At 35.3% G+C, this 72,089-nt stretch overlaps 1 protein-coding gene across 1 annotated transcript; it reads right to left on the bottom strand.

Moving 5' to 3' along the window:
* Nucleotides 1-36,666: 36,666 nt before the first annotated feature.
* Nucleotides 36,667-65,384, bottom strand: ETO1 (tetratricopeptide repeat (TPR)-containing protein). The gene is made up of 6 exons (XM_089793100.1): nt 65,241-65,384; nt 64,478-64,979; nt 60,647-62,410; nt 57,053-57,344; nt 56,629-56,938; nt 36,667-37,555 (listed from the first exon to the last, which is right to left on the bottom strand). Exons 2-6 carry the CDS (start codon nt 64,651-64,653, stop codon nt 37,338-37,340), a joined length of 2,760 nt encoding a protein of 919 aa, XP_089649226.1. The 5' UTR covers nt 64,654-64,979; nt 65,241-65,384; the 3' UTR covers nt 36,667-37,337.
* Nucleotides 65,385-72,089: the final 6,705 nt, after the last annotated feature.

Genomic DNA, 72,089 nt, shown 5'->3' with positions numbered 1-72,089 from the left:
AAAGGACTTATGATAATAGCAATTTGTACTTGAAGACTAGAAAAAGGCAAAGATATTCTACTTTTTGAAATTTTTGTTGATGATATCATATTTGGAGGAAAAGATGGATTATGTAAAGCATTTTCAAATGAAATGAAGAGAGAATTTGAGATGTCTATGTTTGGGGAGATCAAATTCTTTGTGGGTTTGCAAGTACATCAAATGAAATATGATATATACATCACTCAATCAAAGTATGTAAAGGAGATACTGAAAACTTTTGGATTGGAGGATTCCAAGCCAGTAAGTGCACCTATGGTGATAGGACATAAATTTCCAAAGAATGATGATTTAGCTAAGGTGAATCAAACACTATGCAGGTCTATGATTGAAAAATTACAATATGTAGTACATAATAAACTTGATATCACATTATCTGTTGGGATAGTGGCAAGATTATATACTAATCCTAGGGAGAATCATTTGATGGAAGTTAAGAGAATAATAAGACATCTTAAAGGAATAGAAGACTATGGTCTATACTACAAGAAAAATAAAAAGTTTGAGTTGAGAGCCTACACTGATGTTGATTGGGTTGGAAATATTGATGGCAGAAAAAGCACTAGTGGAGGAGCATTTTTCTTAGGAAAGAGGTCGGTTACTTGGACCAGAAAGAAACAAAATTTCATATCTCAATCTACAATTGAAGCTGAATATGTTGTTGTTGTAGTAAATTGTACAAGCAATGTGTGGATCAAACAAATATTGAAAGATATGAAGGAGGAAATCACTAAACCTATGATGCTTTATTGTGGTAATACAAGTGCTATAAATATATCAAAGAACCCTGTGATGTCCATAAAGACTAAGCACATTGCAATCAAGTATCATTACTTGAGAGAGTTAGTTCAAGACAAAGAGGTAAATATGGAATATGTGAATACAAAAGAGAAAATAGTTGATATCTTCACAAAAGCATTACATAAGGATGCTCGTGAATATCTAAGATGTAAACTAGGGGTTATACCCCTATCCAAGGCTATTTAAGAAGCATAAGTAGTGCTTTGCATCAACTAGAGCTAAAATTTGTATCTTACAACATGATGCAATGGATCTTACTTTAGGAGCTACCTAAAGTAATCAAAGAGTTGGAATAGTTGATCAATCATATCAAAGGTGATAGAGGGAGAAATTGGAATCGTTAACATCTACATATTAAGATGACAAGTCTTTGGCATTGTTGTCAAAGAGGGAGAAATAGAGAAAGGGAGAAATACAGAATACCAAACATAGTGAGAACAAGGGAGAACCATAGAATATCTACTCAGAGGGAGATAGTGTGCCTGAAAATTACTACAGAGGGAGAAATGACTAAAAGACATACATCTACCTAATAAGAGGGAGATATAAGAACAAAATTTTGTAGCCTATATAGAAGATGAAAGTTGTTGATAGAGGGAGAGATTTCAATACAAGGAATTATTTTCTTTTTGGTATTGTTGTTGGTATGATTTGCCATCAATGCCAAAGAGGGAGATTTTTTAAAATAGATTGACATATGAGAATATGTTTCAATCATTTTTTTGTCACAGATGTCAAACCTGCTACTTGCTAGTAAGGCAACTGCCTAGTTGATTTCAGTACTATCATTTGTTTGATTAATGAGAAGATTTCAATCAAATGAGATAACAAAGGAACCTAGAGAAAAGGTTGAGTTATGGTAAGCAAATGGAATACAAAGATCAGTAAAGATGATGTTGTTATAGTGTATTGGTTATCTATTTAAGGCTGCAAAGGTTGGATACACTAACTAAGTCTAGAAGAACAAGTAAGAATAATTGAGTCTACAAATCTTGACCAAGTAGATAGTAGGTTTTGAGAAAATTTAGTGCAAGCCAAGTAAAAAATTAGTTGAAGTCGAGCAAAGTGAAATTTTAGTGTGTGCCGAGTGATACAGTGTAAGCCGAGTAAATTTTAGTTGATGTCAAGCACTAGTAAACTTTAGTATTTGCCAATTGATCTAGTTGAATACAAGTGGGATAACAATTTGGAAGCCACGTGACAAGATATTGATGCCAAGTGCTAGTATTCATGTTAAATCATAGATTTGATTAATCTAAGCCAACTATTTTATTTTCTTGAATTTTGTGAAGTGTGTAGAAGATAGCTATGATGATTTGGTGACATAGAATTCATGGTAAACCATTTTGAGGTGAATTCAAAGAGAATTGAAGAAAACATTTTTAGAAGTGACTCAAATAAAAAGATGGGTAAATTCATTGAATCCTACCTAACCCTAAAATGGACAATAGAGGTTGAACAAAAAATGATCTTGAGTTTCTATTTATAGAGATGGCTAGTCCAAAGCAAGGTTGGCCATGTTCGAGAACCTAAGTTAGACAAGAGGTCTAAGGTATTTTCTTCATTCAATGACTAAATAGAAGAGACTGTTATTGGCAAGCACAGCAAGAAGGCTTAAGAGTATAAATTCTTAAAGGGTGAACAAGCTATCAGTGGTGAAGTGCATCAAAGCTAGGCCAAATGGAGAACTGAAACAAAGATTTGTAATCAGCAAGTGAGTTACAATTTTTTATCACATCGAGCCTTACTGTTACTTTCTAATCATTGTACCAGTCTAGGATAAATGCTTTGAATTAAGGTTAACCTAATAGTTATTTGTGAATCCTTTAACTAGATGACATTCTAAGTGAATGATCTAAATTCCTCTAACAAGGCTCACGCCTAAGAGGGTGATTCAAATTCTCTAACCAAGTCACATTTAATAGTGTGTATTGAAATCTTTAACAGGGTTGGCCTTTCACAAGACATCACTTTAGAAGAGTGAAAATTAGTGGCAAGTTATTGGTGGTTTTTCCCAAATTGACTTTCCACGTAATATCCTTGTATCAAATGTATTATTGAATCTATTACATATCATGATTACATTTTTGCAAAGTTTCTTTGATAGTAACCTACAAAGTTTAAGTGATTGTATGATCTAATAGATGCATGGATGAATATGTTATATGGATATGGGTTCACTAAGCTATGAAAAGTTTTATTTGTACATTTGGACCTTGGATAACTAATTTACACCACCCCCCCCCCCCCCACTCTCTCAAATATTCTAAAGAATCCAACATACATAATATACATGAGAGTTAAAACTATCTATAAGAGAGATCCATGAGCACATAAACATGAACATAAAACTGAGCATACATAAACATGAGCATGAGAAAAACATCACATGGAAATGAAAGCAAAAGTGTTGAAACATCCATCTCAACCATTCATCATACAAGCATAAAAATAAGACAAGTACATAGTATAGATCGCTCGAATATATATATATATATATATATATATATATATATATATATATATATCAATTGAATACAATATGGGATATAAAATCTAGATAAATATCAACAAAAAGTGTCACATGGACATCAACCTAGATATATTCCTAGACCTAAGACTAACTGCCACCCTCTTGGGCTGGTGGCAATCATTGTGGAGGAGCTTGTCTCCTATTTGGTAATTGTACCTCACCCTCTGGTCTCCCTGCCCACTCTGAGTAGTTAGGAAATCTCTACCTTGGTAGTACCATAACCCTATATGCATGATAGTAGTAATCCACCTATGCTCCATGATGGTTTGACTCTCATATCGTTGCATCTCACTCAATGCAAATCTCCTCACTCTATGCCCACTAATCTATGAGATTTTTATCTCACACAAAAATAGTGATCTGTGTCACGTGCACCTCTACCTCTAATACTCATATCTGAGCATCTCTAGAATCCTCTCCACCTCCTCTTGTAGGTTTCTCCTATTGTGGCCCTACCCTCTCCACCCTCCTATATCTTAATGGATGCTCCTTCTCCTCCTCTTCCTTCTCACTCTCCTCCTCTCATGCAGCTTGGGCATGTGTATGTCTCACCATCAGTCCTAAGGAGATTCTCCCAAGCTCCATCCATCTCCCACCTATGTCTCTACCTCCACTATCATCCCTTCCTTATCCCACTACAATAGGCAATGCATCTAGCTATGTGAACTAAGGTAAGGGATGCCTCTACATCTCGTAACGATACTCCATATCTACACCTACATCTGCTAATTTTGGTTGATAATCCTAGGGCTCTTGTATTAATGTTGTTGTGTCCCTTAGATTTGTCTAGTAATCTAGCATGGGCAGCCACCCCTACTCCTCCTCATCGTGAAAGTGGGCATATGTAGTCATCTCCATAGGTATCACCTACCTCTATCTAAATTACCTCCAGACCCAATTGATGACAAATAGCTCAATTGTCTCAAAATGTCTCCCCACGAGTGGTCGGCTACATCACATATACTCCAACTCCCAAGCATCTACCCATCTAGCACACTTTCGATATGGTCACCAAGAAAAGGAGGTAATCTCATCAAATAATCATTGGTAATGTCACATCCCTACTATGTGTCTTAGGGATGAACTATGTGTAACTATAGATGAAGGGATGGCTACACACTTGTGGTTATATAACAATTATATGCTCTAATGCCCAAATTTGGGCCAAAGTTGCACCACATGCCCAAGTGTGGACCTCTCAGTATACAATCTCTTGTAACTCATAGTACATGTCTACCAGAATGGCGGGTCCCCATACCATTCTAGGCCACCCAATCAAGTCCACTATTAATCTGCCCCATCCGAAAGGGAAACCTTTCTGGCTCTTGTCTATGACAAGGGCCTGGGAAACCAATTAGAAAATGAGGAAAGCTAGGGGATGTTGGTCCTCGTAATCTTTTATGAGTCTATCCCAATTAAGGTTTTGGTCCAAGATGGTCACATCCTCAAACATTGTTGGACTGCTAATCTCTGCTCTATTAGGGTTTAATCATAATAAAACTATGATATGAAAAATTTCACATCAGCACACCTCATATGGAAATTAGAAACTTAAGAATGAAAAAACATCAAGATATATGATTATACTCACAAGGTCTCCATGGAATGGTATATGAAGGATGTAATACACATCCTCAAGAGTGAAGGTGGCCTCATCAGTGAGCAAATGAAAAGTGTTATGCTCACCGTGCCACTACTTAGTTAATGTAGTTAATAATCTATAGTTTTCCTAAATATGGGGCATGAAAATAGGTAATTGAATCTCATTCTCTCAATAGTAGTCTTCTTATCATCCACTAGATGACAGATGACATGCAAGCCCACCACCTTGGGAGCTCATATCGATAGTGTTGGGAAGACAATCTGCATAATCAAGTCAACAAAACATTGAAATGTCAATATCAGTCATAGTAGATCAAGTGACATCATAAACAACTAAAAATGATAGAAAACAATGATCACACATGCAAAATATGCTTCTAAACATTCAAAAATGTTCAAAATATAACTTTGTGATACTTTTTCTAATAGACATGTGATACATTTTGTTGATGAAGTATCATGTGATACTTCTTATAATTGATGTGTGATACTTTTTAGTTGTGCAATAATTTGTGCATTGTCTTACAAGATTTGGGTACCCCTGATGTGATATACCTTTCCAAGATGTGCGATAATATTTTGTTGATAGAAGTATTGCACGATACTTCTTAGAATAGATGTGTGATACTTTTAAAGTATCACAGGATATTTTGCCAAAAACTCACAAAAAGCATTAAAACATGTAAAAAAGGCATTAAATGACTCAAAAAGCATGAAAATTTTGAATACATGTTGGGACCTCATAGTTGGCAGATTGATTGTGCAACTATGATGCAAGGAGGGCAAAGAAAACTAGGACCAAAGGCACAACCAGAAATCCAAACCAAACTTGCAGAGTAAACACAACGAAAAAAAACACACAAAGAGAACAACACCACAGAGAGAGAAAACAATAGTTTTATTGATTCATGAAAATATTAGCATACATGCCCAGCTATAAGGCCTTCTGGGTTATGACCAGATACCAAATACATTCAAGATCTAAGATCCAGCTTCAAATTCACACTTTCTAGTTCTCCTACAAATTGATCTACCAAAATCTCTCCAAAAATTGCCCTAACTCTACGCCTAAACACTTTACTTATACTTGCCCAAATGGCTTACAAAATGGTCTAGATCATTACATAATAGAAGGGCCAACCCAACAACATTCTGGACACATCCCAAGAAAATATGTTAACATAAATCTCACGATCGAAATAAATCTTGCAAGTTGACTCCCAAAAATGCAAAATACATGTCCAAAATAGTGACGTTCAACATCAATAGGATAACTCAGCACATAAATAATAGCTCAGCACACACTGTGGAACTCAGAACATACTACAAAGTGAGGTGGGATAACACATGAACTCAAGTGTTAACATTATGTGGGATAACCTCAACTCAGCTTAAACTGCAAAATTAGTAGCACTAAAAAATTGTTGCAACTTGGCAATGACTGTAACTTGGCAACAACTGGTAGAATGAACACAAATGAGTAGGATAACACATCAACCTAGGATGTTCCTACATCATACAACCAAGGTAGAAAGAAATGATTCTCCTGAATCATGCAAGTGCCGCAACCTGAGCTAAATCTAACTCAATTTGAGAAATCCATGTAGCATCTTCAACTAGTCTATTCTTCCATTTCACCAAATATTCATAGTAGTCCTTTCCTCTTGTGCATTTACCAAATCTCTAATCCAATATCTTTTCAACCTCTTCAATTTGCTTCTTAGGATAATCATTAGGTACAATAACTTCATCATCTAACTCACGATACTTATATAGAATAGCAACATTGAATATAGGAGATATATCCATGTCATTAGGTAATTCAAATTCATAAGAATTTCCACTATCAAACTTCTTCAAGCTCTTACAAGGTCCAAACTTCTTCATCTTCAGCTTACTGTATGTTCCAATCAAAAATCTTCCTTTCTTCAAATGGACCATTACTTCATCACCAACTTTAAAAGCATGACGTCTCCTAGACTTATCAGCATTCTCCTTGTACTTTTGATTACTTTGTTCCAACTTTAGCTACACTCCCTTATGCAAAGACTCCATAAAATCAAAAAATTCTTCTCCTGCAGCACTTCTCTTCTCTTCACAAACAACATCACTTAAATTTGATACTCCTCTAGGCTTCATTCCAGTAACAATCTCAAAAGGTGTCTTCCCTATACTTCTATTCACAAAATTATTATATGCAAACTCAACTTGTTCCAATACCATCTCCTAATTATGTGTTTCATCTCCAGCAATGCATCTTAGAAAATTACCCAAGCTTCTATTCACAACATTTGTTTGTCCATCAGTCTGCATATGGAATGTAGAACTAAATTTCAACTCAGTACCCATCTTCTTCCACAAAGTCTTCCAAAAATAACCAACAAACTTACTGTCTCTAGCAAAAATAATATTTCTTGGTAATCCATGTAATCTAACAATTTCTTTGAAGAAAAGTTCAACAACATGATCAGCATTTGATGTCTTCTTACATGGTATAAAATGAGCCATTTTAGAAAATCTATCCACAGCAACAAATATAAAATCATACCCCTTTGTTGTTTTAGGAAATCCAAGAACAAAATCCATACTAATGTCACTCCAAGGTTTCTTAGGAATAGTAATAGGTGTATACAATCTAGTGTTCTGACTTACTCCTTTTGTAACTTGACAAACTCCACAACTTTCCATAAATTTCTGAACATCCTTATACATATGTGGTCAATAATACTTCTCTTTCAGCAAACTCAATGTCTTATCAATTCCAAAATGTCTAACCAATCCACCACTGTGATTTTCCTTAATCAAATTCAACTTCATAAAACTTCTAGGGATACACAATTGAATGCCTTTGAATAGCATACCTTCTTGAATAAAATATTCATCATACTTACTCATGTGATCTATCATATTTTGTTCTCTATACTCTCTCCACACCTCAAAAAAATCAGGATCAGCATTAGCAACTCTGTTAGTAACTCCAATCTTATGCTTAATCACAAATGTAAAATTATGCAAATACTCAACCCACTTCACATGTCTTTGGTTCAATTTTTGTTGACTTCCCAAGTATTCTAAAGCTTTATGATCAGTATACAACACAAACTCCTTAGGAATCAAATAATGTCTCCAATTCTTCATTGCTTTAACAATAGCATAAAACTCTTGATCATACATAGAATACTTCCTTTTAGCATCATTCAACTTCTAACTAAAGAAAGCAATAGGTATACCTTCTTGACTTACTATAGCTCCTATTGCACTACCACTTGCATCACATTCAACTTGAAATACCTTATTGAAATCAGGCAAAGCCATTATGGCTGACTTAGCAACCTTTTGTTTCAAAGTCTCAAAACTCTTATCAGATCCATTTGTCCACTTGAATTCCTTTTTATCTCCTCTCATTGTCTTAGTCATAGAATTACAAATAGCACTGAAATTCTTTATAAACTTTCTGTAGAAACTAGCCAATCCATGAAATGATCTTACCTCACCCACATTCTCAGGTGTAGGCCATTCCAAAATTGCTTTAACCTTCTCAGGATCCATTCTTAAACCATCAGCTAAAATCACAAATCCCAAATACACAATCTTCCCTTGCATGAAAGAACATTTTTTCAAATTAATTAGCAACTTCTCCTCTTTCAATCTCTGTAATACTTGTCTAACATGTTCAAGATGTTCTTCCTTAGTCTTATTGAATATCAAAATATCATCCAAATAAGCAATCACAATTTTACCCAAGAATATTTTTAGAACTTCATTCATCAACCTCATGAAAGTACTAGGTGCATTAGTCAAACCAAAAGGCATAACCAACCATTCATACAAACCATCTTTTATCTTGAAAGTAGTCTTCCATTCATCACCTTCTCTGATTCTAATCTGATGATACCCACTCTTCAAATCAATCTTGGTAAAATACTTTGCTCCACTCAAACAATCCATTATTTCATCCATCCTCGGCATAGAAAACCTATATTTCACTATGATCTTGTTAATAGCTTTGGAATCGGTACACATCCTCCATTCTCCTTAGGTGATAATATAGCAAGTGCAGCACATGCACTCAAACTTTCTCTGATTAATCCCTTCTACAGAAATTCATGCACTTATCTATTAAGTTCTTCATTCTCTATAGGTATTAATCTGTATGGTGCTTTGTTTGGAAAACTAGCTCCAAGAATCAAATCCATACAATGACTTATACTTTGTACTAGTGGTAAACCATTAGAAATATCCTCAAAAACAATCTCCTTATACTCATTCAGAAATTATGTAATTTCTTCTGGTACTCAGCTACCACTATCTATTGTTACTCGGTCATTACCAGCTTCTGTTGTCACTCAGCCATTACTACCCAAACTCGATCCTCTAGGAATTATGGAAAAACAAACTTGATTCTTCTTCACTTCCTTTTCAAATTTCTTTCCATTAACCATGAAAACTTTTATTGCAGTACAATTAACCTCATCTGGACTTTCAATCAAAGGAAACAATATTTGTTTCCTCCCATTCATCCAAAGAGTATATTGATTCAATCTTCCATCATGTACAACATATCTATCATATTTCCAAGGTATGCCCAAAAAAAATATGACAACAATCCATAGGCATAATATCACACGACACTTCATCAAAGTAATGTCTAATCTTGAACTTCACAATGCATTGTTCACTTACCAATATCTTATGCTCATCTTTGATCCATGAAATGTGATAGGGTTTAGGATGTTTTAGCCTCTGCAACTGCAAATTTGTAACCAGCTCTTCTAATGCCAAATTATTAGAATTTCCACTATCAATGATCACCTTGCAACATTTTGTAGCCATCTTACATCTGGTCTTGAAAAAAATTCTCCTTAAAATAGGTTCCTCATCACTTCCCTTATTAGATAAGGTTCTTCTCACCATCAAATTTTCTCCAGCCTCAAGTCCACTTGGTGAACTCTTAATGTCCTCTTGAATCATAGAATTTCTATTATTTTTCCCACTTTCAGAAGATCTACATTCAAAAGATATGTGCCCTTCTTTACCACATCTAAAACAATTACCCTGAAAACCACCTCTAGAATTAGAATTACCTCTTCCTCAGTAAGAATTAGTACCTCCTCAGTATGAACCACCACCTTTCCACTTGGTCTTGTCTTTTTCATCATTCGTCCATTCATATTTGCCTTTATCCTACACAAAACTATCAAATCTACCACTTTCACCATAAGATCTACCTCTACCTATTTGTAATCTACCATCTCTACCTCTTTGTCTTTGTTCATGCTTCTTTGCCAAGATCTCCTCAACTTTCAATGCATATTGATATGCGTCTTCCATACTTTCCAATTTCAAAAAACTTATTTCATCTTGAATTCCATATCTCAATCCATTTATATACCTTGCAATTTTCTCAACATCATCATCCACATGTCTAGATCTGATGTCTAATCTATAGAATTCCTTAGTATACTCTTTCACAATCATGTCTTTTTGTCTCAAATCTTGCATCTTTCTCAACAAGCTAACTTGGTAATTAGCAAGAAAGAATTTTTTCTTTACCTTTTTCACCATCTTCAGCCAATTCTTGATCTTTTCCTTCCCTCTCCTTTGTCTATCAGTTTGCAAATGCTCCCACCACAGTGAAGCATGACCTTTTAGCCTTGTAACAGTAATCTTCACCTTCCTATTATTAGGAGTGTTTTCGTACTCAAAGAACTTCCCCATATCAGATATCCAATCCAACACAACATTAGTGTCGAACTTTCCATCATAAGGAACAACTTCTACATCAGGCTTTGAAAGTGCCCTAGATAATACTCTCAGCAATCTTTCCTCATCTTGATCTTCTTCGAGTTCTATATTAGGGTTTGGTGCTACTACTTCATCATCACTCACATCCTCAAGATGTGCTTATCTCCTCTGTGCTATCTCCACATAATCTAATCTAGCTATAATTTGTCTTAATGCATCTAACATTAAATTATCGACATTTCCTCTACCATGAACCATCTTTACAAATCAGGCTCCTGCAAGATTGTAACCCTCTACAAGTTATAGGTAAAATCAGTAGATTTACAACCCTACAACCAAATCCAAATTAGGGTTTTGCACAATCCAAGGTCCTGGTACAAACTGCCTCACACTTCAGTGATCTGCTTGCACACTTAGGAACAACTGTGCTCTGATACCACCTGACACAAGGAGGAAAAAAAAAAAAACCAAGGCCAAAGGCACACCCAAAAATCGAAACCAACCTTGCAGAGTAAACACAATGGAAGCAAACACACAAAGAGAATAGCACTACACAGAGAGAAAACAATAGTTTTATTGATTCATTAAAATATTAGCATACATGCCCAATAGTAAGGCCTACTGGATTACAGCCAGATACCAAATACATTCAAGATCTAAGATCCAGCTTCAAATTTGTACTTTCTAGTTCTCCTCAAATTAATCTACCAAGATCTCTCCAAAAATTGCCCTAACTCTAAGCCTAAACACTCTATTTATACTTTCCAAAATAGCTTATGAAATGTTCTAGATCATTACATAATAGAAAGGCTGACCCAACAATGGTCTAGACACATCCCAAGAAAAGAACTTAACATAAATTTTGCAATCAAAATAAATCCTACAAGCATCCAAAATATTGATGCATGGCATCAACAGGATAACTTGGCACATGAAGGATCACTCGACACACACTAGATAACTCAACACATGAAGAATAGCTCAGCACACACTGTGGAACTTAACACACACTACAGAGTGAGATGGGATAACATGTGAACCTAAGTGTTAACATGATGTGGGATAACCTTAACTCGACTTAAATTGCAAAATTACTGGCATTCAGCAATTGATGAAACTCAGAAATGACTATAACTCGGCAACAACTAGCAGAATGAACACAAATGAGCAGGATAACATGCAAACCCAGGATGCTCCTACATCAAACTGGTTGTGCTCGAAATGGTGTCTGTGGATCAAAATGCCTACAAGAGCCATCATTGTCTCTCAAAAGCTCTCAAAAATCATAGAACACAAATGAATTGAAAATGACCCTTGGACCCCTTATATAGTCCTTCGACCTCATTTTGACCCATTTTTCAAACTCCTAGGAATTTCGCAAAAATTTCACCCGTGGCTAATTTTAATGTCCTAGATCTATTTTCAAGGTCAAAATAAAAATCTAAGTTCATCTTGATTGTCAAAATTGTATTTTAAATTTCCACCTTCTTCTATGTAGTTAGCTGACCTTTTGAGATCTAATCTTCAAATCTTCATTGGGGCATCTTCATTTCTCCATGTCTTCATCATTTCTACACTTTTTACCTACTTTAATTCACATCTTTCTACTTTATTTGACCTAATTTTAATATATTATTTGTCTTGGTCAACTCTAGTCAAATTAGGGCATTATATCACTTCTTTATGGTCACTCTTTGGTTTAAATCACATATATGTCATCATGGACCTTGGCCTACCTCGATTTAATCATATCTTGCCCATTTATGCATCCCCTTTACCTCATTTCAATATTGATCCTAAGGGGGCAAAAATACTCTATCATTGCTTGCTATAGCTACCTATTTCTTAGGGGCATATGCTTGATCTTTCATTTTCTCTTAATCTATCTACTTTGCTTGATGTTAGTACTCTTCTTGAGTCCTGATATTGTCTCTCTCCTATTGTTTAGTAATATTGCTATCAAGATGTACATTTAGTACTTGTTATCTAATTCTGCATTTTCATTCTTCAAAATCAAACTTCTTTATATATTGTTGCCTACTTGGCTTCTATGTTCTTTGACATAATGTGTTCCTAGGTTGATCACACATTAGTTAAAGAGGGAAAATTTAATCATTTAAAAATGGTCATCTAGACTATTATCCCCCTTCTCAGCATCTCGGCTAATATATTCAATCATTTGTCTAGGCCAAATTGCTAAAAATCACTTTATTTGATTTTAACCTATAGTTTGACTATAATATCCTAAGTTCATATTTGATTAAAAGAACATGTCCCCTTTTAATTAAATAACAGACCCCATTCTTCTAACCCACAAAATGAGTACACATAGTCTTTTTCCTATTTATAAATTAAAAGAAAAGACTTTGTCTCACATGAAAAGTCAACTCTCTCTCATTGCTTGACTTGAGCTTGCACATGGATCATGATAAAAGTAAACCCCCACCCTTTATCCTTCATTTATTGTTTTTGATCTCAACCATTAATATACCTTTAAAATAGAGATTTTTATCCCTTTCTAAGGATCCCAATTTTGAGCTATTGTTATGCTACAGGTTTCTTGACAGGTTTTCTTGGAGCACTTGTGGAGAACTTCTTGCTTCTTGTCTCATTCTTTGCATATTCATGTTAGTTAGATGCATTTGAAATAGTTTATCTTATTTTTACAATAGCATAGATCACTTAACTTAATTACCATCATTGTAATATTTTCATATGCTTAACTTGTTGCATTCTTGCATTTCATACTAGCATAGATCACTTCTTGCATTACATACTTGAGAGCTCCTTGATATTAGCATTCTTGATCTTGTCTAGAGAATCTCTTGTTGCATGGTCTACTAGCAAGGGTTGCATCTCTAAGGCTCATCTAAGAGCCCTTTTCATACTTATACACACACCTTTGCACTCCATGTATAGGGATCTCTAAGCCATCATTAAAGCATTCCAACTCATGGAATAGCTTGGATAGAAACTTTCTTAGTGTACATCAACCACCCATCCACTTCTGATTTTTATTATTATGCTCTAATTTTATTCTCTTAGGATCCAAAACCATGGCTAAACAACCAAAAGAGATATTAGTATGTACTCCTTCCAGTTGTGTAATACCCAACCTCTTACCCAACTTGTTTTAGTTCATCTATATCAAGTTTAATTTTTTGGATTAAAAGAATGTCTAATCTTAAATTATTAACACATTATTTTAGAAAATTTTTTTTGTTAGGGGAATTTAGCCCCCTAACATCCCAAGTAATGAGCCTCATGGTTGTGTGGGAGTGAACTTCCCCTTCCCTACATTAAGCATGTTTGAAATTTTGACTTGGTTTTCTACGTCACCATCCCTCTTTTTGAGTTCTTATGTGGATTTTCTCCCTCTTTTCTTGAGGTATTTTTCACAATGTACTTAAACCTTTTATATTTTGAGCTATACCTAAAATATTATTATTATTAAAAATCAATGTTTGACCAATTTATTTTTCTTTCTCCTTACTGTCTAGTTCTCATTCTTCAAAAATATTAGAGACATGGTTGATTGGAAGAGATGTTGGTTCTTCATATATTTCAAATTCATTAAGTTCTTTATTTATGCACATCATTTTATATAAGGCCTCTAGTTCAGGAGGAATCTCATTTTCCAGCTCTTGTATAGTATTTTCAATAGTTGGGAGGGTAGTCGAAGCCTTATCCTTATTATTATTTTTTATCTCTTCCAATTATTCTTTCAAAATTTGTCAAGTTAATAATTCATTGATGATCTCATTATGCATAGCAATTAATTCTCCTAGAAGAGCACTAAGATCCCTCATTTTCGTTTTTATATCTTCCACTAAATTCTCCTAGTCTTGAAGGTTTCTTTCTACTGGATCATTTATAGTGTTGATCTTATCTACTTCTGATAGTCCCTTATTATCTCTTGCTATGGAAGGGATGGAGGGATTTGGTTTGGCTGAAGAAAGTACAAGGGAGTGGGAAATAGGGGTTCGAGAATCTTCTACTTCTACCCCTAACTTGACACCTGGTTGATTTTTTTTGAAGATTTCTTTGACAATATTTTTAATGGGGGTTCAATAATATTTTTGGGGTGAAATTGAGGGGGAATTGTATAAATCCTTCACTACTTTATGATTCGACTCTAAAATTTAGCCTTCTACAATTTTTCCATCATAATATATCTTCATGTACTCTAGAGGTTCCTTAAGTTGAACAGATGCATTGGTATTAGATATTTCTTTAATCTGAGTTTTCTCCGGTTCAATGATTTCTCCTCCTTATGTAACTATGTCGGGTGTTTGTATAATACTAGCTATGCAATTATTAGGTTTTATGGTTTCAATGTTATTATGTTCTATTGTTATTTTGTTAGTTCCTTTATCTTTTATGTTAATGCCTTCCTCGAGGTGTGAAGTTTTCATAGTTGTTATAGGAAAGTATTTTTTAAGTTATATGTTCTAGGAGTAGAAATAACAGAGTCTAATTCATATTTATGCCTATTATTATGATCTTATAATGCAATGAACTATATGTCCCTTGAAAAACTAATGGTGCCAAATGATAAAAAGATATGCCTGTAATTGCCTTAATAGGTTTAATCTCTTGGGTATCATCCCTTAAATTAATTAATAATTTAACTTTATTGGACTCTAGAGAACATGATTTTTTACCTAAGAGTTTCCTGAGAATTACCTATTTTTTTAATGATTTGTATATGAAGCAATTTTACTCGAGAGAGAAAATTGTTGCCACCCATGTTGGGCTTTATACATGATTTAGATTTGATATTGTGATATTTGGTTTCCATTTAAAGAGTTGAATGTTATATCCCTTAAATAAAACTGACTCGTATAGAAATTCATCTCTATCATTGTTATTTTTACATTGAAACTAAACCAAATCTTCAGGAAGGGAAGTGATACTTACTTGTTTGTTGAGAGCTTCACAGAGCCATTTTATCATTTTTGAACCCTTCAAACTAGGGCCATTCTAGAAAACAAAGAGGGCCAAAAGTTTGCACTCATTTCAGAAATCTTCAATATAATCGTTATTGATGATAATTGTTTTAGGATTAGATTATTGAATATGGGTGTTGGTTGTTTGGGAGTAATTTCTTATATCTATGGTTGGTATGAATTTTTCATATTCATCCCTTTTGTTAAGAATGGCATGTTTATTCGACCATTCTTCCACTTCTGGTCTAGAAGTTATTTTGTGTTCCAAATTGTTGTTGTTGAAGCATTCTTGTCTTTCCAATGGTTTACTCAAGTTAAGTATTTTGCACCGCAGAAAGGGAAGCTTTTGATTTGTTCACACTAGAACTTTGGTTGACGATGTGTTTTGGATTTTTCTGTATCAAATCCTTCAGAATCCCAAACCCACGTTAGACATAATTCACTTTATGCTAACCAAGGTAATTGTTGAGAAATCCTTATCTCTATGATAATTACAACATTGTTCTTTGTAAGGGAGTCATTGCTATCTATGTAAAATTGTTTCTTATAGCATATTGTCACTCCTTAACCTAAATATTATTTCGCATTTATGATTCCTCCACATCACTTTCTTTTGTGCAAGCTCTAAATATTGATTTGATAAATTTAGAGATTTGGTTGTTAGAATCAAAAGTACAGTTTCAATAAAGTTGTTGCCTTCATGTACTAAGCATTTCGTTGCCTCCAATAAAATGAATGCCATCAATAAGTTCACTACTTATTCACTACCTTGAAATTTTTGTTTCATTGAAACCCTTAAAAACATAAATAGAGATGATATTAATTATAAAATATACATGTATGGTTAAAATGCATGTTATTAAAATTAATTTTTTATTTAATTTAATATTTAGGTTTTAAGTTCTAATAAAATTTATTAATTATGCTTTGAAAATGAATTAGTGTTTGTTGTGAAAAAATATTATTTAATTATTGTTGTCAATTAATGAGTTATTACATTTAAATCAATAATGATATTGAGATAAGAGAATATACTTCATTAAAAGAATGAAATTGGATTAAAGATTGTTTTGAAAACAAATACTCTATATATGTACTAATTGTATACACACTTCTAATGGCCAAACCAGACGTTAGAAAATAATTGAATTAAATCATGTGGCTAAAAATATATGTTTTAAAATGGTTGATTTTGATGTTATGTGATGGTTATTTTTATGATGGTTTTGGGTCAACTAAATGCCCAAAGAGAATTGTGCACCAGAGGTTGGGAACTTGGTTATTATTCATTGTTATTAATGTCACAATATGTTATGTGTGTTCTTGATCATAAAACCCAACCTTTAAAGGTGAAGCTCAAAATATGTGATTATTTGATGACTCATTATGATGACTTGGTTTGAGAACTAGTGATGGATTCTAGTTATGTTTTTATGGAACTGACTATGATTATTGTGACTCTATGAGATGTTTTTGACTTATGAGCTTAGGGTAGGTTATTTGTGTATAGGGGATAAATGGCTCCCAATGAGGGTTGGGGCCTTAAAGAGATCGCCAGAGTAACTCATTGTAATTTGTTTAATAAGTAATAACGTAAACATTAAATGGGGTTAAAATGAGTTAAAATGATAAAGTTCTCCTCACTCGTGCCTTGAGCACTAGTACATGCTAGGATGGAAGTGAGAGAAGATGCTTGATTGAGGACATGCATTGTTAGTATCCTTGTCTCTATGAAAGGCTTAGTGATACTATATAAAGTCACTAGGAGGTCAGGGTCCAAAGAGACTTCTAGGGTAACCTTAGAATTTTCTCATGAAATGACACTTCCCCAAATACATTTTAATTTTCCTACATGTTGTTGGTTACCTATGGGATTAATTGTCTTTCTTTGTTCTACATGTAATACCTATGTGACAAAGAACTATTAGGATTCCCTCACCTAGATCCTTGTTATGATTTGTGGATTGTTATTCAACAAGGATTTGACATTATCTCCTTAGCAAAGTAGGAGTGGGTAATGTAAGTTCCATTAGGTTCAATGATAATGATTCTTTTTCTATTGAGACCTTGGTAGATGTGTGTCGATGTTAGATGTACCCTTTTTATAGATGTATCATACCTATTCATATCTTTTGGAGACTTGATCTTACCCTCAGATGATGTATTCATGTATTTAATATTTTTTTAGCTTGATATCCTTAGGATGATGTATTGTATCATGTTGTATTCGGTTTATCATTACATACCATGTGACACGTGCAGTTGATGTTATGAATCTTGGATATACCTTGTGGCATCATGTGTATCTATGTATTATTTCATGAGATCGTGTATATGTTATATCTTTATGTTATGTTTGAAATCTGACTTAATAAAGTTTATATGTATGTCATTCAATGTTAAGGAACCCTCGAGAGATATAATTATGGGTGTATTTCTTTATGTCTATGTGATGTGTATTTAATTTATTTCTTCTACATTGTTATTTTGATGTTGTGTAATCTTTGAAGGGAAAAAAATGGTGAGTAAACATAGTGACATAATAGGTTTATTTATCTTTGGTTCCCTAGCAGGGTATTACATCTGTTATTAGAGACTAAGTTTCTACACTAGGAACTCTGGGATTATTCTGTGCTCATTAGATAATAGTAGTCAAACATGCAACAAACTTGAACAACTACTAAGGAAAAAAACTTGAAACTCTAAATACTTGTACTCATATGAATGTGCATTATGACTTTCATGTTTTTTATTGATTTTCAAATATTGTTCACTTGCTTGGATATTGTAGAAAAAAATCCTACTAAGACTAGATTTGTTTCTAGGGGTCATGGTTCAACTCATGAGAGGACTCATGGGAAAAGTAGACTTTGTAGCCCTCCTATGACTTGTAGAGGGGATACTATACAGGAAGAAAACAGAGAGGAAAATAGTGGTGAACAACATGTCGAATTAGAAGAGCTTAGTATTAGAAAATTACTTCAAGATATACTAGAATACTTACATGTAAATGAGAGAGTTGATTAGGAGCCACCACAACATTCTAGGAATGAAGAGAAGCCTATGTCCAAGAGTCCTAGAAGAGGGCACATAGATGATAGATGAGAGTCTATCAAGGCTACACAGATGAAGGATCTTCTGGGAACCAAGCCTCCCTCTTTCAATGGTTAAGTTACAAGGTATGATGCAAAAAATTGACTTATAGCATTGGATACGTGCTTTGCTATGCAATATTTTGACACCAACTTAAAAGTAAGGTCTTATATTATACACTTAGATATTTTTATAGAAAACTGGTCAAATTTTGAGGAAGAAAAGCTTGGGTTGACTATGAAAAATGTCACTTGAGAATTATTGCTTGAAAACTTTCATAAGCAGTTCCTATCATATCAGTGGCACCAGTAGAGAGCGAGTTTCATAATCTGAGATAGTTGACTATGACTATGCAAGAGTATACGCGTAAATTCTTTAAGCTTAAACCATATGAAGGATTTGTGATAGATAACCCTTAATGGTTCAAAAATTCATTCATGGGCTCCATAACCATATCATTAGGGGAGTCAAGATGTTTCATCCTTAGACCCTCAAGAATGTTGTTCTTCAAGACACGTCGATAGAGGGAAATATTAATTTGGGACATGGTAGATTTGTGGGAGCTCTAAATAATGGACTCGCACCTTCATGATCTAGAGGTAATCAGAATCAACCAGCTAGTAATGGTAAGAAGCCTCTTTCTTCAAGGGAAGTCAATGATAGTAACAGAAGATGTTCTACCCTCCAACTCAGAGTAGTACTAGTGGTACTCATTCTAAAAACTTATGCAACTTCCAATCCACATAGCCAGTGTAGAGTACCCATTCGATGGCTAGTAGAGGTAGTCATCAGTAGCCTAGTGCACCAACATCAGGGAAGGAATTTGGTAGAGGTGTTGGTTTCTTCTCTTGTGGAAAATTTAAGCATATTACATCCAACTTCCCTCAATGTGATTCTCAAGTTTTAGGATAGAGGCCCATAGCATGAGCCTATAATGGGCAATGCTAGTAAATCACATAGGGTTTTTTCAATGGTAAAGCATCGTCAGTTAAGCACCAACTGGCGGCTCTGCCTCCTTCCTAAGAGCCCCACACCATATCTCTCAAAGATGAGCACTAGGGAAATATTGTTGTGACTTTGGGTGTTATTAGAGGTATATTTCTTCCTATCATATGTGGCTCAGATGCAAAAAAACTCATTTATATCTCCTTTTATAGTATAGAATGTGGGCTAAGGGTAGTAAAATAAGACATGGGTTTGCATTTGGACTTAGCCTCCAAGAAAAGGAAGCTATGAATTATATAGTACACAAATGTGAGTATGAATTGGCTTGACTCTCATTGAGATAACATTGAGTGTAGGAATAAGGTCATTAAATGCAATGATGTAAAGGATAAGGACATTGAGATGGTGAGCATTCAAATTCTTATATCTCTTTGCATGATCTCTACAATGCAAATTAAACAAAGCATGCAAAGAGGTTGTTGGATATTTGTTATATCTGTAAGTGAATTTGAAGAAGAAGAACCTAAGAAAAATATCCTTGATCATCTCATACATTAGGAGTAAATCGATGTCCTTCCAGTGATCTTTTGGGCATGCCACTGAAGTTAGACATAGACTTTTGTGTTGATCTCATTCTGATGTGGAGCCTCCAAAAAAACCCATACTTGTAGGGCTCTCTACTAGACCTTATCTTCTAGTTCTACTTTAGGACCACTTCTCTAGTCCCTAGGGGTCACTCTAGACACCCTTTACCATAGAAGATTCAAACTAATCTCCAATCCATAAGAAACTCGCCACCAAGGTTAATTCCCTTAAAAATTTCTAATGGCTTTTGATCCAAAGCCACCCTAAGTCTTCAAAACTCCAAGTTCAGCATCTCCATGGATGGATGGGCCATAGACACCAGCAATTCAATCCTTTTGGACAACTTATGCTACCCATTTCTCTCTTTTCCTACTTGATCTCTTCAGATCCCTAAAAAGTAGGGCTAGTAGGCCAAGAGCCCCAATTAGGCCTCCTGATGTAGTTTTGACCAAATTACTCTAAAACTCCTTAAGGACCCTAGAAATAAATCACCATACTAGAGACACTTTTGGAAAGATTTAAATATCTTGTGGGTCTCAGATGCCCTAGGTGTATGTACACCCATAATCCAAACTAGCCCAATTTCTTAAGGTTAATTGCACATAAGGGTTCTTACTCTTGTTCTTGATTGTTAGAGGTTCAATCACATTGATTTTACCTTCCACAATGCCTAACACATCCATCCAACACTTCTACATAAAAATCCCACACTTCTCAATCTATCCACCCATGTTTCATATAGTGCCCACCTATAGTTTTCTTTTCTATTACATTTACCAAAACTCTTTTATGCCTATTTTATGGATGTGTTAGTTTCAAGGATATTATTTCATAACTTGGACTAGAGATATATCAACTATGATTACTTAGTTGACTATATTTCATGTGTTGTTTAATGATTATGGTTATTGGTGCATTAATGATGCTTTTGTGAATTTTAGTTAATAAATGTGATTTGCAATGTTAGATGATGTTTTAATGATGATTACTTCATAATCGTAATGATGCATTATTTTATCTGAATATTTGTTGTTTGACTTATAATTATTATGGTACTTACCCCATACTTGCATGTGTATGGTGCGTGTTTGTTTTATCTTTTTGTTTGTCGTGTTTGATGTAGTTAAGGGAGGGAGTCGTAGTCACCTGCTAGTCAGGATCTACATAATGTACTAGTCCCTGCCATTGCTTGTTTAGTTTAGATATATTTATATACAAGTACATGCTCATCTTTTATGCAAAATGTAGGTACCAAGCATCGACTTCCCTGAATTGCCAAGATGAGTGTGCCCTATCACAATAACTCAATGGTAAGAATGGGAAGATAATATTCAGGTCCAATCCCAGCCATAGCTTGAATACTTGTCTTGCAAGGAGGACTCATAACTAATTTTCACTCCTTTTACACCTGTGAATTTATCTTTGTCTGTGTTGTTTGATTTTGAGTTTCGATATGTTTTGATAATGTTGCTTCTATGTGGATTTCCCTATGTGATTTATTTGGTAAATGATTTAATTATAATATTTGCGTTAATCATATAATTAAAAATTATTTGATTAAAAAGAAAATATTAAAGCACGAGAATATTTAATTAATTAAAAAAGTAATTAAATATGTGCTTTAATTTAGAAGTCTTAATTTAGAAAATTGGTTAAAGAGAAATTAGAATATGATGATATTTTAATATGTACTTCAATTTAAAAGATTTAATTTAAAAGTTTAATTTAAGAAGTTGGACAAAAAGAGAATTAAAATATTAAAGATTTATTGCTTTATTATAATTATTTATTTAATAATAATTAAATTAGAGTTGTATTTAAACAATGAGTTTTGATTATTATTATAATTAATTTAAATAATAAAGTATGCTTTAATTAGTGTTTGCACTAATTAATAAACTAGAGGAAAATAAAATTTAAAAGAATGAAATTTAAAGATAAAGTTACAGTTCTAATTGTGTCGTAGTTATATTTATTTAATTTAACGATAATTATTTAGGAGTTTTATTTTACTAATAAACTCTAAATTATGTTATTAAATATATTATTAAAAATGTTTCAAAAATTAATTTAAAAGAGAAAACTAATTATTTAAATAAAGATATTTTGTAATTAAATATCTAAAAGAGTTGTGCATAAAAAGGTAAAAGATAACAAAGTAATAAACAGTAATTGATCAGTGAGTTCCCTCTCATGATTGCAAAATTAGAACCCCAATTTAGGGGAGAACTCTTTATCAAAGATCTAGAGCTCATTTTGCAATTACACAGGTTTGGGGAGCGAAATTCGGAATGGGATAAAAAGAATTGTTGACAATTTCGGAGGGTTTGGATTTGCATGCATTCACATATTATCATAGACTTTAGCTATAGTTTTGAGGTTTTGGGAGCGAAAATTCAAATTTGGATCAAAAGAATTGTTGAAACTTTCAAAGGATTTGGATTTGCATGCATTCACCGATTGTCTCACATTTTAGCTATGGTTTTGAGGTAGTGTTTGAAAACCAATTGTAGAATTTTATTGAAAGATCTGTCTACTTCGTGTCTTCCTGGGTATTTACATATTGCTTATTAATTTACTATATTGATTGTTGAATAAAGAATTATGTTGTAGATTTTGAAAAGGAACAGTTATTAATCAATAAAACTTGACTGAGGAAAATTATAGGAAAACTATAGAAAATTATTGTGACTGTATTCTTATAAACCCCCTTTTCTAATATAATAAAAAATTGATTATTAAAAATTGGAAGAAAACAATAAATAGAGTTGTTAGGGTTTCAACTTTAAATTTGTCATTAGAACCATGAGATTATCATGAATTTTCTAAATATAGATAAATATTATTCTTATATCTAAAATAATTTAATCACAAAATTGATTGGAAAATAAAACGATTAATTGAGAGGAAAGCATGTTTTAACTGAACTTATGCATGAATGTGAAAACAATTATGCTAAAAATAGAAGCTAAGTATAGTATGGTTACATGCATGTAAAAATAATTATGCTAGAAATAGAAAGCTAAGTATAGTATGGTTGCATGTGAAAACAAATATGCTAAAAATATAAAGCTAAGTATAGTAAGGTTACATGCATGTTAAAACAAATGTGCTAAAAATATAAAACTAAGTATAGTATGCTTGCATGATTTGAGAGGTCAAAGACATGCGAAAATACTAATTGCATGTTTGTTTTTATTTTATAAAAATATAATTTAATTTTCAGATTTATTTATTTAAAAATAATAATAATAATAATTGATTAATTTCTAAATGAATAAATATTATCCATTTAGTTATAAAGTGAATGTTAGTATTAGTGATTATTTAAGTTTAATTAAACTCTTAGTTGCATATAAATGATTTTATAATTATTAATGCAAGATGGAAGTTAATAAATAAATATTTAGAATTTTATTATATTTTAAGAGAAGTTGTGGTAGAGTTCACTTTGTCATCATTTAATTAATAACTGTTTGATTTTATGAGAGAAATTATAAATCATTAAATTAAATTTATAATTTTATCTCTAGTTGTATTATGAATTAAAGGAAAAGTAAATCTTAAAATTAGACTTAAATAGAAGTTATGTTAATATTTTAGAAATGAAATTGATATTTGTATTTAATATAATAATATACATTTATGTTATTAATTAAATCATGTATGATTTAAGATTATTTAAATTAATAACATGATAATATTGCACACTATTTTATATGCACAGAAATATTTGATATTTAAATACTTATTATTTTAAATAAGTATATTAGCATAACAAGTTATATTAACATGGATAGCTTCAAAAAGAAGCCCATCACAAGCCCAGCTCTGCACGAGGGGTTGCTGCTACTTATCCACGAGCACTTCAAAGCTCAGACTATAAGCATCGCCCCCCCTCAAATAGAGAATGTGGAGTCTGGTAGTTCTAGTTACTCCTCTGTCTCAGATGAAATTTAGAGCCTCAACTCTGAGAAAGGAGGGATCTCTTCTTCAGGGAAAGTAGCGACTTACCTTGCTAAAAAATCACCCTCCCCCTTAACCCCTAGCAGAAAAAGCCCTAGGGATCTCGGGCAGAAGCCTCCAGAGAAGGCAGAGGAGGGAGACAGCAATGATGAGGAGGAACCGAAGTCTGAGGAGGTGGTTAAGGAGACACGGGAGGAAATTAAGGAGGAAAGTGGAAGGAATAAACGCAAGAGGGAGAGTTTGGAGGATGTGCACTCTCAATTTGAGGAAGCATCTAAGCTGCCCTTTCTCTTGTCCATCTCCATCCTAAGGAGCAGAAAGAGGAGAAAGCTAGGTATGCGGAAGGGGAAGTGCAGACTAATGACGGGAGGAAAGCGTGGATCAACTTCAATGTCAAGACTTCCAAGATGGGCATCTTCAGGGAGGCCATGAATCCCCAAATCCTCGTGGATAATCAAGCAGAATAGCGGCTGGAAGAACTCATTGATCTGGCGATTGTGGCTATTTCGGACAGAGTCAAGGAGACAGGGATGAACCACTTTAATAATGCTCATAACAGCATGATTGATAATTTTAGATCAATCAAATGGCTTTTCCACGAGCTCGAGGAGGTCAAAGATCGGGTGAAACACATTGAGGCAACAAGGAAAGGGATGGATGCCAACAGGAGGACGGATTCGGCTGACAGGCTCAGTCTGGCAGAAAAAAGGATTCATAACCTGAAAAACTACAATCACAACCTTGTGAATCAGATGTTCTCCTTGTTAAGCTCCATTAACAACAACATAATCTCTCTCATGGGCTGGATCAGAGACAGAGAAATGCACGAAGATGAGGATGGAAAAGACAGGGATGAGGCCAGAACAGAGGATGACTCTGTAAAGGACAACTCCATTCCTGATCAGGACCAGGGGAACTAAAGGGCGCAACAGATGGAAGCGGAGGAGAATCAATTGGCCTTTGAGGCTGCTCAGGTTATGCAAGATCTGGAGCGAAAGAACAAGGAATAACTCTCGCATGTTCTTTTTTTTATCGTTGTCTTTTGGCTTTTTGTTTTGGCTTTAGGCCGTGGCTTTGCTTGTCTTTTTTTCCTGGTCTTTTCTCAGTGCTCTTTCCTTTGGCTAGGCTTAATGCTTATTATTAGCCTATAAACTTAAACTTTTTTGGCTAGCCTTGCACGCTTATTATCAACCTTTTTTTGTATTAACTATTGGGTTTCAGGTTCCCTGTAAAACCTGTTTATCTAATCAAAAACATGTATATTCTTACTTTATTTCTAAACAAGTCCTTATGACCCAAACTAAACAAGAGAAATTGTGGCTACGAACTATGTGTTTTCTAATATTCTATTTACATTCCTGTGATGTTTATTCTCATGATGATTTTTCTTTATGGGTTGTTTAGCTGGCCAAGTTAAGATATGAACTAAAGGTGTTTTTAAGATTTCTTTTATGATTATTTGGCTAGATGTCATGATGAACTTTGTGATTTGAATTGAGATTTATGTTTTATGAGCTTTATGCTATTGAGCATTTATGAGAACTTGATTTTTGACAACCAATGTTATTTTTGGGCTGCCTGTTAAGTAACCTAATTCGATTAATATTACTTTTTTTGGTATGGGATACTATTGTAGTTTGTGATTTTTGGGAAGTTAGTCTAGGTGCATGTTTATGGGAGTGGCTTGCAATGGGAGTCGGGGCCCAAAGTGGTTGCTAGGGTAACTCATTGTAAGTTGTGTAACAAGTGATAACATAGTAATTAAAATATCTTGCCTAGCCCTTTTCCTTGAGATACATTAAAAAGATAAGTTACAGATTTTTCCTCGTTCATGCCTTGAGTTCTTGTATAAACTAAGGATGAGATGGAGATGATACCTTGAGAGGTATGACTAGTTTTCTCATCTTCACAACAAGGTATCCTAGTTCCACATAGAGTCACTAGGGGGTCGAGGTCTTAAGAGACTATCAGAGTAATCTTAGAGTTGGCTCATGTGATGACACTCTATAGTATGTAGCATGAGTCTCCTTCATGGTTTTTTTATATTTGTCTCTAGTGGTGTACTTGTTGGATATTACTTTTGATGGTGTAGTTATTTTGAGTTGTTACTCATTGATTGGATGTCATTTATTGTTAACGGTTGACTTTTATTAATGAATGATCAGTTATTCATTGGTTGTGTTTTTATTGTTGAAGTTGGTGATTGGTAGTTTACTTTTATTGATGACAGTTGTTATCTGTTGTTCATTGTGCTTGTGACACTTGACATTGATTTTGAGGTTGTTGTATATTTTTTGTCTTGGTATTTGTAAGTTGACTTGGTATGAGATGTTAGTATTGGAATGAGTGTCCCTTCAATTTAGATTATCTCTTCTTCTTAAGTAGTTTGTGTTACCCTTGAGGTAGTTTTGGCTATCAAGATTCCTTTCCTAGGATTATTTTAAAATTTGATTATCTGTTTGGATCGTACATTATCTCTCCTACATGGTGGAGTCGGAGTCTGATTAGGTACCCACGCGGTCAGGAAGTAGTGTATTCTTACCATTTGGGTCCCCTCAGATTGACAGATGTTGGATGCACCTTGATACAGTGGTACCATTATCATTATTCCTCTTATCTTCAAGACTTCTATTCATTTGACATATCTATGTATCATGTGTTTTGAGATCTTAGAGGATATTGTATTGTATATTGATGTACTTGTATCTATTTTCACATACCCTGTGACATGTGAAGTGGATGTTATTCAGTAGATATGCTTTCATATTTTAGTTGTACTTATGCATTTTCTTATATGACTATGTATGTGTTTATTTATTTTATGATTATGGACATTTTAATTGAGACTTCTTTCTTAAATGTGACTCAACGTGAAGGAACCCTTGAGAAATTAAAATTATACTTGTGATTGATTACGTGTTTTGATGTGTACGTATATATTTCTTTTGCATTATTGTTACTTTGATGTTGTTTAAACTTATTATAAAAAAATAGTTCAGTGAAATTTGTAACATATTAGGTTTATTTCTTTTGGGTTCCCGATCGGGGCGTTACATTTCAATCCCCTGATATGCTTCTTGCTCCTAGTCGGATGCTTGTTGACTCACCTAGGGCAAGATGCTAAAAATAAAATAAAAATCTTTCAGGGCCTTAAATTCGGTATTTACACTATACAATGAGTGCACTTCCATGTCCCAACAAGTTTTGCTAGTCCCACGGTGGGATTTTATGGAGATGCATTTTTCTCTAGATGAACCAGTGAACTGGCTAGAGAAGAGAGATTTTTCAAGAACACTACAAATGGAAACAAAGAAACTCAAAAATATGCACAAAGAATGTATTCACATAGCTCTAACTAACTACCATGTCCAATGGTGGTGATCAATCCATTAAAGAAAAGTTACTCCACTTCCAAGCAAAATTTGTGACAAGATAATGCACAAAATTGATTGTTTTATTCCTCCAAATCACAATTTATGTTCACACCAACCCCTTGATCCAGTTGACAATAGCCTAATATTCACCATATTCACTAACTCCAATTGTTCAAATAGTTCCATAGCTACCAAGAGTCGTCATGCAACTTTTCAAGAAATGTTGTCAATGACAACTTTTTGCATCATTTCTTAAAACTTGTCTTGGACCTCCCAAATTTATGTCTTATGAACAATATAAACTCCCTATCATCTCCCTACATGTTTCATGACTCATATAGCCATTTGGGAAGCTCCAAGACACAAGTTTCTCACCTAATTGCAACTTAGCAACTTTTGGCAATGTGAGTGATTTTGTGTCAACACTTGATATCTAACTCCCAACTTCTATACAAGAAATCTTAAACACCTAAACACACTATTAGGACTCTTAATGCCTATTATTCACTAGGGGTTTGGCTAAAACCACTACAAGCCAAAATTGATCTAGGGGAGTTAGGGTTTCAAATGGCCTGCCCTAGGTGCTCCTACACCATTCTCCCTTACAAAAAACAAGAAGTCAAGTTACTCCTAAAGACACAAGATCTTCACTTATGCCTAACTTCTTAAACTCAGTCTAAGTCACCCAAGTAGACTCTAATTCAAGTAAGGCTCCCCATTTTACAAGGTGCTCCATGTAGACTCAATGTCTAGTTTTCTTCTTCACTCTGGAATCCAGTATCTTCTTAAACTCAGCTAAGCTACCCAAGTAGACTCTAATTTAGGTAAGGCTCCCCATTTTACAAGGTGCTCCATGTAGACTCCATGTCTATTTTTATTCTTCACTCTGGAATCCAGTATCTTCTTTGTCTTAGGTTGTTCCTTTTGTGCTATAGAGACCTCAATCAGGTCCTTACCTATCTTGGCATCATGTTTCTTCTCTATAACATCTGGACCTTTATACTTGATTAGGTCTTGTACATTGAAAATTGGTGAGATAGCTAACTCTGTAGGTGACTCCACCATGTAAGCATTGTGTCCATACTTTTCCAACACCTTACATGGTCTTATTCTTCTCATCTGAAGCTTGCTTGGGGTTCCTTTCTACTACCTAGCTTTGTTGAGATGTATCATTACCAAATCCCCTACTTCAAATTTTCACTCTTTCTTTTTCTCATCCATTTTAGCTTTCAATTTCTAATTAGCCTTCACTAGTATTTTTTTAACCTGGTCATGGACCTCCTTCTTGGACTAAGCAAAGTCCTTAGCATGTCCACTTTTTCCTGTCATGTCTCCAAGCTCCTTGAGTTCACATACATCTATTGGGTGTATTCCATACACTATCTCAAAAGGATTTTTTCCAATAAACATGTCTACACTAATTATAAGCAAATTCATCTTGGGATAAGACTTGATCCCACATTTGACCATACTCTTTGGTCAAGCATCTCAATTAGTTTCCCAACACCCTATTGCTGACCTATGTTTGGCCATCTATTTGTGGATGATATGTTGAACCAAAAGACTAGTTGGTACTTAGTTTTTTCCATAGGGTCTTCCAAAAATAACCCATGAACTTCACATCTCTGTCTGGCACAATGCTTAGAGGCAATCCATGCATCCTTACAACCTCCTTAAAGAAAATATGAGCTATGTGACAGGCAACATGAGTTGTCTTGCAGGGTATAAAATGGCTCATCTTGCTAAACATGTCTACAGCCACAAATACACTATCAAGACCACAGTTAGTCCTTGGTAACCCAACAACAAAGTTCGTGCTAACGCATTCCCATGGCCTATTTGGTATTGGAAGTGGTTGATACAATCCTACATTAGTAGCAGTCCTCTTTGCTCTTTGGAAAATTCCAAATTCCTCCACATACTTGCTCACATCTCTTTGCATCCTAGGCCAATAGTAATGTCTCTAAACCAAGACTTGTGCCCACTAAGACTTCCATTATGCTTCTCGTGTATCAAATTCTCCCTCATGGACCCTCTAGGTACATAGGACTGATTACCCTTGAAGAGCAATCCACTTTGTAAAGTGTAGTCTGCATATTGACTATGAAAATTATTGTTAAACTCTACACATACCTTGTACACCTCTGCAAAGTCTTTGTCATCCTTGTAGAGATCCTTGAAGCTTTCCAATCCAATGCTCTACAATTGAACTTCACTGATAGTGAGCAACCTCCAACTAAATGCATCAGCTACCTTATTAGCTTGTCCCTTTTTATGTTTGATGGTGAAAGCATAGGGTTTAGGTAACTCCACCCACTTGATGTACCTATGACTGAGTTTGTCTTCTGCATTGATGAAACTTGGGGCCTGGTTGTCTATGAACTCTACTAAATCCTTAGGCAGTAGATAATGCCTCCACTTCTTGAGGGCTTCTACTACTGCATACAACTCTAAATCATAAGAAGAGTATTTCTTCTTGGCCTCATTCAACTTTTCAATTAAAAATGCTACTGGTCTTCCTTCTTGACTAAGCACCCTCACTGCAACATCACTTGCATCGCATTCCACAGTGACTAAGATAGGTTGGGTTGCCAATTTTTGCTTCAACACTTCAAACCCCTTATTGGTCTCATTAGTCCACTTAAACTTGGTTTTCAACCCTCATTTGATGGTATCTAGGATAGGTGTACAAATCTTACTCAACCCCCTTATAAAAATTTTATAAAACTGAGCCAACCCAGGGAAACTCCTTACCTCTATCCCTAACTTTGGAGTAGGCCAACTCAAAATAGCTTCTACCTTACTTGGATTCATTTTTAGACTTCCTTATGCAACAAGAAACCCCAAGTATACCAACTCTTGCTTCATGAATTCACATTTCTCTAGATTTATGGCTAACTTTTCTTCATGTAGCCTTTTCAACACAACCTCTACGTGCTTCAAGTGCTCTTCCTTGGTTTTACTAAAGATGAGTATATCATCTAGATATACCACCACAAATCTACCTATGTAGTCTTTGAGCACTTCATTCATCAACCTCATGAATGTACCAGGTGCATTACTAAGCCCAAAGGGCATGACCAACCATTCATATAGTCCCTCTATGGTTTTGAATGTTGTTTTTCATTCATCTTCCTCCTTGACTCTGATTTGGTGGTAACCATTTTTCAAGTCTATCTTAGTAAAATATCTTGCTTCTCCTAAACAATCCATGAGATCTTCTATCCTAGGAATAGGAAACCTATACCTAATGGTTATCCTATTTATTGCTCTTGAATCAGTACATAGTCTCCACTTACCTCCCTTTTTAGGAGCTAGCACCACAAGGACTACACAAGGACTAATGTTTTTTCTTATCAAACCTTGGTCAAGTTGCTCCTACACTTGCCTTGCAATCTCCTTGTTTTGATCTAGAGTCATCTTTTAGACGGCCTTGTTAGGTAAGATGCCCCTGGTATAAAGTCAATATGATGACTAATGGCCCTCTTGTGTGGAAATGTAGCAAGACTTCCATCATTGACTATCTCCTTGAATTGTTGGAGCAACTTCTCTACCTTTGCAAGTAATGGCTTTATGATTGGCTTGGCCTCCTCCTTGGGTTTCAGCACAATGGAAAACCTTATCTTATTGTCCTCCTTCTTTAGATCACTCAAAAACTCCTTTCCACTAATTAACAACACATTAGGGGTCATTTTCTTTGAATCATCCTCTTCAACAATTGGTTGAAGATGACAAGTAACTCCATTCTTCTTAAAAGAATAGAAATTCTTCTCTCCACTACTGTCATGGCCTACCAAGTAACAAGTGACAAGCATCCACAGGTAAGATGTCACACAAAATCTTGTCCTTGTAACCTCCTATAGCGAACTCTACCCTAGCTTGATCATTCACCAAAACATTATGACCCTTATTCAACCAAGTGGCCCTATAAGGATGAGTGTGAGGAACCTTTACCAAATTCAACTTGTTTACTACATCCTTAGAGATGATATTATTAGTAGACCATGAGTCTATGATCACCTTGCAAACCTTGTCATGTATTTTGCACTTTATCCTAAATAATATCTTCTTTTCTTGGGTTCCTCTTTAGTTGGTTCTTTGATCAAAATCCTTCTAAACATCAAGTTTTCCTCAGTTTCTGAATCTAAATTTACCTCTGGAGACTTCAAACTTCCAATGTCCTCTTATACATAATTGACTCTTTTCTTTGCCTGAGAAGGGGAACCTTACTTAGGGCATCTATAGGCAAGGTGCCCTAACTAGCCACAATTTTAACATTTCATATTTGTGAAATATGTAATGTCCCCATCCTTTTAGCATCTCAGTGGAGTTCTTAGCCTTGACATTCTTCAAAGGCTAAGTGGAGAAATAAGGAGAAATTGATTAAATTAATTTCTTATAAAGTCATTAAATAGATAAAGGAAAAATGTGACTTTATATTTAATTAATTGAGAGTGCATTAATTATTGGAAGAGGAAAACTTCTCGTAATTGCAATTATTAAATATTTTATTAATTATTGTATTGCAAAAGATAAGCTTCTAGCGAGTGCATTAATTATTGGAAGGGGGAAACTTCTAGTAATTTAATTTCCTAAAAGCACGTTAATTATTGGAAAGGGAGAAACTTCTAGAGAATGCAATTATTAAACATTTTATTTTCTTCTAGAAGGGTGAAGGAAAAGTATAAATAGAGATGAGAGCTTCATTGTTTATCATTTAATTATTGTGAATTGCATTTGATATTAAGTTGGGAGAAGAAACTAAGGTTTCTGATTTCAATCAGCCATTGGAGAACGTCAACTCTTCAATGTTGCAACCATTTGAGGTGGTGAAATATCCAATGAATTTGGTATTCAGGAGAGTTTCAATTAAGGAGTTCTATTTGTGCTTAAATTGGAGAATAGATTTTGGCTGCTACAGTATGCATGCACGATGTCGCGCTGCAGTATCTATGTTTGATTCATTTCCATTCTTGGGCATCACTATTATCAAGTTCCTTTTGTAACTATAAGTTGTTATCATTGTACTTTATAAGCATATGATTTTGTTGTGATAATTCAAAAATCAGCTTTTGGCATTACTGTAGTCATTATTGTATGTCAATTGTTTGTCAAAATGTCGATTGTAGGTATGCATTTCATATCTAGTTTCCATGTATTTGCATTGAAAATACCAAAAGAATTGCACTTGCATATTAGTTCCTTGTAAGAGGATATTACATTGGTATCAGAGCTTGCTTGCACAGTGTTTGACAAAATGTCAAACAACTGAACTAGAGAAGATTTTGGTGTTTGAAGAAGTTATAACACGTTGGTGTTACTACAAAATATGAGCCTCTGCCTCATCTTCCTCTATTACCTCCAAATCCCTTGCCTCTATTTGAACCTTCTCTTGAACTAGAGTATACACTCTGCTTTGTGAGTTTAGAGTCACCTTGTGACCTATTGTCACTACCTTAGCTACCACAACCCCATCTATGTCCTCTAGAATCTATTCCTCTACCCTTACCCTTGGATTGGGTATCTTGTTTCTTCTTGCCCTTTTCTTCCACCTTAAGGGCTAGCTTGTAGGATTTGTGGATAGTAGTTGAGCTCAATAGACTGAGCTCTTCTTATATGCTTCATCTAAGTCCATCAAGGTATCTGGCTACCTTAATGCTTTTATTCTCTTGCACCCTCGATCTTAAGCACAGCTTATAGAACTCTTTTGTGTAAGTGGCCACATCCAAGTCCTTATGTCTAAGACTTTGCCTCTTCTTGTGTAACTGAATTTCATAATCCTCGAGTAAGTAATTCTCCCTTACCTTAGCCTTTATGGCTTTCCAAGAAGCTATGGGCTTCTTTCCTTCCTTCTCCCTTTCTAACTTACAAAAACTTCCACCAAGTCAAAGCTGACCCCCTCATTCTAGATTTAGCTACCTTAACCTTCTATGCCTCTAAGATTCCTCGACACTCAAAGTGGTTCTCCATCCCCTCTACCCACTCCATTACCAATTTTGGCTACATCTTGTCACTAAACAATGGAATTCCCTCCAATGCCTTTCCTCCTCAGGCCTTGATTGGCTTCAAGAAAGGTGTCCTACAATGGTACATCAGGTTCAAGCACTTCATCAGCAATGTCAATTGACTTGCCCTTGTCATCTTCACTATGCAATTTTTCATCGACTCTATCAGTCTTTTCTACCACCTCTTCTAGCTTACTCTTCATAGCTCCTAGAGCCTCTTTGAGGAGCCTATTCTCCTCCCTTTGTTCTATCATCTACTTAGCCAACTTAGCATTTGTCACCATGCTTGTTTCACCCACAAATTCCGACATATATTATGTCCCAACCCAAGTCTTTGTAGGGCTCTAATACCAATTTGAATAGGAGCTTCCAAGAAAACCCAAACTTATAGGGTTCTCTACTAGACCTTATCTTTTAGGTCTACTCTAGGACCACTTCTCTAGTCCCTAGGGGTCACTCTAGACACCCTCTACCTTAGGAGATTCAAACTAATCTCCAATCCACAAGAAACTCACCACCAAGGTTAATTCCCTTTTACAATTTCTATTGTTGTTTGCTCCAAAGCCACCCCAAGTTCAACATCTCCATGGATGTTTAGGCCATAAACAGTTGCAATTCAATCCTCTTGGACAAGTTATGCTACCCCATTCTCTTTCTTCCTACTCAATCTCTTCAAATCCCTAAAAACTAGGGTTAGTAGGTCAAGAGCCCCAATTTGACCTCCTAATGTAGTTTTGACCAAGTTAAGGAACCTAGAAATAAATCACCATTCCAAATTCCCTTTTGGATAGACTTCAAGATTTTGTGGGTCTCAAGTGCCCTAGGTGTTTGTGCACCCCTAACCCAAACTGGCCTAATTCCTTAAGGTTAGCACATACGGATTATTCGTCTTATTCTTGATTGTTAGAGGTTCAACCACATTGACTTTACCTTCCAAGGTGCCTAACATATCCATCCAACACTTCTACATCAAAATACCACATTTCTCAATCCATGCACCCATGTTTCAATCCCTTGTGATGCTTCTTGCTTCTAGTCAGGTGCTTGCCGACTCCAGGCAAGATGCTAAAAATAGCAAAACATTCTTTCAGGGCCTTAAATTCAGCAATTACACTATACAATGAGTGCACTTCCATGTCCCAACGGGTCGTGATAGGCCCACAGTGGGATTGTATGGAAGATGCATTTTTGTCTTCCTCACTCTGGATGAACCAATAAACTGGCCAGAGAAAAAAGATTTTGCAAGAAGACTACAAATGGAAACAAATGAACTCAAAAACATGCATAGAGCAAGTATTTGCATAGTTCTAACTACCATGTACAGATGGTGATCCACCCATTAAAGCAAAGTTACTCCACTTGCAAGCTAGACAGTGATAGGAAAATGTGCAAAACTAGTAGTTTTATTGCTCCAATTGACAAATTATGTTCACACCAACCCCTTAATCCGATTGAGGATAGCCTTATACTCACCAAATTCAGGAAGAGCAATTGTTCCATAACTACCAAGAGGAGTTGTGCAACTTTTCAAGAAGCAAAGTTACTCCACTTGCAAGCAAGATTGTGACAGGGAAACAAACAAAATGGATTGTTTTATTCCTCCAAATCACAAATTATGTTCACACCAATCCCTTGATCCGGTTGAGGATGGCCTTATATTCACCAATTTCACTAACTCCAATTGTTCAAACAATTCCATAACTACCAAGAGTCATTGCCAACTTTTCAAGAAATGTTATCAATGACAACTTTGAGAACTTTTTGCGTCATTGCTTCAAACTTGCCTTGGACCTCCCAAATTTATGTCTAGGAACCAAAATAGACTCCCTACCATCTCCCTACATATTTCATCACTCATCTAGCTATTTTGGAGGCTCCAAGACCCAAGTTGCTCACCTAGTTGCAACTTAGCAACTTTTGGCAATGTGAGCAATTTTGTGTCAACACTTGGCATCTAATTCCCAACTTCTATATTAGACATTTTAAATGCCTAAACACACTATTAGGACTCTTAATGCCCTATTATTCACTAGTGGTTTTGCTAAAACCAAAACCACTACAAGTCAAAATTTATCTAGGAGAGCTAGGGTTTCAATGGCCTACCCTGGGAGCTCTTACACCACATTCTAGGAGCAGAGCCCATTTATATAGCTCATTATCAAATGACTACTCAGGAATTAAGTGATTTTTCACTTCAGTTAGAGGACCTTTTGACTAAGGGTTGCATTAGACTTAAGTGTTTCCCCATGGGGAGTGTGTGTGCTCTTCAACATTAAGAAGGATGGATCATTGCACTAGTGCATTGATTACAGATAGTTAATCAGGTAGCGGTCAAGAACAACTATTCTTTATCGAATCGATGACTTATTTGACCAGATTAAGGGATTCAAGGTGTTCGCTAAGATCAATTTCAAGTCAAGGTACCATCAATTGTGCATTCATGATGTAGATATTCAAAAGACAGCATTCTGCACTCGGTATGGTCATTATGAGTTTACAGTAGTCCCCTTTGGTATGACAAATGCTCCACCAGTTTTCATGAGCCTAATAAATGGAGTATTATGTTCTTACCTTGACTGCTTTGTACTACTGTTCTTGGATGATATTTTTATATATTTTTATATATTCTAGGTTGTCAACAAAGTCTTCCCCTGATTCAATGATCAGACAAGACACACAAACATTAGTCGTAGTATTCAACAAATTTCTCACCATATGCTATGATTACAGCTTCTTAATATGTTGAAACAAATCACATCAAAACAATTCCTTAGTTGACTCATCCTATTGCACAGATTAAACTACTATGGATGATACACGAGAAGCTTCTAGTGGCTGGCCATATTAGCCTTTACCCTCTTTAAGTTTTTCCATCATCAAAATTTAAAAATCTGAAACTGTAAGCAAGTTGAAACTTGGGGTCAATCAAACTAAATAAATTACTCCAGTAGAATAAAATTCATTATATGCGCACATTAAAATTACACCTGGCATGGTGCTAAAAAATAGAATAAAAACTGCAACATGCATTAGGGTCTTGAAAATGAGTTGAAAGGAACTCAATTTGATTGGACCAATGCCTTCAAAGCTGTTAGTTACACTGTTCCACAGTAATCCTGTACATTATACATGACGAGCTCCAGATCACTATCCATAAAATGGTTGACCTCTTTGTTATACAGTTCCGCAACTCATCCTTCACATGATACATGACAAGCTCCTAATTGCTATTAGTAAAAATCTTGGTCTTTCAAACAAACTGATCTTGTTTGCCACTGACTGCACCTTAAGGCAGGATTACATTTGTCACCTTAGAGTCAATTAAATTAAATAAACTGCTTTCAATGACAATACAGGAGCTTTGTGATTTCGAAATACACTCTGAAGATAGAATCTTGTAAGACCCTAAAATTGAACACCTGGAGGGATGATTTACTTGAAACAAACCTGCCACGTTTTGAACTCACAATCATTCCAGTTGAACGTCTTGCTGTAAACTCTCAGCCATAGATGTAGAGTGAAATAGACAAGATAATGGCCAATGCAATTCCATTACGCCAATCAATAATCCGAAGACTGCACCCGACTCAAATCCAGGAGCTTTGTGTTCAGAACAGGCACAACTTGTTCCTCTCGAATGCTGAGCAGAATGAGAGACTGTAAAATGATCGAAGGTTGGTCTCCCCTAACATAACATTGACTATTGCCGACCACAGGCTCTATTATAAAGTTCAATAGTATCCCCATGATTTGGATCCACAGAAAGTGCGGCCTGGCAATCACGTACAGCAGCTTCAGTGTCCCCTATAGACTCATGGAATGCTCCTCGCAAGTGCAGCAACTGCAAATCAGTTTTAAATGCTATCGCCTTTGAAAGCTCTGAGATTGCTTCATTTTCTCTCCGATCATCCATCAGCACTGCACCCACATTAGAAAAGATGTAAGCAAAAACATAGATAAAGGCTAATAAGAAAAAACAGACGTGTAGATTACACAACATATACAGAAAGTATCTAAAGTTAATAACCTCTACAACCACCCATCGTCTGGTCAATATTTTTTTCATAAGTAAGATAGCCCTTTACTCCTGTTAATCTTTATTAACTTCTGATCCCTTGCCATGAAGGGAAGGGTCTGAGAAAAGGAGATGTAATCCTCTTATATTTGTAATCATGGCTGCACAGATACAGTATACTAGCTACATTAAATGGAAGCATTCCCAGCCCCCAGAATGGTGTTCATCCCCCAAAGGCATTGCCACGACTTCAAGGTGATATTGAACAATAACATAGAAATCAAATATTATTATATATTACATTTGTTTTCTTCTGCTGACATACTTGAATAAATGAACCATTGAACATGTTCCTATTGCTTTTAAGTTTTGATACATTGTTTGAATCATTAAATTATAAATGTCTAGACTCTTAGTTTTAAATTTTGTCCACGAGTAGATAAGCTTAAAAAGTTTGAATGAAACACCCTCTAGTACAAATATATTATATATATTTAAAATATTCAGAAATACACGGTTGGACAGATAAAACACATCCCACAGTCTCCTGTCATTCTCATCCAAGAAACATCACGGAACATATACGGATAATAGTTAAACTGTAAGGTTTTATTCCAATTATGTTTTCTATCAGCATTCAATTTGTTTGTTCATATAAATCCATGTTTATTGATAGTGGATACACCAAATGCCAATTGCAGAATCATACTCTCAGTATACAGCTGTTTGGGGTGATCTCACTAAAGATTAAGAACAATTAAACTAGTTCTGGTGGAAAGATCGTGAGCCTGTAAGCCAATGTTTGAAAATTAGACCAAGGAAATCTCACATTTAAGCAGTGCAACATGGGGACACATCCCCTGCCCATTTTCCTGACATTTCAGGGACGGGGATTTTCCCACATCAAACCAACAACACCACCAGGATGCTGCTGAGATGTCAGAAATAGCAGGGCGTTCTCTGGGACTTTCAGGAGTCCCCCTTAGTGTCCTAGGGACACCTAGGAGTAGCTCATAGCCCCCACTTAGAAATTGAGTCCTTAAGCCAACAACAACAACAAAAAAGGTCAAAGCTTTGTGAATGGCATTCCTAATGAAGGTTTGAGAATTTGGAGGCCTTGTTTGTTTATCGTGACAGGAAGCGTGCTAGGTGTGCTTACCCTTAACCTCCCGCTGGAGACTCTGCCCCCCCACTGCTGCAAGGACCGCTGCCCCTTGACACTCCCTTCAGGCCTCTGCCCCCAGAGCTCAGCAAGGGGCGCTGCTCCTTAACCCAGAACCACCTACCATTATTATCGTTTAAGCATTTCCATGTTTTTTATGTTTATTAACTGAAACCTTTAAACTTTGCTTGGTGTGCCAAAATTTCATTTGCAATTCTTATACTTATTCTTGGTTTGCACTTTGATCCCAGAGTTCCAAAACTCTGCTAACCATTGCATTGTTAATGTTCAAAATGCAATCATTTCATATTTTTATATTTATTAGAGTAAGCTTTACACATCATTTTCATATGTTTAATGTTCATTACAGTAAACTTACATAATGTAGCAAAGATTCATTTACAGTTCTTTTAAAATTATTTCTTGCACATCTTTTAATCTTAGATACCAATGCACTTACTTGGATATGGGAAGTGGAATGCGGATGCTTCCCCAAGCAGAGGTGGGGGTGGAAGCGCTTGAGAGCTGATGCTTAACAATGGAAATTGTTCAATGGTCTTTATAAATTAATGTTTCTGTTCATCTGTCTTTTTGTTCAGCAGTCTTATGAGTCACACATGTTTCTGTTGACAGTATTTGTTATTCAAGACCTGTATTGACCACCATCCTATTACATTTGTATTTCTAATTTTAGTACCCACGCTCGGTCAATTCTGGATCAGAGCTTCCAGGGAGATTAGCAGGGTGAGCATTAAGACCCCAATGGCAGAGATAGCACCTTCAATAGCAGCAACAGGTCAAGATCCAAAGCACATAGCATAAGCAGATCCAGACGCAGGACCAACATACCTTTCAACTCACCAGAGTTGGCCTAACTCTGCCATCCATCGAGAATAGGAAAGCTATCCAGCCTATAGCTAGTCAATGATTAAACCACTTTATTGCAAAAAGGGAGGGTTTGTGTAGAGAGAGCTATTCAACCAATTTGAAATTCCTGGAAAACTTTGGGTGTTTCTTTTGTTTCGGATGGATGGAAAGATATGAGCAACCGTCCATTGATTAATGTGATTACAATGTCACCCAAAGGGGCAATGTTTTTTAAGGCAAATAATTGTGAAGGGGAAGCGGAATATTCACAATTCATTTCCAAAATACTCATTGAGGCCATAGAGATGGTGGGTAGTGAGAACGTAATTCATCTGATCACAGATATGAAAAAAATGCAGGCAAGTGCTTTGGTTGAGGGCCGGCATGACCAAATTTTTTGAACACCATGCATCGTACACTCCCTAAACTTGGTCATGCAACAAATTGGCACCCAAATAGATTGGGTGAAGCAAATAGACCAAGAGGGAGAGGAAATACAAATGTTTGTGACTAACCATCACATGTCACAATCTATATTCAGATCATTCTCCAATTTGGAATTGCTGAAGGTAAGTTATAATTAGTAAATTTCATTTATTTATTTAATTTGAATATATTTTATGTCATGTTCAATTATCAAATTGTATATAACTTTGTTTGATATTTATTGGCATATTATTATAATTTACTTAGGAGTCTGAAACCCGATTTGCATCTCATACTATTGTCCTCTTGCAATAAAAGACCAATGTGACACGGGAGCTATCACATGGTGGTACCTCTATTGTTCAACTGTTTAAGCATCTACAACCTCTAGCAATCAAAATCCTCTCACAACTAAGTTTTATTTGTTTTTTGTTTACCACATACATCCTACACTTCTTAACATTATTTTTTATTTTTATGTTTTACCTTATTAATTAATTTTGTAATTGTGAACATTTCTCTAGGTTGCAAGTTCTTCTGCTGATGCACAAAATTGGAGTACGTACACATTTATCCACTCGGTGAAGCATAATCAGTTGGGCTCTAAAAAAGATGAAGAATTGGTTTGCATTCATATCAACTTGTGCCTTTTGTCATGCAAGGAGGTTAACAACAAGGAATGAACAGCCAAGCTTTGGGATGTAGAGCCTAAGTGTGCAAACTTGGATACAACAATTCAAGATCTTACTACAATCACGGATGATGATGCTGATAACATCATGACACATGGTGTATCTAGCGGAAGTGGAACCGATTTCGGTTCAAATGATCTTGAACTTGCAGCAGTTGGAAGAGTTGGAGATGAGGATTTTTTGTGAATCCATATGATTCGGATTCGGATTGATAAACATTGAATGATCAACTATATTTTGATTTTGTAATTGTGATGATTTGTTGATTTGTACTAGAATTGTAAACATAGATGTATATGATATTTCTTTCATTACTTTGCATATGCATAGCATAACTGTATATATATACATACACATCCATGTCCGCATCCCCAAAAAAAAATCATGCATCCACTTGATTCATCCGCTTCCAGATCCACATCCAAATTGGTAACCAAGTATATTACCAATTTGCTCAGAAAAAATCATGGATCTGGATCAGGTTTGTTCCCAATCAAAGTTCCCTGTGGATCCCGCCAGGTACCCCAAAACAGACCCAGAGCTCTGCAAGCCACATATTCCACATTGATAGATCCATCAAAGAAAATTAAAATATACCATATCCTTATAGTAATAACTTTTGGCCAAGTAGAAGCTACTACTTGCAACCTAAGTTACCAGTTTGCTCAGAAAACCCCTGGCTCAGGGTCAGCTTCATTCCCAAGCAGAGTCCCCTGTGTATCTAACCAGGGACCTCCAGAATGGACCCAGATTCTTCCAGGTTTACACTGCAGAAAATCCAGGAAAACCTGGAAACATTTAGTAGTCCACACAACAAACCAGAAAGAGCCCATCAACCACTTTTTTACTTTTTTGACCTACTAAGTCAATTGCTCAACCTAAAAAAAAAAACCCTAACCCTAAAATTGACCTCTAGATGACTTAAAACACACAAAAATACAAAAACTTTATTCTTGCTTGTCATTCCACAAAATAGAGCTGAAGATTGATAATTCAACCACTTTTTACTTTTTTGACCTACTAAATCGATTGCTCAACCTAAAAAAAAAAACTCTAACCCTAAAATTGACCTCTAGATGACTTAAAACACACAAAAATACAAAACCTTCAGTCTTGCTTGTCATTCCACAAATAGAGCTGAAGATTGATAAATGAGGGTTCCAAAGCAATGGAGCACTAGTACTACCCCTATGCAAGAGTTTAATTCCTGCCAAGGAGATAATGGGGGAAGATTCCAGAATTAAAGGTAAGTTTTTTTCACATTCTAACAAAAACAAATTCAGTTATTTTCTATGCTCCACGGAGTTTCCAGGACGGGGACGTGTTTCCGGTATAAGGACGTGTTTCCGGTATGGGGACGGGTCAAAGCCAATATTTAGAGGACAGGGCCTCAGGGGATGGCAATAAAAACATAGAGGATTTTTTTATATAGAGAGACAAAATTCAAGTATGCATATCATAACATTGATAAACCATTCACCATACACATTTTAGAAAATCAATACACGGAAAATTATCAAATGACAAATACTAAGTACTTCCATTATAACAATATCACATACATATATGGCAAAAATCAAAATGCCTAAAGGCTCCAAGTATCATGCATGAAATGAGAATGGAATAAAGAAAAGTCTAACTAAAACAATTAGTAATAACTATTAAATGCAATCTTTCCTCATTGTTGTTGCTGCTCTATGTTTTTTTCTTCCTCTTAGCAAGTACTTCAAATTTTAAAATCAGTAGAAGAGTTAGTGTTTTGGTGTTCTAATGGACCAAATATGGCTTGTATATTTTTATCATGTCTTTAAGACAACTAGGGGCCCAAACAAACGATAAAAATTAAAACAAAAAAATTGGGGGGTGTTTTGCCTTTACCCAACTAGCTCAAAAAAAGGGGACGGCCAGCAGTTTTGGGGACAGCTGGAGGGGGCGGACAGCAGTTTTGGGGCCGCTAGGGGACAACAAAACCATCCCAGGTATTGCTGGTCGTCCCCAAATTTCCTGCCCAAAAACATTTGTCGTTTTGGGGATGTTTCCGAATTTGGCAAAAAGGAAACGGCTTTGGAGATGGCAAAAATCCATCCCCGAGACCAGTACGACCCCAAAATCATAGAAGACGCGTCCCCATAGAAAACTGATTATTTTATTTTATTGTTTTGCTTTTCATTTTTTCGATGTTTAAAAAGTTCATTAAGGGAAAAAAATTCATTTGTTTGGAATATATACTTTCCAAACTTGTAAACATGAAGATTACAGAAGCCAGCCATTTCTAGCTCCATGAACCAACTCCATTTCAAAACAAACTCAAATTCACTGATGTGGAAGTAAGTTGACTTGAAAAAGTGTTGAAGGATATGTTTGGGTTTGCAACGGGTGTGGTGTAAAATATTCAAGCTCGTAGAATCACATGAAAGCCATGGTATTCTTCTAATGGGCACAAGAGCTTGCCCAAGCAAAAAGGATGTAGTTGGCCAACGTCTAAATGTTGGAATAAATTGAAGAGAATGAGCAAACAAAAGAAGTTACTACCCATAGAATAGGACATCCTTTGGGAAGGAGAGGATCTTAAGCAATGATGTCCTCTTCTCCCATCCATTAGTTAATTCTTGGTAAAGAGCCACCCATTTTTATCACACATCAAAAAAGTCATTTTAAAATGAATTCCAAAAGAGTGCCAATCAACAAATTTCAAGATTCATCTATGCAAATGGTTCAGCTTTGAATGTTGTTGCTTACCATATAAGAAAGAAATGATGAGGAAAATTAATGATACTCCAAAAGGTTTCAAAGACCAAAATTTGAAAAGATGGGTATCACTTTATTCGCGAAGCAAGTGAAACTTGTTGAAGATTCAGGTGAAGATTACTAAGGATTCATAGGTTATAACTTAGGGTTGCCCACCACTTCTAAAGATGAAAAGATGTTGAAAATTGGCCCTTTATCAATGTGATTGTTTGTAGCATCCCCTAAAGGGACAATGTTTTCGAAAGTTGTGGATTATAAAGGGCAAAAAAATGATTCACAACATATTGCTAAAATACTTATAGAGGCCATTCGGAAATGAATCCTGGTAACGTTCTTCAAGCTATAATGGGCAACACACAAAAAAAACTTGTTAGTTATGAATTTGTTGATTGAGACATGCCATTCACACACCTTTTGGACAATTTGTGCAATCAACTTGCACAAACTTACGCAACAAAAGAAAATTAATTGGATCAAACATTTGTGTGTCAAGTACGAAGAGATCCAAATGCACAAATCACCACATGTAACAAGGCATACTCAAATCATTCTCAAATTTAGATCTATTCCAAATAATGAAATGATAAAATTCCATGTTCCACACTTTCAAAAAATATGTATGTATATATGAATTCTTCTCTACTTTTATCCCTTATTCTTTTGTTTTTTAATAGAATTTTAAAACCCAATATATCTCCTCCTAAACCAGCTTTGGTTCATATGGAAGCAAGTACAACATTAAGAAGGCAACATTATTAAGCACAAACCTAAATGAACCAAGCCCATCTGGAATATGATCCATTCTACTAACATAGATAAGCCATGTCTTAGGAAATGGACATGATGGCATTTACTTGATCAAAAAATGACAATAATTGTAAATAAGCAATAGGTCAAGATCCTAAAGAAACCTCCTTCAAACGTGTGCAAAAAATGCTGATTGAGTGATGGAACACAATGACCATCTCGCTATACTTTTATACCTTGGCATTGACTCCAAAATGTTATAGCATAGAAACCCTCTCTTTGTCAAGGAGGGTTGCACCATATAGAGATGTGGAAGTTATTGAAGGTATAAGAGATAGCATTTGCTAGATTCTTCCATGATCCTGATTTGGTGGATGTAGTCATATAAGAATTTGTCAAATTTACACTCCAATAGACAAAATATTTTCAGTCTTTGCAACAACTATAAGAAAAATGCTCATAATTGATTGTACTCCATGGTCAAACACTCCCAACATCTACAACCTCTTGCGATCAAAAGGTTTATCAAAAACAAGGTTTTTATTTATATGGACTTATTAATTTGAATTGTTTTTCATTTTTGCATTTTTTTTTCAAAATCACAATCTTGTCTATAGTTTGATGACTCTCAACTCTCTCATTTTGCCTAAATAGGTTGTTACATCCCAATTTTTGACCTAAATTAAAATATAGCCATTGAGGTTCACATGAAGTCAATCGGCAGTTTAATTTGTTATAATCTTGCGAAATGGCGAGATGGTTGGCCGTTATAATTTCAAATGAAGATAACAAGCTAGTTGATCATTTATAATGAATTCATGGAATTGAGAAGATGGTTAACCGTTATGATTAATTATGATTAAATAATTTATTATGATAATATAATTTAACTGGGGAGAATTTCCTTGCAGGAAACACGTTGAAGGGGTGGAAGCATTGTCAGAAAAGAATTAGGCACAGAAGCATCACCATCACTGGGCAGATGGGTTGAGAACTAGCGACTTGAAACAGAAAACATTTGTGGAACTCGCATGAGTTATTTAAATAAATAAATTGAGAAACATAAAATAATTGAGTTAAAATATAAAACGTACCTCTAAGGATTTAATATGATCTTTCACTTTATTATTATAATAGATATATCTATATACGTACAGATATAAAAATGAAATGGCACCATTATATTATAATAATTTAATAAAGTGATGTCACCCTATTAATATATTTACATGTACATATATAAATATAAGATTATAATAATATATTTGAATTATAATAACATTCGAATTATAATATTTGAATTATAATCTTCCAATTCTATTCTTTTCTTTTTTATATTCTTGCTTTTAATCAATTAACATTTGGCATGTTAAATTGATTTAGTATTTGGTATTCGAATGGCAAGTAATCTTTCTTTTAACCGATGGGAGCCAAGAAGTCATAGCTCGTTCCTTTTATGTGAACCCAGAAAGAAGTTGGATTCATTCATTCCACACTCGGCCATGATTCTTACTATCCTTGCCATTTTATTATATTTTAAGGAATCGAAATGAGAGTAGAGGATATTCATTTGTTTTAGAACCCGACTTCCTCTTATTAGTCTCGGCAATAACCTTTAACCGGCAGGAGCCAAGAAATTACGAGTTGTTACTAGAAGCTATGAGAGGAGTCAGGGAAAGATAATCTACATACCGGCTACGATTTTAGTTACCCTCTCTGCCACGTTCAGCACCCATCTGCACTTCCATTTGCAAGCAGCATTTCTGCCATTGCTACTTAGCCATTGAGGAATAGGTACTCCGCATTTGATTACGTCGACAGCATCCAAAGGAGGACAGATTTTTCCAACTCGAATTGCAAGTTTTCAGACATAATAAGAATATATTTCAGGCCATGGATTTTCCTTCCAAAGTTTTAACATGCAATTCTATAGCAGCCGGCTAGGAATAGTAATTCCTTCTTTTTCTGAGTATATGTACGACTGCAATCGGCTAAACATTGTTAGGACTGAAAGAAATACAATATAAGCATTCGTAATTCATAGTTTCTTCTTTTACTAAGAAGTACATCCAACTGCAGTCGGCTACATATTGCTAGGACTGCAATATATGTTTTCATATTCATAACTTCTTATCTGATTAGAATATCCGACTGTAGCCGGTTATGCATTGTTAGACAGATTAATTTACAATACCTTGTTGGTTGTCCCTTGCATTACATAGAGTTCATTAAAGATCTTCATAGAATATCTTTGTGATTAAACCTCATTTATGAAATCGAATGGTAGTTGAAGAAACTTAAATGATTAAACCTAGATGCGAGAGATAGATTTATGGAATGTTTTTCATTCATATGAATATCAAATATGAGCATAGCTTCTAATCTTGAGTTATTGCCACAGTTAAGCAATTGGAAGGAAAGGAATGATATAGTGGTATCTGAAACCCTAAATGATACAGTGGTATTCAAAGCCCTAATTGATTCAGTGGTATCAGGAGCCCTAATTGTTTCAATAGTATCGATGCCATAATTGATACAGTGGTATGTGATGCCCTAATTTTATATAGTGGTGTTTAATGGTAATCAACACTTGATTTTGATATAACGATATTGAATGGTAGTCGTTATATGATTTTGTTATAGTGGTATTTGTGATCTACTCTGGGTGATTGCAAAAGCCTTCTTACAATGATTTATCGGTTCAAATTTCACGTATGTGGATTTTAATTTCTATGGTAAACTCCTTGATGCTGATTTAAATTCTTAGTTAAGAAATTTTGTTTAACTGATTTTAATCGTCAATCTCTTTCATATGAACGAAACTGATTTAACTGTCTTCCTATGAAAATGAAGTAATAACTATATTTCTTTGAGTATGTTAGTTGTTAATTAAGATCCGGGAAAAACAGGATGTTACATAGTTTGTGAATTTGTTTCCGTGTCCATATGGATACATACTCCTCCATCCGCTTTGCAAAATGCAACCAATTGTCCAAAAAAAAAAACATTGCATATGTTCCAACTTATGTCATTTTTCGCACAAAGAAAATGACTACAAGAGGTAACGAAGTTGTAGAATGTAGAGCAAAAGTAGATTGCCACAAATACTTCTACTACCCAATATCGTCATTTTTTGAGGAGTCAAACAGCTAGCATTATTTAGTGCAAATACTAGCAGCACTCCTTGTAGTTATTTTGACCAAACTACGTCATCTAATGTCAATGATGAAGATGGTGATCTTAAAAAGACCCATATTATATCGATTGCTGATTTCATTATTTTCATATTGACCTAAGAATATCTATCATGAAATTTGAGCTCATAGAACCTATCATCCTTTGGCAAAGAGAAATCTTGAGCACAAATGCACCATGTAGAGGTATTAAAGATAAGCTAATATTTAGCTTACCCAGCTTTGACAAATAAGACAATTAGAATTATTTAAGAATGAATTTGTTAGTTCAATGCCACCAATTAAGGAAGGAAAATGTTAGTCAGATTGTCATCAATTGAGGACTAGATTACCTTTGATTAAAAATAGAGTATATAGGTAGTGCTGGGAAGAATAGAAAACAATACCTCAAGATTCTGAAAACAAAATTCAACTTTGTTCTCAGTTTTATCACTCCATTAAAACAGCTGGTGACATCAATAGATGGAACCCATCATGAATGTTAAACTGATTTGTTGGTGACAGAAACCATCAGGAAGCCATGCTGAATGAAAACAAGATAATTCAAAGTGCCATTAACCAACAAGGCATTTGTGTACTAGGTACATCGAGCATATCATATCTGTTTAATGTAGTTACAAGCTTTGTCTTTGAATAAAATTCAGAAAACAAAATTAAATATTTGTTGTTGGAATATTTGTGTGTCTATTAGGAAGTATTCACATTATGCAGGGCCTAAATTTGAGAGCAATCTGACAATATTTAGACTTTTTCTCATAAAATACAATCAAAATTTTATGATAACTGTATTACATGAAATAGAAGAATATGGATAGACCAATATTTGTTTATAGGGTTATTCTTTAATATATATTTAATCTATCTTCTTTATTTTTCTTAAGGTATGCTTAATATTTGAAGGGTAATATTTTCTTAAGTAAGGTATGCTTAATATTTGAAGGGTAATGCATGTTTTGAAGAATATTTTTACAATTCTACGTATTTTTTACAATCAATAAATTTGCCTAGCTTTTCCCCAAGTTATTATGGAGTTTGAAGTACTTAAAATTTTGGGTCAGAGTTAGTTATTGTGGAATCCAAGTTTTTTCAACTATGGTGAACCCACACATGTGCATGCACATCATTGCAGGATTCCACGTACACAGTGTTGTATAGCATAAATGAAATTCAAAATTGCCCAGGTCCAAAGCGGGATAAACATGGCCAAAAAACAGGAATAACAATAAACATTAAGTAAAGAGGAGATTGTAATAATTCAATATGTTGATTATAAAAAGTTGCATGCTACGTTCAGATATAATCTATATTACTTTCACCTAAGAGGATTTATATAAAACGCATAGGGCTGGGCCTATAAACATTAAGCCATTCCGTCACAAAACACGGCCTGTTTAGGGGCAGCCCTCTCCTTAAACAAAATTTATTACTTAATTAATTTGACATAACTTAACCCTTAGTCAAAAATGTTAAATCTACCTGTGAAATATCTGTTTAAAGTGCAACAAAGTGACAATAAGGAAAGGGCAACAATGAACAATGCTATTGGATGTATTGCCAAAGCATACTGATTGTGATGCTACTACTTACCAACATTCTTTATTTTTGGTGAAGTCATATATCCAGAACTAGCAGCGGATATTTTTGGTGAAGTCATATATCCAGAACTAGCAGCGGATATTTTGTGCAAGAGCTGATGGCACTCCCTCTGTTCTTCTAGTCTACCTACACCACCTAACATAAATAATGATTATGATTGTGATATTGCTATCAGGATTTAACTGTGTGATTTTTGAGTCAAACTCATTGATCCATGTTTCATGAGTGCCAAAATGATAGCAATATCATGATAGCTGATCCAGCTTGTGTCTTCATTTGCACAAACAAAATGACTTAATGGAAAGGGCAACAATGCTCTTGGATATAAAGTCAAAGGATACTCACTTTCATGCTTCCACTTACCAAATATTTTTATTTTTGGTGGAGCCAAATATCAAGCAATAGCAGCATGCTTTTAGTGCAAGTGCAGATGGCACTCCTTGTGTTCTTACCTACACCACCTAATGTAAATAGTGGTTGCATTGTTACAAGAGGAGGCTTCCCCCAAAGAAAACACTGCATCCCTGGTATTGGGACATTTCTGAGAATTTGGGACATGGAAGAAACACCCCCCAACCCCCCACCACCTTTGCCACCTCCACCAGGTTACTTGGTATATTGCACATGTCATTGTGTACTGATAGCAACCTTAACTTCATGAAAAAAAGTTTACATTTTATAGGGAACTACTATTGATTGTGATCACATTAAGTTTGACAAAAAAACATTTATGTACAATTCTGTCATGGTAATTTTGTTTATTATTTGATTATGAGGTATTCTGTTGAAGATTGTAGCTGCGACAGAGATTTTTATCTCTGATTTTATCAGAGGGAAATTTGTTTGTTATGACTGTTAAGGTCATCTTTAGCTGAAAGAGATATTTGCGATCATATTTAAGTTATTATTTTATGTAAAAGGACGTGTCATACATCATGCGAAGAGTCATGTGTATGGAAATATGTGGAAATATGAAGGGTCTTATTTTTGGGACTCATGAGACCTTCGTGTGATAGGTGAAGAGTCTTATGCAATCTATTTATATGATTGCTTGGTATATTGTAAATCAATCAAGTAGAAACCTATGTACTTTAACTTTTATGATCAATATACTGATATTTTGTTGTGTGGCTGGTTTTTCTCTTCATTCTAGGAGGGTTTTCCCATGGTAATTGTGGTGGTTATTGTTTCAATTTTTGGCTCTTTCTTATTGCTGTTTATCTTCATTGATTTTTGGGCTCAAAACTTACCATGGTATCAGAGCTTGATTTTGGATTACAGCAATAAGGGAATTCTAAATATCTCCCATCAGTTTTGCTAGTATAGCAAAGATTGAATTTGGAGAATAAGAGCGGTCAATGTGAAATCAAACTTCATCTATTTTTGGGTTTGCATTAGAGTTTTTTTTTTTTTTTCGGATATCACATTGAATATCTTTGAAGATGAATTGTCTATTTTTCATATCCATTCACATAATAAAGGTTGAGTGCCTGGTGTTGTAGTTTTAAAGAAAACACTCTTGTAATTAAGAGAGGGAGTTTTGATGGGTGTGTCATACTTCGTGAAGGCCAGATCAAATAGAGAGTTTCTGCCTTATGCCCATTGGAGATTGGAGCACAGATGTCTATAGCAGCAGTTTCGAGTGTGATCATTAATGGAAAGCCATTGCTTGACCTTCCGTCATATTCGCCTTGGCTCAATGCTGTCAAAATAAAGGAAGTTTCTGCAATCACAAGCATTAAATAATGCCTTAAGAAACAGTTCATACACATTCCTTGAAGTCTTTGCTGCGGACGCTGCATGTTGTTGTGTATTCTTTCAAGTATAGGTAGCTTTGGTATTGATTATTTTACATCCTATCCTTGGTATCACACGTGGATGGGATTTGTCGGAAATAATTCTTTCGAATGTCACATTGTTGCCATATCACCATCGATGTGTATGTAGCAGTTCATTTTGTAACTGCCGACTTCTCTTTTCATGTTCGCATATCCTTAAGCTTCCATTTAGTTTTCAAGAACGGATTGTTCGTCTATCAAAGAGGATTATTCATCTTTGGCATTGTGAATAATAAGTGATACTTGCTCTCTCATTTCTATGATATATATTCAGCATTGGAGAAGATATTCATTTCTTCATGGTGCTCGAGAGTGTTTTCTTCGTTTGAGTATTATTTTCAAATTGCTCATATTGTGGAATCTTACCTCCTTCAACGTCGCTAGTTTGTAACGCTCCCTTTCACCCCTCGCGCATGGACGTGATTTAGTAATGTCTTCTTCCATGGAGGATGGTTGGGATATGTGGAGGGAGTTGATAACTTTAGAACTTCTTAGATCTTAGAGGAGCTCGAAAATTTTGCAAGAGAAAGTCGTGTCACAGAAGTTCCAAGGATCACAAATAATATCTCAGCTTTAGGGATTGCCTATGAAGGACAAGAGTGAGCAGTGGAGGGATTTGACAGTTCAGTACTGCCTAGCTTCAGGATCTGCTGACTATGACTTATCTACTGTCAGTGCTTCTTGGTGTTGAGTTCTCTAGTGTGAGGAGACAGCTTAAAAATCTAGACAAGGAGATAAGTATTATGTTTTGATCATAATTCTATTTTATGACAATATTTTGTTTGCATTTGTATAACTCTGATTAATTTGTGATTATGAAGCTTTGAAGGTTTAGCAGTAACAGCATTATCTGTTTGTATATATTCCTACCTTTGTGGATTTCATGGCAATGATGATCTAGCATCATCTCTATTGACCCTTCATGGAAATTTATTTTTGCATGCATAATAGTTTACTATTCCATAGTAGTTCTTGCATCCCCCTATGTTATCTCTAGGCTGATGGGAAGGTAAGTGTCAACATTATGGGAAGGTAATATATTTTTAGTTAAATCTTTTTGAATTTTTGGTTTTTGTATTCTGATCTCAGTAGATAAACTCCACTTATTCAAAGATCTTGTATATTTGAATCTTTATATTCCATGTGCGTGTAAAGATTTATTTAAATATAGGTTGGCTTCATCATAATAAGGGGCTTTGGTATGCTTTGTAAGAGAATCTTATTACTACAAGATGTTGATGATCAGCTGTAAGAACATCCATAAGAGGTTTTACTATTCAGTGTTGTCAATCATGATCAAATCATGTGTATGCTAACTTGAACTTGTGCAAGAGCTTGTGATTAGACTGGCAGGTAGATCATGTTTAAAAAGAGATCATTCAGCTTCAAAGGGAGATTGCATGATAGACGGAGATGTCAACCCCTTTGCAAGTTTATGCAATAGTCAACCATCTTATTGTGATGATTAAAGTTGTCCCTATTGAGAGGGAGACACCATTATTAAAGTTGTCCCTGTTAAGAAGAAGTCTATGTTAAGAGAAAATCTCAATTATTAATGCATTCTTCTCTGGGAGAAGTTTGAGGCGAAAGCCCTTGTTCCACCCTCTGCAAGTAGGTAAGGTGAATCACCCTCTGCGAGTAGGCATGGTGGATATGCATTCTTCTCTGGGAGAAGTCTAAGGTGAAAGCCCTTATTCCACCCTCTACAAGTAGGTATGGCGAATCACCCTTTGCGAGTCGGCATGGTGGATATGCATTCTTCTCTGGGAAAATATTTCAAATAAATGTCTTTGTTCTACCCTCTATAAGCAGGCATGGTGAAGGTCGTAAGTGTGACTATATTTTATGTGCTTATGAAATAACCATGGTGGATTATGTTATGCTGGGATAACATATGTAAATTTATCATCTTTTATTGCAGGTATGTGTGCATGCCTTAGTAAAGATCTCTCTCTTGCTAAGAGGGAGTGCTGAAGATTGCAGATGCGACACAGATCTTTATCTCTCATTTTATCAGAGGGAAATTTGTTTGTTATGACTGTTATGGTCATCTTCAGCTGAAAGAGATATTTGCGATCATATTTAAGTTATTATTTTATGTAAAGGGACATGTGTCATACGTCATGCGAAGAGTCATGCGTATGGAAATATGAAGTGTTGAATATGTGGAAATATGAAGGGTCTTATTTTTGGGACTCGAGACCTTCGTGTGATTGGTGAAAAGTCTTATGCAATCTATTTATACGATTGCTTGATATATTGTAAATCAATCAAGTGGAAACCTATGTACTTGCACTTTTATGATCAATATAATGATATTTTGTTGTGTGGCTGGGTTTTCCCCTTCATTTTAGGAAGGTTTTCCCAAGGTAATTCTGGTGGTTATTGTTTCAGTTTTTGGCTCTTGCTTATTGCTGTTTATCTTCATTAATTTTTGGGCTCAAAACTTAATAGATTCCTGTGTCTAGACTGCAAATACATACAGATTTCTAAATTTTATATATTTGAAAATTAAAAAATACAGTCCCCAAAATAAAATTCCATTGGGATTTTCATATTATTTTATACAAACTAACCCAACCCAACAAAACATCACACTTGTGTACCTATGCCTTCAGCACCGGCCATATTCGCCTTAGGTGGGTTGGCTGCATTTGGAGTATAGATAGGGCTAGAGTCGAGGGGGTCAAGCACTGGAAAAACTTATATTTAAATATATTATCATTAATCATAGGATCTGTAAAAATTAGCTGGGAAAATTACAATAACTGTAGATAAATTTCAGCTACTTTAGTTCAAAGTCATGCACTATTTATTTTTATTTTTAATAGTTGTTCCCTCCTCTGCAAGGGAGATTTTTACCCTCACCAAAGCTGCATCTCTGCATCCAGGAAAATGCTCCAAATTTTAAGTTAAATTTGATCTACATTGATATATATGATAGCAGTTATGGGAGTTGAATGGTTAAATATTACAAGCTCCTTTTAGTCTTTAATTGAAATGCGCATCAGCAAGCAATGATGACAGGAAATAGAAATCCGGGCATATTATCTAAAAGAGTGCAATTAAGCAGATGGAACGTATCAAAACAACAGTTTAAAAGATGTTGGACAGGAAGCCAGAGGTTATGCATTTGATAGTCTAATAGAGCAAAGAAATGCTTACAATGTGTGTGTGCGCGCGCGCGCGTGTGTGTGTGTGTGTGTGCATACAGAGTTAGGAAATAAAAATCCAGGCATATTGCCTAATATTTCCTTAAAGAGAGAGAGAGAGAGAGAGAGAGAGAGAGAGAGAGAGAGAGAGAGTGGGGTTGACCCTTAGGATAATAAAAAAGGAGCAGTGAATAATTCTTTGGGAACAGCAGGCAGTAGTTGAGAATAGTAGGGATATGGCCTCTGGAACAGCGGCAACATTGCAGGGAGCAGAGGCAACTTATACACACACACACATACAAACAACATATATGTGAGAGTGTGTGTGTGTGTGTGTGTGTGCGTGTGTGTTCCATCTTATCCAGTGCACTCTTTTAGAAAATGTTAATTCACTGCTCACGGAACTATCTATTGTGTTATGTAGCAAACTCCTGAAAAGTTAGATACTACAATGAATTTTGTCAAAAACCATTGAAGTGAGAAAAATTTAAGCCCACAATTGATAATGACAAGTAGATGCTTGAGTAAAATATAATAATGATTAAATGGACCATGGATCCATTTGTGCTCAATCAACTTTTTTTCTTGCTTTTTCCCTCTTTTCCAATTTTTGTCTATACAGTTTTCAAGACCTCAGGGTTACCCCTCCTCGAGATAACCCTGGTATAGGTCAACCCAATTGAGCTTTATTGGTATAGGTCACTCAGGTCAACCTATATTAGTATAGGTCGGCCAGGTCGGCCTGTACCCCAAGCATTTTTGGTCCAAGACCAGTTTTGTTTCAGGGATTTTATTTTGAAAATTGGGTGACCCCATCAGCTTGCTTTGTTTTCAATCCCGAAAACTAGTATAAAAGGAAGCTTGGGCACCTCATATTCACATCAAATAGCAATCACAAGGCATTTATACATGCATGAGGGACACTCGAGCTAACAAATTCAAATCATTCAATAAGGCATTTAAGCATTCGTCAAGCATTCAAGGTGTTCTCAAGATTCAAGGATTCTTTGTATTGAAGATTCAACATCAACAACATCTACCAAAAACAGAACTCTTCCTAACAAGGGTTTCATCAAGTAAGGTGAATCACTGTATTTGTCTTAGTGTTTTACATGCTTTTTCATACTTGTCCCATTCAAGGTTAGTTTCTAAACAAGGGCTTGACCAAGCCAAGCCCTTCCCCCCACCCAACAAAAATAGTTTTTTTCTTGTGTACAAGAACAGGTTATTGGAAGTGCAAATTAGGATTGGAAAACTTACAGTCAGATGCTTCTAGAATATTCTGGGTTGACTTTGTTTTTGTGCTCTGAGAACATGTCTGTCATCCTGTAAACCTACCAATATATGTCACCCAGATCGACCTGTACCTGGAGATCTGAGAATTTTAGGGTTTTCTAAGTTTTTTATTCTAATTCCAGATCTGCAGTCAACTCTCTTGTAACAATTGCAGATCCGCAGTTTTCTGAGCAGAAAGGCACTTTTCCCTTGCACATTTTGATGTCCATTTTCCACCTTTTCATATCATACCATAGATCTAGTTTCATACTTTAATTGGACTAATTGCTTACATATTGCTCCTAGATCTATTTCATATTTGTCATTCAATCAATTGGATCAATTTACTCTCACATTGCATATCTGAGGCTAATAAACATTGCATGAAAGAGGACTTGCTTGTGTACTTCCTTGGTATAATTTGGGTTTATTATTGGCATCCCTTCATCCTATTTGGGTTATGCTAATCTGACTAGAGTTATATTTGGAAGCCTCTCTTTCTATTGTATTAACTGGCTTAGTGTGAATATTTTTAACTAATGAATTCATCTCATCTAGTTTACATTGTTAAATTCATTGCTACCATTTTCCCCCTAAACAGTATATAAAAAAGATGAGAAGCAACATATATTAACAACTGATTAAATTGAAAACTAGAATTCATAGGGCAGACCCTGGAGACCAAAGGATGTAAGGTTCCTACTTGTATCTTGTTTGTGGCTAGTTAGTCTCAAAGCCTAGTCCTATGGTGCCATGTGCTTAAAGTTTTAAATCCCAGTACACTAATAAATTTGACCCTAGGTGGGACTTGTTTCAGCACTTAGTTCTGTGTGTCTTTAAATCACTTGTCACATTTACGCTCTAGCTAGTAATTCAAAGCACAAGGTAGTGAATAATGTTTTAATAAAAACTTAGGTCCATTGACATTTTAATCATATTATGTGAACCACCATCAAATGAAACCATATTTGCATGTACTTGCTATCTCCCTTACCCTGTTATACCAAATGTCTATTCTGCAATCAGATCACCTACAAAATTGACTAACTAGCATGGCTTTAAATAGTTGGTAACTTGGTACAACAATTGTATCTGATACAGATAATGTTGAGCTCATCTGACACTGCTCACAAGCTGCTAGATAGCAGTTTATCCAGTAATGACAAGCAATAAATATCATGAATATGTTGGACAACTGTCTTTACAAATACCAGTGAAAAGACAATTTATGGAACTGCCAGAAAATAGTCAAGGGGAACAAAATAGTAATATAACTTGCCTGCAGCCCGGTATCTGTATGGATATGTTCTAAGCGGATCCAACTGTGTTGCCATACTTAGATCAGCCTTTGCCATATCCCGTTCACAATACTCTGAACGCTTCTCATATGCAGATGCATTGTTCCGGGCCTTTTCTATCAACTTTGTCATCTCTTCATATGCAGTTTTCCTATCATTCTTCAGATGATATACCCGTGCCAATCCCTGATGAGCCCTTGTATGGCGAATATTGAGAGCACTTATGTAACAGGCGGCAGCAAGATCCAACTTATTACAATCCACATAAACACTTCCAAGGTTGTTAAGGGCCTGCATGCCAGAAACAAAGAATTCCCTCATATAATGGATTAAAAATTTCACAATCGGTTTACTATTCAGAAGTGCAATGTTTATCTTCAAGTCTAAGAATGCAATTACACTCACTTGTCCTTTACGAAGACCATCTGAAGGACATTTCAGGGCCTCTTCAAGAAGCACTACAACATTGGCGGCTGAGGTAGGATCTAGACTTGTGTCTGCTAGAGCATAAGCTTTTAAAAAGAAGGCTTCAAAGGACCTCTGGATGGTAATAGACTCTTCTGCTTTCTGTAATGCCTCTTCACGATGGCCAGTGTCATATAATATCCAACCTTCGTATACTAGCTTCTCATGCTCACTACTTGCATGCTTACGTGCCAGCCGTAGACTCCGCATTGCAGCCTTTGGGCAATTTAATCTGAAAGCAAAGAAAAGTTGTTGAAATCCTTCAAATACGCACAAATTCTAAAAAACACCACCATAGCAGTCATTCAACAATCACAAACAACTGCTAATCACTTGCTTAAAGGAAACATCTATTAGAAGCAACACTCTTTCACAATTCCATGTTGAGACATAAGATAATTGGCTCAACTTTTGTGCATAGAGATTATCAAGTGACTGTGATCATGTTGTCAAGAACAAATGTACATAATGCACAAAGAAAGCATGCCTGCATAATATTTTCTGGTGAATACAAATAGTTATGTCATGTGTGAATAGAATCTCAAGAGGCCTTAGTCACCTTTGCATCAAAATGCTTGGATCAAAGTTTGTGAATGGATAAGCATTGTACATAAAGGGCACCTACACTCAACCAGAAAACTTGGCCAGATGAATCTCAGTATGTTTTCAAGCTTCCATAATTATGGTTGCAAGAAAATCTAATATTCGAATGCAATGAAAGATATTAAATCACTATAGAGCCTACTCAGTTGAATACATCTTCCATTATTTTGGGAAAATCAAAAAGGACAACCACCAAATGATAGAAGTTAGACAATCATGAGACATGTATGCTTCCGTAATTATGGTTGTAAGAAAATCTAATATTCGAATGCAATCAAAGATATTAAATCACTATAGAGCCTACTCAGTTGAATATATCTTCCATTATTTTGGAAAAATCAAAAAGGACAACCACCAAATGATAGAAGTTAGACAATCATGAGACATGTATCATTTTCTCATATCAATCTCATCTTCACAACCTTGAGACTGAGATCTGGTCCACATCCTTGTTTATAAATTTCCACAAGAAATATAATAACTAAATGAGTTACAAAATAATAATAAATACGTTTTTTATGTACTGCTCCATCTTCATTTTACTAGACTGTTTATTAGTTGCAGGAAAGCAATTCAATATTGATCTCCATTGATATTGTTCATCAATTTCATTTACCAAGCAGGTGAGCAAGCACATATCCTACATAGCAAAACAGGACAAAACCTTCTCTCTTTTTTGACAAAACCTTTACAACACCTTACATCTGATATGCATTTCAAATCAAGGAAACACTTGCCAACGTGTTTCCTCTCTCATATTTAAAGATTATCACCCTGTAGCTCATGATACACTTGAATTCAGCCTGTGCTGCAATCTAAAAAATGATCCAAGTGCAAAACAAAGAAGAATGCCTGTCATGCCCACCTAAACAGTCTTGAACAAACCTATTCACACGCAAATACATTAATAATAAAACTTGAGCAATAAAGGATAATGAATACAGCCGATTCAGGGTCAAAAGAAAATGATTAAATGAAGAAGACAACCAGAAGTAAAATGCCAACAATTTTTTTAAGGACCAACCCAATAAACACCAAAAAATTAGGAATAACAAACAAAACTCTGAGAAGAATCGCATCCCTTGCTAGTTGAAGAGATGTAACTCCATCCTTGGGAAGATATAAAGGGGATATATTTCAATTGAGATTCAAGGAGGAGGAAAGGGGAGGCAGAAAAGGAATTGACCTCAGGTCTTATTACCAGCAGGAAATAATTAAATTATAGCAGAGATCTGATTTATTAACATCAGCCCAAAATTAGGAAGTTGAGATAGCATGGAATGGGAATAGAATAAGTATTCTGATCTGGAATAAGAGGATCTGATTCCAATTATTGCATGAAACATGTCAGAAATTCTTAATACATAATATCAGCATTAACCAAGTCAGAGCATCAATAAAACATCAGTAATTCCATAGCAGCAATCATGACCAGATCTGTTATTAGATTAGATCTTGTTAAATCGCAACATCAGTCTGCAAATATATATAACCAGCAATAATTCTATATTCTACAAGTATAGAGGGCAAATTTAGGGTAATCCAAAATGGAACATTACAATGCCATTGTGAAACTGTTTTTCAAATTGAAGAATCGTGTTCTCTATCTCATAACCTCACCTCCCCTTCATGGACATAATGTTCCCCTTTAAATATTTATATTAAATTTAATTTTGTAATAATATATTTCTAATCATTGCATGAATTCCAATATCCCTCCTGTAACTTTCTAATTCCTTATATACAATGTCAGTTTATACATATCTGTATCCAATTCACTTGAATTTATTGCTAGCCAGAAAATATTGAGTTACCAGCAAAACCTTGATGCAGTTCATACCCATCCTTTTTATAATATCCAAGAAAAATTGTCATGATTATAAATGCAAGTAATAACTAATTTTACTCACAATCAAGAAACCAAACCATAGTTTTTTCAGCTGACACACACTTTTAGCCAATATACGTAGCTAGTTCTGTACAAATTAGATCAGAAATGAACATAGAACAACAAAACATAAATACTGTATCAAAAGAGAGGAAGAAAAAATTTAGGAAAGAAAATTGATATTAAGCTAGATGTAGTCACTATTCTATTGAGATAAAAATCTTAGTTATCATGGAAAAATATATGAGAAGTTGAAAACTCCATTTCATTATGTCTGTTTCTTCTTCTACAAGATCCAAACAATTTGTGAAGTTTGAATTTAACACCATGCAATACATGAACAAGATAGAGTATATCAGATGACAGATGAGAACAAAAGCTCTGCCTTGCCATCGATTCCACATAAACGCAGACCATAACGTTGTGGCATCTACCTACTAAAACCAAGACCCTTGGTATCATGCAAGTTAGGTTGCGATTACCATTTTGATTCTTTAGTGGTGCACGAACACAACAAAGTTCTAGCACCAAAATGAGCCACATGAGAAAATCACATCCTATTTGACTTATCTAATAACAAACACTAATCACCAAAATAATGGGAAAATTCTTGAATTGCAATTGCAAGGGGGTTCTATTTTGTAGTATAAATTGCCAAGGAGTGAAAATACCAGAAAATGAAATTACATCAGACCTTTGTCACACTTGATGATCAAAAAATATGGGAATTAGGCGTAAGAATATAAGAATCAAGTTGTTCTTTCTACCGTGGAATATTGCCGCTTGAGACATGTAGATGGTGCAATCAGAAATGATTAGCATGTGGGAATTGATGAATGAGATTAATTTTATCATTTTTTTTACCTCATTGTTAGGTATAAAAATAAAAATACCCTACAGTATCATGATGCCTTACGTCTCAAATGTTTTGTCTGATCAACACTACTAGTTATACAGGGATATACAAGTGTCAAAGCCTCGCACTTTTTTTTCAAACATTCTTACTAATCGAAAGAGAGACCAGATCATTTAGAAGCACTAACCGAAGAAGAAGTAGAGATTGCCGAAACCGGAGCAAACCCTTCTCAGGTTCATTCTCCAACATTTGATGCACTACAGCCAATGATCCAATATCATCAACACAGGACCACCGATCATAAAGCTGCATCCAGCAATCTGCCTTAGTCCACTGCTCCACATGCTGACACAGGAGACGAAGCAACTGATCTGCAGGCACACGTCCGGAATACATCAGGTAATTTGGATCCAAGGTCAGCAAAGCTCTGATATCTCTAAGTGCACCATCATAATCCTGAAGAGCAAGACAAAACCAAGCCCGCAATTCAAGGCAATCTGGGGAGACCTTAAACCCTAGAATCCTATTTATTTCAGCAATTGCTGCATGAATTTTATTTTCATCCATTAGTGCAGCAGCTCTAAATCTGTATGGATATGGAAGAGTCGGGTCCAATTCTGTGGCCATGTTTAAGTCCATCATTTTTTCTTTGCCACAGCAGTACAGAGACCTTTCCTGATACATCCATCCTGCTGGCTTGTAGCAAGAGATCAGACCATTAGCCTCTTTATATGCAGAATACCTATGGCCCTGCTTAAACTTTGCTCTTGCTACACCAGCTAATGAGTACACATGCCCTGCTGCAGCAGCAGCTTCAAACCAATTTTGTGCATCCCCATATTGTTTTCGTTCTAGCATCACACAACCCAACTGATGCAATGCAAGAGCCCTTTGTCTACGCGATGAAGCACACTCTCTTAACCTCTCTAGGAGTTTAACAGAAACATCTGATACCATATCATTCTCCATTGCTACTTGGCTTAAAAAGGAATATAAAGCAAAAGAAGAATGTCCAACCATGGCCAGTCTTTTCCCACCTTTTAACTTACATAACAAATTTGAAACCTGGGGATTCTGTAAAGATTTTGGTAGTTCCCTTAAAAAGACCTGTAGGCAGGAAGCAACAAGTAACTCTGCATTTTCCTCAAGGCCATACTCAATGAAGATCTCTGCATCATGCATATTGTAAACGAGGCCTGCCAGATGTTGATCGCAGGCAGATTTCATCTTTTCACAGCAGAATTTGTTGGCAAATGACAAAAGCTCAAGCACAATCTCCGGGGAAAAATAGTCCAAACAGCCTGTTTTGCTAAATTCATTCACAGCCTTCATACCCTGCAAAGTGATTCCATTATCTGAAAAGTTTATTCTTGATCTTTGTGACTCAGTGAAGCAACCAAAGAGCATTGCATGAAAAGGAATTGAAAGTGCAGCAATTTTCTCACGATTGCAGGCAACCTCCCCATCACCAATACAAAAGACAACATCTTCTTCAACAACAGCTGAAGTTGAACACTCCAATAGTACACTGTCAAGCAAGGGTTGTCGATCAAGCAAGGGTTGTCGACAAGGGCAAGGATCAAATATATTTAAAGGTGAATATCCAGCAATTAGTGCCGCTTTAGGGCATTCCAATGCCCTACCACTGCAATGCATGGGTGGCATGTTCTCGTCAAGCTCCTCCTCACGTTTCTCATATCTCAGCCACGCTGAAAACACAATCTTCTCATGAATTCGAGAGGCATGCTGGCGTGCAGATCGCAAACTGCGTCGCAGCAATTTAGTTTCTTCTAAGCCTCTGAAAACAAAAGACTGCTCTAGATATAGGCCAGATTTTTCCTCATCTGAGGCTCTCTCAAGTTCTCCATATATTGAAGCCAATGTCTCGACATGGTCCACAAGCCTCAAGTGAGGATTTATTGGAGGCTCCAGCAACTTTGTTACACACAAGCTGCAAGTCACAAAAAAAATCAAACAACTCTTCTTTTGATGCAAATATAATTATTAATAATATTTGAAACAAGGCTCGGGCAATCTCTCATATGAAAGTTGTTTTAAAAAATATTTTGCAATCAAATTAACCATATTTACCACAATTACCCCAATTCAAATTCTAATCCTTCAACCACTCCCACTCACACACGCTTCTAAAAATACATACAGAATTTAAAATAATTCCACACATCTCCAAATTGTGAATTGCAAAATAAAATTGAAGGAACAAAAAGCAACATTAACATCACACTTTTTTAAAACAGAATCCTTCTAAACAATCAAATGAATCCCTTCTATCATCGCATATATCCCAAATCAAACCTTAATTCTCACTTCTACAAAAATACAGAGTCTTACAAGCTTTGATTTTTAAATTGAGAAACAAAATTAATGCAACTGCATTCAGCCTGAAATCAGATCTTTACAAGATGCAATAAGCACTATAAATCAAAAGAATCCTCCACCAATAGCACCCCCAATTCAGAAGTTAGTCATCCATCCCTATCCCCAAGCTAAATTAATAAAATACTAAACAGCAATCAACATAATGTTCAGATAATCTCCTAAATGCAGACTCAAAAACAAATGCAAAGCAATAATAATCATTAATCAACTTTGACATCAAAATTTTAATGAAAAATAAATAAATTATGACAACAGCAGCTTCATAAATTTAGAATCAAATACAAAATGTAAAGGTTTATATAAATTATGACAACATGTGCTTCGTAAATTTAGCATCAAATACAAAATGTAAAGGTATAAGTTATGAGAACACAAACTCTAGATCGCTATTTTGCAATTAAATAATACAGTGCAAAATCAAAAATCAAAAATCTAAACTTATGTTATAGCAAATATATTCAAAATTTCAAAGATGTTTTGCAAAAACCTAAACTAAAACCTAGCATATACTGGTGAAGAAACCATAACAGACGAGAAATAGAAATCAAATTTGAAATCGACAAATTGAAGTTAAATCGACAGCAGCATCTAGTCACTGAGACAATGAATGGTCATCCAGATTGAGCACCGTTGAGAAGTCAGACCAGAGGGTATTTGTCTAAAGCTTTATTTTTGAATTAAAATAGTAATTCTAAAGCAAAAGAAAAGGCAAAACAGAAAGTATACAATCTAAACGTTTAGTATCAAACACATATCAGTAGCAATGCAAAGGCAAGACAGAAAGTATAAAATATAAATATTTAATATCAAATCCATGGCAGTAGCGATGCTTTAACCCTATTCAAAAAAAATCATAGCATTCAGACAAACCAACATTAAATAGAAAACCATATCCAAAATGTAAAGTAAAACAACAAATTCGCTTGCTTGTCAAACCTTTATTGCAGAATCAAGTACAGACTTACGGCATCCCCAATAAGCTTCATAGAGAACCAAAAATGAAACCAACGCAAAATGCATACGAATGAAAAATTAAAAGCAAAATAAAAAATTTAAAGTTAAAGCAACAATATATGTTTTGTCAGAACTTCATTTCAGAATCAAGTCCAAACTTAGAGCATTCAAAAACAATTCTTATAAAGGCGACCATAAAACCCCAGACACGTTGCTGAAAACATAACATTGAATGCAAAATGCAGATCCAAATTGCATAGTTTTAAAAGCATCAGCGACAACTGTTCTTCCAAATTTTAACCGAGAGTCAAAATCTACACTGCCTGGAACCAAAATGGAACCGAAAAGGAAACCTCGAAATTAGATGAATAAAATTATGCGAAATCTATATCTCAATATTGAAATTCGAAGCAACAGCGGCACTTGCTCCAATCTTTGGCTCAGAGCCTAATCCAAACTAACCGCAATCTTATAAAACCAAAAACAAAACCCTTTGCGATTTGAAAAAATACATCGAAATCCAAATCAAATGTTTAAGTTGGATCAAAAGCGATATCGCTCGTCGAACCTGTGGCCTATTAAAATAAATTCCAAAACTAGTCCTCGTATAGTACCAAAATTAAAACCCTAACAAATCAACATGGACAGAAGAAACGCAACTCACCCATTTCCAGCGGGAGGGTCTGCTTCGAGATTCCTAGCAGAATACTTGGGGCTATCAACCTTCATTTTTGCTTCAGCAACCTTCTCCCCGGGGTTGACGGCATAAACCTGGTGCCCCTTACAGCCCTCCGTCAATCTCAGGCTTCGCATCGCCTCTAATATAAAATTCCTCGTCATCTTTCCCAAAAATCCAAGGACCCTGCCAGCATCCTGCAGAAAAATATAGCCTTCTCAATTTGCTCAAATTTTACATTCTATTTTAATTTCCTTCCGATCCGACGATCCAAATCCCTCTAAATATCCGCAATGCTCGTTACACTACTACGAATCACTGTCATCCTGTAGGAAACAGCCTCTGCCGATCTAGGAACCAAATACCGGTCAACGGGAAGGATTCTAACCGAGGCCGGTTACAAAGACAATATGTATGTGTGTATACCCGTGTATACCCACACAATTTATTACCACAGCTTCCAAACGAATGAATAAACGGGGGAAGCCTTCTGAAGAAGTAGAGACAAAAGAGCGCATCAATTAAAATAATCTCGACAGGACGTGTTAGAGCATCGACTACTGTGCGATGTATACACACTTAATATACTACTGAATATATACAGCATTTCGCACCAGAAAAACCTGGCGATAACATCATATTTCATTAAAAATAATGCCCAAAATAACCCAGCCCGTCCGCGTTCTACTCCCGGGACTAAAAACTTCCCTTTTTTTAACCACTGCAATAAAATACAGACTGAATAACTTACGTGCTGCCCTGGACGCTCCTCCTGTTTTTATTCGTTGTGTGTCTTGTTGTAATCTCGTGTTTCTCGGAATCGCGGAGATTCGAACTCACAACCCAACCCAACTGCTGCCGTAATAAATATTTCTCGTACGATTTCCCTTTCCACCTTTGCCGGCTGGCTTTTACACCCCGTTTTGAGGTAAGTGGAGAAGGCTTCCACCCCAATAACTCGTTGACGCGTGGACAAGGTCACACTTGCCACGTGGAAATAGGGGCCTTTATATTGTAGGTGGTTTGTTTGGTAGAAGGCCGGCCGTTGGGAGGGCATATTTACAGGTCTAAATGTACAAATAAGAGTTTTAATTTTTATTTTGTTTTTTTTTTTAATATTTTACTAATTATGCAAATAACCATTTTAGGAGGCATCCCTGCCAGTGCTGCGATTGGCCCGTTCTTCACTCGTTTTTATCATTATATGTCATACTTTTTACAAGCATTTACTAAATTAATTTTTTAAAATAGTATTATTGGTATATATGGCACATTTTTTACAAGCATTTACTAAATTAATAAATAAAAATTATTATTATTGGTATTGTAGAAGGAAAGTTATTTTCAATGTGACTTAGGTTGAAGACTTAGAAAATGAATATAAATAATTATGGATTGATTAAAATGTGATAAGAAATATTTGTGGTCTAATGGACTCTAAAATTAAATGTTAATTATGAGAAAAGTATATTACAAAAATTAATGTATTGAATTTTATAAGTTATAATGAGTTTTATAAGTTATAATGATTGTTTTTTTTATGTTTTGAAATATGTAATCTATAGGGAAAGGAATGGATAATGATTAAAAATTAAATTATTTGGGATTAATGTGTAGACACATAAAAATTGGCAAAGATCTAAATTACGCAATTTTAATCAATCAACACAAATTAAGTTGGAAATTAGAGGAAAACAATAAACTTTCAAATTAAGGATTACATTAGGTCATTAATCGATTAGATCATCTATCAAATTAATAAGACCTAAACCAACTTCAAAAGAGGAGAAAAACAATTCAAAATCATAAAATGAAATTCAAAGGGGAGAGGGAAAAAGTCAAACTTTTGAAAATAAATGAAACTTTTATTAAATCAATAAATCTATTTATCCTCACAAAATGAAAATCCTTCTTTTTATATTATAAACAATTGAAAAAAATCCACATTTATCCTATAAATCAAGGCTTTTAGACTCCTCCTCTTGTCTCTTATGAGACATTTTCAATTTCACCTCTATCCACCAATTAAAGGTAAAACCCAAATTCTTCTAAAATTCTATAATTAAAAGGAGAATTCAAAAGCAAAAGGACCCAAGTTTTAGGCATTTGCATTATAGGCATATTCAGAGTTGTCATATTGAGCATATTAGCATTGTTATTCTAGCAAGTTTATGTCATTTTGATAGCATTTTAGTTTTGTTTTCATGTTATTTAGTATCATCTTAACACATGTTTAGCTCATTGCATGTTCATTTTGATAGTATTCTAAGAGTTGTTACTCGCATGTAATCTATATTTTCATCTTAAATCTTGCATACATACTGGTAGATCTGCATTTTAAGCATACTTATCATTCTAGAACTATCATTGAGATGCTAGTCTAAGAGCATTCTTAGTGGTTGTAATTAGGGAAGCATGGGATGTTCGTAGAGTTTGCATTTTGATAACGATTTCTTGGGTTTAGTCTAGTTCATTGTCATTTTATCTGCACTCTAGATTAAGGTTTCATGAATACGCGAATATACCCTGTACAAAATGGCATCCACCATGGGGCTTCGTATTAAAGCCTCTCTGTTCTTCAAGTTTTCTTGTTAAACCGTTATTTTTCTTTTAGATCTGTTATTATTTTTCTTTTAAATCTGGATATTTCTCTGGTTTTGGTGCAGATCTGATCTTCTACAGGTTTTATAGCGTGTGACAAGCTTCATAATGAGATCATAAAACTTTCAAAGACATTTTCAAGCTCACAAAGATCGGATCTGCCACTCCCCTGACGCAACAGCTCTTTTACACGCTGTTTTAAGGCTTCCACCCAATCTTTTAACGCATTTGAAGCATTTTGCTACATATTCACTCATTCTTATAACGCATTTGATCATTCTTATAATGCTTTAGATCATTTTTATAGCACATTTGCTTATTTTTATAGCACATTTGCTCATTTTATAGCTCATTTGAATATTATTATAGCGCATATACCACTTTATGTGACGCATATGTTGTTTTCTAGTTATACACCTGATTTGAACTATTAACCTTCACATCTAATGTTTATATCTGATATTTGATTGTTTGTAAACCTCATCTAAGTTGACAAGAATTCTTAGGTTGCTTGAAATGCGCAACGGGAATGAAGACCCTCAAAAATGTGCCTAGCCTTTGCTAGTTTTGAAATGGGTAAGTAGATCAAAACCCTCGTGAATTAGATTGCGGCATTTTCTTTTAAGTCCATAACCTACTCTAAGTAGTACGTTTAACCTCACTGATCTAATCAGAAGTAGGCCTATGCTCTCAACTCATGAGAGTTGATTAGAATGCCAAACCTTCTATGAGGGTTAGTAACAATCAAATAGGGAAAGAACAAACACATAGTTTAACTAGGAGCCCCTTTTTTTACTGTAGTTAAGGGCATGGAATTGAACAAAACTTGTTTGTTGTGTTTGAGAAGTCAGAACAGTAGGGATATGCTCTCACTCTCTTAGAGTGATCAAATTCCTAGACCTATTTATGATTTCCATTTTCCTACTTTCTACTAGTTAGGATTACTCGGTCGTAGAAAGGCTACCTCCTGAGTTGCCTTAGCAGCACCGGTGAGAGGGAACGCCTCCCAATCTTGCATTCCCAATCGAATGCAAGCCACCTATGATCTAAACATAGTCTTCCTCTAATAGTCCCGTAAGAGATTGCGCCAAACCTCCTTAATGTTGGTGGGAAGCTCTTTGTTACAGGAGAGGTAAATCAAAACATTAATGGTTAAAAACTAAAACCCACTAGTCACCAGCTCTTAATAAACTTGTTAGGAAGCCGTTTTCTTCCATTTTCTAGGTGTGTGTGGTTTTATATTTTATTGTGGCCTCTACTATTGTGATTGGATGTGTTTTAAAAATTTAATAACAAACTCCAATTCAAATCATAGTCCTTCTGGAAGACATGACTATAAACTGATAACAAGAAGCCAAGTTCAAAACTAGAACATCGGTGAAAGACTCTAAAACAGTGCATCTACCACTCCAAACAACACATCTAGATAATCCTATGATGCTTTTGAACTATGTTATAATGCATATAATTGCAAAATAGCGCATCTGAATTCTTAAATAGCACATTTGTTCTGTAAAACAACGCATATGACAAATAAAATAATGCATTTGAACATTTAAATAATGTGTGTGATCAATGAAACAGCACACATGATTAATGAAATAGCGCATTTAATCAATCCTACGATGCATCTGAGAAAGAACCTAAAATAGAGGTTATTTGCATACTTGACATTTACAAACGAACGACATATTTGGATACCCTTTTCGCATTGATATTCTCCAAACTGAGAGATCCTAAAATCAACCAAAACCATTTTTAAAACAAGCAAAGCTACGAATGATATTATTAATCGAATAGCCCTCATTGCTTCATTTTGCATATCAAGTCAGAAATGTCCGGAGAAACACATATATTCCCTACCTGACTTCACAAGAGTGAACTTATCCTATCAATATTTCCAAACATCTTGTCTATCCTAGCTTGTTACTCCTAACAAATCAAGGTCAACGGAAATCCTCGTACTATGAAAATGCATAAGAGTTAAAGGAATCCTATTCACTACTCATGCCACTGTGCAAAACCAGTATTACCTTGAAGCAAAAATGATCACCTATACGGTTGAGTGCTAGAATAGCCAATAGAACCATCAAACACACAAAACCTCTAGATCTCATCGAACCTGTTACCCCAACAAATTGTTTACCAAATGCAGTTACTCACAAGTTACCCCTGTTCAACCAAAGTTCATAACCCTTTGCCAAAATGGGTTCATCTAACATATGGGATGAAAAGAGCATTAAAACTATAATTGAAGACTTGCAACAAAATCACAAACTTGCTAATATCATGGACAAGATACTTGAGAAACACAAAAAACACTACAAACAAGCATTAGCACAAGAAGGCACGAAATTGTCGTCTAACTTTGATGTGACCAATTTGGAACAAGATGAACAAGAGTCACCCTTAGATATTGTCACACAAAAGTTATAAGACTTACAATTGGAAATGGAAAGGATGAAGCAAAAGAAAATACAACCCATAGAGTTTAGCCTCGAAAAGATATGTCCTCTACCATTTGATAAAAGCATTACCTTTACACCTTTCCCTCAAAATGTGCAGATACCAAAATATGATAAATATTTTGGTACATCAAATCCACAAGATCACCTTAGACAATTCCATGTGCTAGGTATGGAGTTTGTCCATGACACTACTTACCTAATGCATCTGTTTCCCAGAAGCCTCGGGGGGCAAGCCATGGAATGGTTCTCCAAGCTACCCTCCAATGTTAAAACCTTTGACCAATTGGCTTCCATTTTTATTGTCCAATATTCTTATAACATCAAAAGGGAAGTTACAATGATCAATTTGTGTAACACAAAACAATTTCTTGAAAAATCATTCAAGGTCTTCCTACAACAGGGCAGACACATGTTTGCCAAGTATCATAGAGACATGCCGAACAGAGAGAAGACTAACATCTTCATCAATAGTCTCTCAAAACCCATGAATTACTGGCTCCAACTCCAAGGGCCTAAAGAATTTAAGATTACCTTATAAAATGTCACCAAGGTAGAAGAAACCTTGATAAACAACGACATTATTAGATTATCTAAATATGGTAAGAGTTTATCCAACAATTCCACATAGAATCATAATTCCTCAGATCGATCCACTCACAAACAATAATTATGGTGGAGAAACAATAACAAGAACATTGCCAATGATGGGGTGGTTGAAGCCAACCATGTCAAACCTCAAACTCAACCCCCTCCAAATCAACTATGTCCTATCATCAACAACACCAACCAAACACACCTAGACAAGATAATGCCCGTCCATTTACCAACGTAATATGACAACTCCCTCTACATCTAATCAAAAAATTTCTTATAATCAAGCTCCTCACCCACGAAGGTCTCAGTCTTTCGATATACTTAAGGAGTGTACACCTATCAAGGTGTCTTATGAGAGTGCTTTACAAACCCTCTTGGCTAATGAACTCATTGTGTTGCCTGAGGCCAAACCCTATGAACCCAAAGTCAAACTAAAGTGCTGAAATACAAGCACATTTGTACCTATCACTGAAACAAGGGACACTTAACAAACAATTGTTTCACCCTTAAGAGGGCCATACAAAAATTAATCAACAATGGAACTATCGAAGTGAATAACCTTAGCAATAATGAAGACCATACAACCTTCAAGAACCCTTTCATGACTCATGAAAATGGTGAATCCTCTAGAGCTAATCAAAAGGCATTTCCTCATGATAAGGTTAATTATGCACATCACTATGATAACACCATTGGCATGATCTCCGAATTTGATGATACCGTAAATATCATCATAATTAAGGATAAAAACAAGAAACAATCATCAAATGTTGTTACCTGAGGCCAGGCCTCTAAAGTCATTTTACTAGGACCTGTGACAAATTATAATCATGCAACTATGAGTTCCTCCTTGCCTAAATACAACCTAGTCAACTAGTTACTTAAGACTCCTGCTTATATCTCCATTTTTGAGTTGTTGCAAATCTCGCCAGAGCATAAAGAAATCCTTACCAAAGCCTTAGTGCCAAATGACCTGAATGTGAGTAGGTTTCAAAACATGGTCAGTAATCTTATGGCTCCTCATTGCGTCTCCTTTTCAACCCAAGATGACATATTCATCATCTAGCCATAAAATTTCCCTCTGCATATTGAAGTTTTTATCTACAAAAACATAGTTAAGAGAGCATTGGTTGATGGTGGGGTATGTCTCAACATTTGCACACTAAATTTAGTGAAAGCCCTAGGATATACGAAAGATGCTACTGATCCAAGGAAGAAAATCACCATCAAATATTATGATGACGAGGAGAGATCCTCCAAAGGCATGGTTATTCTACCAATCACGGTCAAACGAGTTATGAAAGAAACTGTTTGTCAAGTCTTAGACTTGTAATTAACTTATAACATCATGTTAGGAAGACCATGAATTCATGATATGCAAGTTATTCCCTCTATTTACCATCAATGTCTTAAATTCTCATACATGGGTCAAGAGGTGACCATACTTGGGGACTAAAACATTGCACAATATTGTAGCTCCCTTGTTCCTCATAACAGGGAAGACACTAGCACCCCAACAGATGACTTCAGTTAGTCCACATCAATAGACACTTCATATTTTACCAGCCGAAATAATGACCACTCATCTACATCGACTAAGGGTAAAGAGAAATTTGGTTGTTCAAGTTCTTCCCTTCCTTCACCATCATCATCAAATGACCCTAAACAAACACATTATGAAGAAATGGATAGGTTGATGGAGTTTGATAGGAATTGTAAACTACAATGCAGAGGGGTAGGCGAGTACTCAATTTCCTTACTTGATCCCCCACTTTCTCCAAGATCTCACAGCAAACCATCATCCACCACCAGATTGTATCACACACATTTTGTTAAGGCAAGTGGAGTATCCCCAAGCACAGTAGACAAAATCAGTAAACAAAATATTGACATCTCCCTCCATATACACAAAAAAGGTTTTGATATAATGAAAAAAA

The sequence above is a fragment of the Cupressus sempervirens genome, chromosome 7, assembly GCF_028749045.1.
Source record: "Cupressus sempervirens isolate cs-2001-9-10 chromosome 7, ASM2874904v1, whole genome shotgun sequence".
Classification (NCBI taxonomy): domain Eukaryota; kingdom Viridiplantae; phylum Streptophyta; class Pinopsida; order Cupressales; family Cupressaceae; genus Cupressus; species Cupressus sempervirens.
This window is presented reverse-complemented; position numbering and strand designations above follow the sequence as displayed.

Excerpts from the sequence above, each read along its gene's own strand:
- ETO1 (XM_089793100.1), bottom strand. The coding sequence starts at position 64,653 with ATGACGAGGAATTTTATATTAGAGGCGATGCGAAGCCTGAGATTGACG. Across the intron at positions 62,411-64,477 it reads GACCCTCCCGCTGGAAATGG|CTTGTGTGTAACAAAGTTGC; the intron begins GTGAGTTGCGTT and ends TGTGACTTGCAG. Across the intron at positions 56,939-57,052 it reads ATGGTCTTCGTAAAGGACAA|GCCCTTAACAACCTTGGAAG; the intron begins GTGAGTGTAATT and ends TCTGGCATGCAG.